The 69,256-nt window shown below is 59.4% G+C and overlaps 2 protein-coding genes across 2 annotated transcripts; one reads left to right on the top strand and one right to left on the bottom strand.

Moving 5' to 3' along the window:
* The first annotated feature begins 3,358 nt into the window (after nucleotides 1–3,358).
* On the top strand, nucleotides 3,359–30,813 carry KIAA0040 (KIAA0040 ortholog). Its single transcript, XM_054587729.1, has 2 exons — nucleotides 3,359–3,479; nucleotides 29,116–30,813. Exon 2 carries the CDS (start codon nucleotides 29,216–29,218, stop codon nucleotides 29,525–29,527), a length of 312 nt encoding a protein of 103 aa, XP_054443704.1. The 5' UTR covers nucleotides 3,359–3,479; nucleotides 29,116–29,215; the 3' UTR covers nucleotides 29,528–30,813.
* A 9,726-nt stretch (nucleotides 30,814–40,539) lies between these two features.
* On the bottom strand, nucleotides 40,540–67,326 carry TNN (tenascin N). Its single transcript, XM_054587519.1, has 15 exons — nucleotides 66,918–67,326; nucleotides 64,293–64,574; nucleotides 63,582–63,845; nucleotides 60,332–60,517; nucleotides 59,374–59,463; nucleotides 56,364–56,627; nucleotides 52,693–52,956; nucleotides 51,778–52,041; nucleotides 49,400–49,530; nucleotides 48,337–48,469; nucleotides 47,754–47,905; nucleotides 46,490–46,586; nucleotides 45,543–45,710; nucleotides 42,709–42,872; nucleotides 40,540–40,683 (listed from the first exon to the last, which is right to left on the bottom strand). Exons 1-15 carry the CDS (start codon nucleotides 67,324–67,326, stop codon nucleotides 40,540–40,542), a joined length of 3,012 nt encoding a protein of 1,003 aa, XP_054443494.1.
* Between the last annotated feature and the right edge of the window lie 1,930 nt (nucleotides 67,327–69,256).

Genomic DNA, 69,256 nt, shown 5'->3' on the forward strand with positions numbered 1-69,256 from the left:
GCGGCGCCCTGTGCTGGGTGTCCCTTGGCTTTCGCAGCCTTCTGAGGGGCAGGGCAACGCTTTGTCCCCAACACTGTGAAACCAGGTGCTAGCGGTGAGTGGTCACTTAAATTACACAAGTCTGCTTATTTTGGTTTCTTAAAAAAAAAAAAAAGATATTAATGCTCTGTTTCACCCCATGTAGAGCCCACCAACTTCCTGACCACCTTCAAATATCTTCACTGAACCCCTGAAACGTCGGGAGGCGTAAGCACAGCGTCACAGCTGTGGCTGCCCGGGGCGCTTCATGAGTTGGGACTCGCTGCCCAGAGGATAACACAGCAGGGGGGGTGTTCTCACCGGCTTTCCCTGAGAGGTGCCCATCCTCCCAGAGCGAGAACGCCCGGGAGAGGCGCCCACTGCTTTTCTTCCGCCAGGATGGCTTCTTCCTGGCAGCGTCAGAGCCTCGCCACGCTCCGCGGCCCGGCAACCCTCTGGGAACAGGCGCGCTGGCCTCCTGCTCACCCGCGAGCCCCGGTTTCTCTCCCCTCACTCTGACACATCGCAGAGCCGCCACTCTGACGACAGATTGGCCTGTGATTTTCTTCCTGCCCTCGACTGCCATGTCCGAGAAGCCCTGCGTTCAAGCCATTTGCCTCAGTTTGCCTCCACTGGCATCCTCCTGTTTTCTCTTAAAAGCAACCCTAAATAATTGCCGCTTAGGCCAGAGCCAACCTGTAACATGATTCTCTTGGGTTGGCCAAAAGGTTTGCTTGGTTTTTCCGTAGATGGCTCTGGAGCATTTAGTTGCCTTTAATGTCACTCAAAGCAATTTTGTTAGACTGTGTTGTGACAGCTGTCATATCAGCGTGCGTTAAAAAAAACTATCAAAATCGGTGAATTTTTGTGTTGCCATTTTAATATTGAAGATGGAAGAAAATATACAACATTTTCAGCCTATTATGCTTTATTATTTCAAGAAAGGTAAAAACACAACTGAAATGCAAAAAAAGATTAGTGCAGTGTACGGAGAAGGTGCTATGTCTGATCAAACGGGTCTAAAGTGGTTTGCTGCCCTGGCTGGTGTGGCTCAGTGGATGGAGTGCTGGCCTGCGAACCAAAAGGTCACTGGTTTGATTCCCAGTCAGGGCACGTGCCTGGGCTGCGGATCAGGTCCCCAGCTGGGGGCACGTGAGAGGCAGCCAGTTCCATGTTTCTCTCGCACGTTGATGTCTCTCCCTCTCTAAAAGTAAATAAATCTTTCTTTTTTTAAGCAGTTTGCAAAGTTTCGTGCTGCAGATTTCTTGCTGGACGATGCTCCATGTTCAGGTAAACCAGCTGAAGTTGACAGCAATCAAATCAAGAAATTAATTGAGAACCATCAATGTTACACCACGCGGGAGATGGCTGACAAACTCAAAACATCCACATCAATAAAGTTATTGGTGAAAATGAAAAATGTGTCTTTTACTTCACGGAAAAAACCAAATGGACTCTTCGGCCAACGCAACAGACTTCTAGGTGAGTATTTTCTGTAGTTTTTCCTGACCAGGCCCGAACGCCATCCCTGCTCCTGAGCGGGACTCCCTCACGGGAGGGGGGCCCTCCTCTACCTGCGGACCCAGTTGTTCAGGGATGACGGGGGTGGGAGACACGTGGACTCATATCCAGGCCCCACCACTGATGTGTGGCGGGACTTTGAGGAAGCTGCTTCTCTGAATCTCAGTTTCCTCATCTGTAAAACAGGGATAACACTCCATCTCATAAATGCGTGGTGAAGCACTGAATTGACATGTGACATGTCAAGCTCCTGGCCCACTCTCCAGTGTCCGTCCTTGGCGTGGAAGGAAACGCCTGCCTGGTCCCCACCTGCACGCCCATCCGCCCCGATTCTCCTGCAGCCGCTGCGCTCTGCTCTCTAGCTCCCGTGGGAGCGGCCCCCCAGCCTGGGCCCCCGGAGCTGGAGAGCTTTCTTTCGGCCCAGCCTTGGCTCCCTGGCCCTGCCCGCATGTTTGTTAGCCCACCTGTTTCTGGGACCCACCTTCCCCTTCCTCTTGTTCCAATCCAGACTGAGCTCAGGTGCCTGGATTTCTGGGAAGTCTCATCTAATCTCCTTCCAGGGCAACTTTTTTTTTTTTTTTTTCATTTTCCTGAAACATTCTTGGCATTTCTACCCAGAGGGCTGGGTGTTCTCTTTGGCCTTTCAACCATTTGGTTTCTCCCGCAGGCACAGAAAGGTGTCTCCTGGTCCTGGTAAGAACGGCTGACTCATTCTAATGCTAACAAGTTGCTCAGGAGCTGAAGTGCAGAGGCGGAAGACCCCAGCGCTCAAGCGCAGTGGGCAGAGCGCCAGACCTTAGCACCAGGCACCTGGGCGACCTGGCGGGAACCATCAGGAGGGCAGCAGCCCCTGTCTGTGTCCTAGAAGGCCTGCCACAGGGGACTCTGAGGAGGCCCCTCCAGGCCAGGTCCTTGCCTCACGCCCTCCTCCCCACCCCGCCCTGTAACCATGGAGACGTGAATAAACTCCCTGCCCTGAGTCTTTGAGGCTTTGTGTCCCCGAGTTCTGCATCCCACGTTTCATTTTCCAGCGTCCCAGGCGCCAGAAACGGACCCGCCAAGATCTGAGTGAAAGTGGGTGGAGGGCAACTGAGGGCGGGGGAAGGGCGTCCGAGAGACTCCTGAGGGGCTACGCCGCTCCCTCGGCCCTCTGACAGCTCCTGCCTGGCGGGAGAGGCCCTGGATGCTCGCAGGGAGCGGAGCGCGCCCACTTCCAGAGGCGCTGCTGCGCGCACAGCACTTGCCGGCGGGAGCCCGTCATTTCTCTGCGTGTCCCAAGGAGGCTTCGGGCCTTCACCCAATCGGCCCCACCCAGGGCCTCGCTCTCCAGCGCCCCGCCCCGCGCCCCCTTTCCAAGAAGGTCTCAGGTGCCCGGAACTTTCCAGCTGTCTGTGAACGCGCCCGGGGACCGGCTCCCCTGCGAGGAGGAGCAGCTGTGTCCTGCGGGAGGCGTGTCCCGGGACGAGAGGGCACAGACACGTAACAGCGGGGGCGGGCGGGTGGGGGCAACTGGCGCGAAGACGGAGGGCGCGGCCGGGGCGTGTGCGCCCAAGTCCCAGCGCACCGTGGCCGCGGGCTCCAGTGGGACTCCCGGACGAGCCCAGGGAGCGGGAGAGCGAGCGCGGCTGATTCAGAAAGTTTAGGCTGTGACATCAGCACATCAGCGGCAGGACGCGGTTGGAGTAAAGCCTCAAAAATGCGAGGCGTCGGCCGGCCCGCGGGCGGGGAAGGCAGAGGGCGCCCTTCCCGGCGCAGGTAGGCTCAGGGCGCCCGCCGACCCCGCACCCTGCGCCGCCCGCGGCTGGGACCCGCGGGCGCTCCGAAGCCGAGCCTGGACCTACCCGCCCCGCCCGCCTCCCGCCTGAGATCGCGGTGACGCCGGCAGCACCGGGGATCCCTGGGACGCAGCGCCGGCAGGAAGCCCTTCGGGGGACTGAAAGGTGAGTCTCAAGACTTTTTGTAGTTGTTGTATCTGCGTTTTAATACACTTTAAGCTGCCCTCTTTTTGGAAGGGGACTTCCAGCTCACTCCTTTCCTTAGAAGGATGGGACCAGCGCCCAGGGGTAAGTAACTAACATTGAAGGATCATTTCTAAGTCGCCTCTTGCCCCTCCGCAGAGTTTCCCTCCTTCGCCGGGGTGCCCGGCAGGGGCACCGGACAGTTTGGCTGGGTTTGGGGGGAGTTCTCCGACTCCAGTCGGCAACAACTGCCGGCCCCTAAGAGCGCTTGGACGGGGACACAGGGGCATTCTGTTTGCTACTGAAAAAGTTAAGGCCTGAGACTCTCCAGAAAGTTGGGCTGAGATGTTTCTGAATTATTCCAGGTAAAGCCAAATTTTCACCCGGCTCAGAAAGTGGCCAAAATGAAAACATGGCCTGGAGCCAGGGGTGGAACGGGACCTGCCTCCTCTTTCCCCAGCCTCCCGGGGACGTACTTGCTGGGACGCAGATTGCTTGCGCCTCCCTTCTTTGACAACAGGGTCCCGCGGCCAGCCCCCCACCCTGCCCAGAACCGAGGACCAGTAAGACCTGTTTCCCGAGCGTTTGCAGGAGCTTCACAGGAACACATTATGTCATAATGGAGTTAAGTAAACGACAGCCGTTAGCTAGTGGGAACACCAGCTCTGCCAACCGAAAGGGAAACCAAAGCGGATCAGCACGTCCCTCGTTTCTCGGAGGCGGCGGCAGCCAGCCCGCTGCCACCTCGCAGGACGGCTCCCTGGGTCCCGTCCATGGAGGAAGGGGAGGGAAAGTCCACCGGAGCCACTCCGAAGCACCTTCCGCCCAAAGCTGTTGTGCTTCATTGACTCCACTGAAGTTCACAGGAGCCTGAAGCTGACTTTAAGGATCCCCCCACCCCCCACCCTCGCAAGTCCTGCTGGAGCATGGAAGAGCCTCGAGGTGGAAGGAAGCTGTAAAAGTGGCATGGTGCACCTTGTTCCCAGCCGTTTGACAGGTGGTTTGCAAGGGCCCCCTAAAGAACTCAGCCAGGGTCTTGCCAGGAGTTTGACGACCTCCTGCCTGGTTGGAGGCAGCGGTGCTGGAAAATGATTAGGCCCTTCATTTCCTCTGAGATCCTGGCTCCCCATCTTCACCCCAGATACAATTGTAGGAAAGAAACGCAGTGCAGAACAAATGCTTCCCCAGCCTCGGTCCTTGGTCACCATTCAGCCTGGGGAGGAAGAGAGCCAGGATGGCGTCTGCCCTGTCCCCTGAAGACTACGCCCAGGAGGACAATGAGCACCCCTCGAGCTAAGTCACCGTTTTCCTCGAAGATGCAGGTGTCCCTCCCCTCCACCCATTCATGCGACACTGACTGTGCCTACTGTGTGCCACGCAGCCTGTCAGCGCCTCGGAGTCCCAAGACAGTGAGACCGTTTCTGCTCTCGAGGACGCACCGTCTGATAAATAAGGCAGGCATGGAAACAAACTGCAGCTCAGAATAAGCCACGTCCTCACGGCAGCGGCCGCAGGGGCCTTGGAAGGATCCCAGGGACGGCGTGATACACTCCCCCAGGAAGTGCCGTATTTTGCCATGTATCATGCGCACTTTTTTGCCCAGATTTTTGAGGGAAGAACAAGGATGCACATGAGACACAGCAAAATACGGACGCCTACCCTGCCGAGGTGGAGGGCGGGCAGGGCGTGGAGAATGACCAGGAGGTCCCAGGGAAGGGCGTGCAGCCGAGGACAGGGCACGTGCAAAGGCGGGCAGGCTGGGGACAAGGCGCGGAATGGGGGTTGTGTCCTTGGGTTGACCAAAAAATCATTTTAGTTTTTTCTGTAAATAAAAGACACCTTTTTCATTTTCACCAATAACTTCATTGATTTGGATATGTTGCGTATGTTGGCCATCTCCCACTATTGGCTTCTAGTGGGTAGAGGACAGGGGTCCTGCTAAACGTCTTCCAGTGCATGAGACAGCCCCGCAGCAAAGAGTTATTTGGCCAGAATGTCAACAACAACAAGAAACTTCGCAAACATGTTTTGACATGTTTGATCAGTCACAGCACCTTCGCTATACACTGCACAAATTGTTTTTGCATTTCAGTTGCATGGTTACCTTTCCTGAAATAATAAAGCGTAATAGGCTGAAAATGTTACATGTTTTATTCTGTCTTCGATATTAAAATGGCTGCATAAAAATTCACCAATTTTGATAAGTTTTTTTAAAAATGCACGCTGATACGACAGCTGTCACAGTACCATCTAACAAAATTGTTTTGAATGACGTTAAAGACAACTAAGCGTTACTAGAGCCATTGTACAGAAAAAAGGTGACGGAGTTTTTGGCCAAGCCAAGACTGCACCAAGAATGGCGAGCTCTCTCCTATAGCAGGGGAGGTCATTTTAGGTTATGAAACAGGGAAAGGATGCAGTCAGATTTGTGTTTCGAGAAACAACTAATGACCAGAGAAGGCTGGCTCCTCGCAGGATGGCTCCTTGGAGAGACGGGAGGCGGAGACTGGGAGGACCGCAACTAAAATACCGGCAGTAGGAACCAAGGAAAGAGAACAGGTTTCAGCGGTATGTGTAGGAAGGAGAATCGAAGTCCTGGTGCCCAGCTGCACGTGGTAATGGAGGAGGGAACGGAAGAGGGGAAGGTCATGTGGTGCTGAGCTGGGGGCGGGGGGGCACTGTGCCGCTCGCTCGCCGTGGAAATCCCATGAACTGCGGGAGGAGCGCGTTTGGGAAGCGCGTTGTGGGAGAAGGTGGCAGTGAACCCTCAGACACGTTGAAGCTGGAGACCCCAGGAGAGACCCGGGTGGGGCTGTGGGGTGGGCCGCGACTCCTCGGGCCTGGAGCTCAGCGAGGGCCGGAGGCCGCTCCTGTGGAACAGGAAAGCCGCGGGGCGGGAGCCAAAGCCGCCTCAGAAGAGCATGGGGGCTGAGGGTCCTGGGCGTGTCGGGAATGGCCTACAGAGATTCTTCTCCTAGCACACGCCGGCTTCCCAATGGGAGCCCCTCTAGACGCCCACGGCGCTGCCCAGACGCCTCACAGGTGATACCGGGGATACCGGAGAGAATCCTGGGCTAACGGCGCATGGGGGTACAGGCGTGTTTAACCAAGTCAGCCAGTCCCCCGGAATCACTTCCCCTGGGAGAAGGGACTACTTCAGCTCAACTGGGAGATCTGCCAAGAGCTCCCCAGAACCCCCTGCGGGGGTGTGGGCGAGTCCTGCCATTGTTAAAGTGGAGGATGGCTTCCTCAGACTGACTCCAACTGCCCCCCTCCCCATGGTATTCCCTTAGGTCTGGCTGCCCCCGCCCAGGTCAGGATCTTACGGCACCTGTTGTGGAAGGAAAAGGGCCTTGAACTTGGAGCTAGACAGACGTGGGTTCAATTCTCGCCTTGAGCCCTGGCTGGCTGGCTGGCTGGCCTTGAACAGGTCTTCGAATCTCTCAGCTTCATTTCCCTTACACTTAAAATGGGGGTAACTGTTACTCGCCAGGGCAATGGTTAAAAACAGGGTCAAGTTGAAAAAGAAAGTCCATGGAATGTGCTGCTGAAAGTGTAAGGTTCTATAAAAATGTACGGGATTTTATTATTACCACTCATCTAGGCTCCGGAAGCCATAGGACAGACTGTGCAGGGGCTGGATCTGGGCAGCGCCTTGGGCCCTGACTTGCAGCTTTGGACCAGCATGAGGTATTTTAAGACAGTAGTTAGTTATATCTCCTGTCATATCAACGGCTCACATCTATTCTGGCTGCTTCTCTTTTTACTCTGCGGCCACCGCGGCCAGAACCCCGAAGTGAAGGCCTTCCTGACGCGGAAGCGGGTTCCGCGCTGCACGAGGGCCCCCGGGAGCGCCAGGGGCCCAAAGCAGCCCATCTTCCCCCGCTGGGCCACAGCCACCCGTGCGCCTCCGAGCGCCCCCAGGGCGGATGCTTTGTTCTGATCCAAGGTGCCGGTTGGACCAGCGGGGGCCCTGAATTCCTGCGTGGATGGATGCCGGGGCTGGATCTGGGATTTTTCCCTCTGCCCCCAGTGGGGAAGCCTGACCTATTCTCCAACCCAGTGAAGCTTGACTTCTATGCCAACATCAAACCTTTCAAGTCAACAGACTTCTGATAGGACTGGCTGTTGATGAAAAAAAAAAAAAGGAAGTAACCACAGACTCAAAGGCTTCAAATGGAAAAACACTTGAGCGAGAAGCTGCCCCACCCCCTCACTTTGCGGATGAGCAAACCAAGGTTCAGGGAGGCACAGCGCGTGCCCGAGTCAGCAGCTGTTTGGGGAGGGGCCGGAAGGGGAGCTCCATCTTTCTGCGCAGGAACTCCAGGGTTTCTAGCACCTGGACCTCCAATCCCTCACACAGAGGGGGGACACACGGGGACCGAAATGCTGGCAGAGAGGTAAAATAGAAAGGCTGCCTTCGAGGCTGAGTCCTCCCCAAGCGGCTCCACGGGACGCGGGGCGCAGACCTGGGAGAATTCCCAGAGACCCCGGACAGCACTGGGGGCCTTTCTCGCCCTTCTGTGTTTCACCAACACGCCCTGCCGCCCGCCCTGAGACCCGTGGACGGGACAGAGTTTCCCATCCAACATGGATGCACAGTCTCCCCCCGGAAGAGAGAGGCTCCAGGCAAACCACGGGAGCTCCAAGTCCCAGGCATGGGGACAGAGAGAGGACAGACAGACAGGCACCGCCCGCTGCGAGGGGCAAAGGGAAAGCTGCTGCAGGTCCCAGCGAGGGCGACCCCCAGGCCCACAGGGAGCAGCCCGGGCTCTGGCCGTCTGACGTGGGCCCGGGCCGTCCCACCGGGCCTCCCCCTGGGGACGCGAGCGGACCTTTAGTGGAGACTGGACAAGCGCAGGCAGGTTCCGGAATGAACGTCACACAGGCGCAAGGTTCCTTTCTCACGGTGGCTCTCAAGCGGCCATGGCAGCGCCCAACCCGAATCCTGCCCCGGAGAAGAAGCTTGCTCCCTCAGTGGCAGGCAAGCCGCTGCTCCGTGGAGTTTGTTGCTGAGAAATGAAAGGAAACCTCGCCACGGCTTCATTTCTAGGTCAACACTGACGACTGTTCATAAGCTGCGGCAGACTTGCTTTTAAGCGCCTGAAACTCCTTCCTGCGGGGAGGCTCCTCGCTTGACTTCCACTCTCCTCCAGAGCAAGCCCACCTGCAAGCCAGGCAGGCGTCAGGGAGGCCCACCAGCCACTTCCTCTCGTTGGCCAGGCCAGTCGCAACAGAAAATGGGCCGGAGGAAGGGAAAACTCTAATCACAATAAGGAGGGTTGAGTGTCATTGTGCTTTCGGTCTTCGCCCACCCTGAGGCGGAAGGGGTGTCCGGCTGGGCTGGGGGGATGGAGAGGAAGCTGAGAAGTGCATCAGCTGTAGTACCATGGGAACAGCACGACACACAGCACACGCACGTGTCTTTACCTAAGTGACACGTGACCGTGGTCCCCTTGAAAAAGAGGGCACTGCAGGACAGGTCAGGAGCCCGGCCTACGCACCCCGACCGGAGCAATACCCTGCGCCTGCGTCCTCTGCTGGAGCTCTGTGACCCTCGCGCCACCAGGGGACAGCGTGCCAGCCTTCTGAAGCCCCTCTGGCCGGAGCCCCGAGAAACCAGGGAGCCGCTCGTGCACAGGGGTCCGACATCACCCAGGAACTGACGCTGGGGCCACAGTGACCTTCCCAGCCATTGGGGGCCCGGAGTACACAAATCCCACCCAACCTTCCTCGGCCCTCTCGAGTTTTCACCGTGTAGGCTACGCTCCCCGCAGCCATCTGCCGAGTAGCGCGGCTAAGAGTATGAAGTGCGCCGAAATGACAGCCGTCGTGGTCCCCCACCCACCTGGTTGCTTCCCAAGCGCAGCACAGTCGTTTATTCAACGTCATGTGCAGGACAAGGGGTGACGCTGAGAGGCTTGCCCCATCCGTCAAGCCCCTTCCCTGTAAATGCCTGATGGCTTCCGGCCTCCCGTCTGCCACGCCGCCTTCCGCTCCAGACCCGAGACATTCCCCCTGCCCAGAGGGTGACCCACCCGTCCCATCGCGAACCTCCAGAGGGAGCCAGAAGCAACCGCGCACCCCCGCCACCCAGACACGACCTGCGATGCCACCAGCCCCTCCAAGGGACAGCTGACTTGTGCCATTTTCAGCGGCTGGACGGCACGGCCTTCCCAGCCAGCCCTGGAAAGAACATCTCATTTCCCAGACTGACGCCTGCACGTCCTCCACCCTGTCTGGGATAGGGGAAGCACACACTGTCACCGAGCATGTGTCACAGGGGGAAGAAGGTCTGGTGCTCCTTCCTGACTGGTATTTTCCAGGAATCAGTGTTTCATGGTCTAACAATATTACCCCTTCTGTGGGGGCACTGAAGCCACCGAGCCTTTCAACCTCTGGTTCTGGAGTGAATGGGCAAATTCACCCTGAAAACATAGCTATGACATTTTATATTTCTTAAGCAATTCCTAACGGAAACCGTACCATCCTTTTCTGTTTACCACCTATTAGCTTTCAAGAAATTTTACATTATCTCCTTCCACATACTTTTTTATATCGAAGAGGAATTCACATGACATAAAATGAACCATTTTTTAAAGTGAACAATTTAGTGACATTTAGTACATCCACAATGTTGTGTAACCACAGCCTCTAATCCCACAACATTTTCATCACCCCCAAATAAATCCCCGTATCCACTAAGCAGTTACCACCCCCCACCCCCGACCCCGCATTGCTCCCTCTTCCAAGCCCCTGGCAACCTCCAATCTCTAGGCTGTCTCTCTGGGTTTATCTATTCTGTAATTACATATAAATGGCACCATACAATGTATGACCTTTTGTGTCTGGCTTTCTTCATGTAGCATCATGTTTTCAAGGTTCGCCCAAGGTTTAGCATCTACTGGTGTTTCGTGCTTTTCCATGACTGAGTGATATTCCGTTTATTGCACATAGCACCATTCGTTTATCTGTTCATCTGTTGGTAGACATTTGGCTGTTTCCACCCTTTGCTTATGGTGAACGCGCGCGTACAAGGACCAGTCCGAGTACCTGTTTTCGGTTGCTTTGGGCGCGTACCTGGGAGTGGAAATGCTGGGCTGTATGGTGATTCTTAGCTGAACTTTTTGAGGAACCGTCAGACTATTTTCCCTTCTCTCACATTCTTATCAACATACTTAGGATCCACTTTCCTTTCTTGAAGGTAATGTGCATATTAAGTGGCATACTTTTCTACACCTGGTCCCATATTTCTTGCCATTGATCTTACACCTTTATGGGCAAGATGACCCCTTGCTGTCCGAGAGGTACAGCATCATTTGGATGCTTGACAAGGAGAATATGTGGGTGAATTATAAATGCTTTTGGTGTGACTGAGTAGGAAGCAACAGGCGACAACAGTAACATTTATGGAGCGGGGTAGGTACGCGTGCCAGGCGCTGCGGTAACCCCTTCGCCGCCTTCCTCTCGTGTAACCCTCTCGACAGCCCAACTACGATCCCCATTTCACAGGTGAGGAAGCGGAGGTCTCTCCCAGGAGCTAAGTGCTCTTCCCCTGGCTCCACCTTGTTTTGTTGACAAACCTCTGCGACCCCCAGTTAGATCCCACTCTCCCCCGGCCGCTGCCTCGCTGTAGCCCCAGTGCTCCGGGTCTGGTACGTCATAGCTGCCCGTTAACCTCAGGTTCCTAACGGGGTTCCTAAACACAGGTTCCTCTGCTTCTGCAGATGGAACTCCCAGTCCCGGTCATACTGGCACCTGACTCCAGTGCCTGGGTCCTCGATTTCAGCTCACAGACAGTTCTCAAAACAGACCGGCCCAGGGATCAGGGAAGGGAGGTGGTCAGACCGCTGGGGAACAGGGCCCGGGCTTTGACCCAAGACGGTCCACCTAAAGCGGTAGCGTCGGTGCGGCGGGAACGGTGGGAATGGCGGGAGGAAGTGCTTTGAATCTGGAAAGCTATGGAGGAAACAGAATCCATTCACGGGTCACATCCACCTCGTGGGCTTCTACTTTGCAACCGCTGATAGAGGTTTGCCCCTCTTGGATAAATGTCTCATTTGGTGTCTACCGACCTTGCGCTAAATGTCAGCAATACTGCTGCACGGGTCGGCGGACTGTGTGTGGGGAGGGGGGGCGGGGGGGGCGGGTGAGAGTCAGAGAGAGCGAGCGAGGGGGAGAGAGGTCCCTTTGAACTAGAGCCAGCTGGAACCAGCTTAGGTGGCCCTGTGACCCCAGCGTTGAAATCAGGATTATCACCAAACTGAAGGATATCCAAAGGGATAAAGTGTGTTCAAAGTCGGGGGAGAGGATGCAGATTCCCTGTCCACTCAAGTTTTCTTGCACAGCAATTTGCTTTCACGGCCAAACATATTTATAAAAACACCCTGTAAGGACCTCACCCAGCACGTTGCCCGTCACCCCCAGCTCTGTCCCTGGCCTCCTCCCGGGGCGAGGAGGGAGAGCTGCCCCACACCTGCTGGGGTCTGCGGAGGGATCCTGTGAATCAGAGCTGTCGGGGGAGGGAGTGCTGAGCGTCGCCGTGGTAACCGCGGGAGCTTGGACACCTCAGCTGGAGCTGGAGCCGGGCCCCCTGATTGGACTCCTTCTCGGAGCCAGCTGTACTTTCCTGAGCAACCTGGGACCCCGCCATTCCATCCTCCCCGCGCTGAGTCACCCGTTCTCCCTACAGGTGCCAACTCCAGTCCCGGCCTCCTGGAAGCCCCTCCCAGATTCCTCCCTGGAGCTGACAGCGCCCTCCTCGCTGCTCTCAGAGCCGCTTGTTTGCATTTCCCCTGGGGCCTTTAACTAGTCACGCTTTCCTGTTCTCATCCTGGGCTCAACCATTTCCCCAAGGGAAAAACAAATTCCTTGAGTTCACAGTCTGTATCTTTCGTTCCCTCTGGAATCGGGGCCCAGGTGGCTGGCAGGTGCAGCAGCACCTGGGGAAGCCTCGGACGAGACCAGGGCCCCGGCCCCCCTGCACAGAGCAGGCGCACTGACCCGTCTGCAGCGGGGCCGCCGGCGGCAGACCGCGTGGCTGTCCCTGGCCCCTTCGGCCTCAACTGTGTCAACAACCCAGCTCAGGAAAGGAAGAAAAGGGCCACCAGAGTGTCCCTCCCTCTGGGGAAAGTAACAGGGAGAACCTTTTGCAGTGACAACAGTGAGACAGAGAGATGCTGAGCGCTCCACACACGCGGACTCGGCGCTCTCACCCTGGGAGTCGGGAACCACCAGACACAGCCAGTTCAGAGACACCAACACGCCAGGAACACAGCCGAGCGGGGCTTTCCAACACCCCGCCCCACTTCCGAAGGGCGAGGGCGTCATGTTGACTTTCGGGGCGGCCCCCCGGGAGGCTGAGGCCCATCTCCACAGGAGGCCAGCGATGGGGGGGAGCGGGGGGGCGGTCACGTCTCCCCTCCGGCATCTCTGCTTCTGGCACCGGCAGCCTCGCCAGAGACTCCACAGCAGCCAGTCACCCAGAGAGGCCTGCAGGGCGCACTTACACGCTGGAATGCCCGAGAGTATCTGGCGTCGGCGCCCGGACTGTAAGGGTTCTCCAGGTCCGGAATGTTGACATTCCAGCGGGTGGCTGTTCTCCCCCTGAGTGTCTTCTCTCTGCCCACAGGGCTGTGTGTGAGCCCAGAAACCCGTGAGGCAGAGTGAGTGACCCCTGGATATTCAGGGGCACAGCGGCCGCATGATCCTGATCAGCTGGGAGACCCTGGGTATTTCATGCCAGGGAGCCTCAGTTTCCTCATCTACAGAAATGTGCACCCATTAATTTGGCCGGTATTTTCCAAGAGCAAAACATGCCCCAGATGTGGGAGATGCCGTGAGGGGAACGGAGTCCGTCTAGAAAGGAAGGAAGATGATTAAACAAACATTGAGCCTAAAGCGGGTTGTGGGTGGTCATCATGCGCCAGTGAGGGGTCCAGGGAAGGTTTCCCAAGGGGAACAGCATTTTAACTGAGACGCACATGAGAGGGGCCAGGAGGTTCGGGGCGCGAGTGGGGGATGCTGGGGGGTCCGGGTAAAGGTGTTTATATGAGTCTCCGACCCAGAGAGGGACCACAAAGCCCATGGAGTCTGAGAAATGAAAGGTTTTTGATTGGCAGAGGCGACAGGGTGCCCGTTTGCTCATTTTCCTGGTGCTTTTTAGGAACTAGTGTAGTGAGAAGGCATCCCACCGGGAAACCAGGAGGCCAGGATCCCAGGCCTTCAGCCCTGAACCACTGTTTTAAAAGAATTTTGCACAGGCTTCTGCTCTTTAGTTTATTCATCTGTGGAGAAGGGCAGGAAACCTTCCCCTGCTCACGTGACCGGGGACTGAATGGAGAAAGGTCTCCAAGAGCCTGTAAAAAATTAGGACGTGCTGTCAGTGCAGGGTCTTTGGTGGACTCCCCCGACCACAAACCAACCGCGCCAGCCAACCTGGTGTCAGCTCGAAGGCTGGGGAAGCGACTGCATCCCAGCTTTTATCCCCCTTCCTGCCCCCCCCGACCAAGGGAGCAGGAGGTAAAGAGCAGGGTCTTTCTGATTGGTTTGGTGAAATTTCATTTTGGTTCATAATCAGATTTCTGTCTAAGGGAGAACGTATGCTATTAATAAAAGGGGGTGTTTTCATTGTACTATTTGTGATTGCTGAGCCAAGCATGGGGGCTTCACCCTGCACAATCCCCCGCTTCGGCCCAGACGCACTTTGACTGATGAGGGAGCTCAGGAAGAGAATGTGGCGTCTGAAACGCCGACACTGCTATGTCCCCTGCTCACCAGCTTGCGGGGCTTCCCTGGGGCCCATGGCCCCTCTGTCTGGCCTTCGGGGCCATTGGTACTGTCCCGGCCATGCCCGGACCGCCTCATCCCGTGCTCTTCCTCAGAGCATCTCTGCGCCGCCACCCCAGCCCTGTGTCCTGCACGCGCCGGCCTCTGAGCCTCTGCCCTTGCTGCCCCCTTCCCTCCCGTGCGCCCTGACTTCCCTCTCCCCCCGAATGGCCAGCCCTCCCCATGGTGACATTCTGCACAGGGCTCGGCACAGCCTGCATCTCCTCCCTGCGCCCTTCCCCCTTAAAACCCCAGCCAAGATCAACCCCTCTCCTTTCTCATGGCGCATGCACTTAGGACTTTCTGATGTTTGCTTTAGCCTCCAATGGCTGTTGTTGTTTTTGGACATTACACTTGGAAGGCAGTTCCCGTTTACAAAGAACTGTCATGATATTATTAACTGACTTTCACAACAACACCGGGCGGTGATGCAGTCAGCGGGCTCATTAGTTTCCCGTCTTAGGGGTGAGGAACCTGAGGTCCGGGGGCTTGAACCACCACCTGGTAGGAGTGTTCACAGTTTCATGAAGAAGCTCTGTTCAGATGGGAACCCATTCCTACACCTCTTTGTTCTCCCTCCCCACCATGTTTGTATACACATAACACACGTCGTACATACTTAACTAGCACTTCTTGAAATAAAAATCCATGTGCAACTGCAGCGAAACTAATTCAAATGGCACAATTTATGGATGCATATAATTGCAATTTGTACTATTAGCCTCTTCATATACAAAGAACGACATGTGGGCAGCACCATTTTTATATGTGCAGAGGGAGACTCGCACCCTCTCTGTACAAATGGCCCCCGCCCCGGGGTCACCCAGAGGTCAGCCGCAAATGCAGCACCCCCACCTCCAGGCAGAGGGTGACTGAACGCACTTCTCAGAACTGGCTCAGCAGGGCGGACGTGCTCTGTGCTCGGCCAGCCCTGGGAAGCCCGGGTCAGCTGGCACACGGAGGACCCAGGTTGCCCAGCACCACCCCGCAGACAGGTGACAGCCGCCAGGTAAGGGTGGGGGCTGGGCAGCGAGCCGTGCGTCCGTCCACTCTGGCCTGGAAGCAGGAAGCCCTCGCGGCATGGGAGCCAACTTCCCGAGGCCCCCGGGCCCCCGGCTGCCCGCCGACTGCAGGAGCCTCGCTCTGCCGCGCCCCCTGTGCGTTCTGTCTGGAACGAGTCCGGCTGTGACTCTCAGTCTCTGCAGAGTCTCTAGCAGCCGGGCACACTTCCAGGTGTGTCGTCTGCTCTGACTCAGCGTCCCCTTGTCAGGTGGCTTTGGAAAGTATGTGCCTGTGGTCAGGCCCTCAGGACCAAAGGACCGAGACAGCAGCCCGTCTCCCGCCAGCGCTGCCCCCGGCGTCCTTCCATCCGGGCACACGTGCAGTTGCTTTCTTGTGTGTTTGTCAGATGTTTTCCCCATTTTGGAGATGGAGGAACTGAGGCCCACAGTAGCCGAGTGCCCTACCCAAGGACACTCACTAAGTCACCGGCGAGACTCGGGGCCGGCTTCTCAGGCCACAGTCCACGAGCCCCGCTGCTCCCCTGGCCCTTGGGCAGCTGTGAGCCAAGGAGGCAGCTCGCGTGACCACCTGCAGGAGCCTGAACAGATGCAACCAGGGAAAAGTCAAAGGCAGACCTGGGGCCCCACAGACTCTCCCTTGAGGAGCACCACAAGGACGCCTGTCCCCTCCTCTGGCTGCCCCAAGCCACCTGCTGCCCTGGGGACCCCCTTGCCTTCTGACTCGCCGGGGCAGGGCCATGCATTCAGACCATTTGCTCTGTCAAAACGTTCCCACCCAATGTACTATTTCTTCAAGTCCCTGATACTCTGAGTGTTAGTCTGACTTTAAGAAAAAAAGCGTCCTGGGCTGCTAATGAGAGAGAACACCTACAGGCTGGCCCGAGCCCGCCGGCCACCAAGCCGCGAGCCGCCCGCAGAGAGATGGAGAAAGGTCTAAGTGACGGGCCTCACTGTCGCCACTCTCAGCGGCCCACGCAGTTTCCAAAACGTCGGCCATAAAGCACTCAGGGCTCCGGGCAAGGACGGAACAGAGATGGTAGATGCTGACGGGTGCAGGGTTGAGGCCTAGGAAAGGGCGCCTCTGTGTGTGCGTGCGTGCGCCCGCGCACATGTTAGTATCTGCGGGGTTACCCCCAGCCCCGCGCAACTCACAGCATAAGCAGCGTCTTCCATCCATCCTCCCCCTTCTCCTGCTTACACCCACGACAATGGCTGCAGCCCCCTTCGGGACGGGCATTTCAGGGGCGGAGAGGAAGGCACTCGGGGGATGAGGGCAGCAAACCGAGGGGACCGGGGACAGGGTGAGGCTAGTGGCCATTCCACAATTCCTCGGTCACAGGAGCTCGGCAGTAACAACACATCAGCACAGAGGCATCTAAAGCTGCATCTGACGAGACAGAGAAAGTGCCACGCACTTCAGAGAAAGAGAGGCTGCTGGCTCAAGGGCACTCGCATAGGTCCTCTGCGGTCACCAACAATGACTTACCAAAGCTGTAAAAAGAGAAAAAAATCTGCATTCGACAACACAAGGGATGCAGATTTGGCCCAGAGCACCCTGGACGTGAAGGCTCGCCCTCCAGTGCCATCCGCTCCTCGCCCAGCCCCCCACCCCTGGGGCAGGCCCTGAGCGCTCCCACCGCGCCCCCCTTCGCAGGCCTCTGCTCCCCGCTGTGGCTCGGCCCTTACTTTTAGACCCTAAGATTGCAGCAAGGTAGTACTGGACTTTTAACTGTCCTGAACTTCTGTTAACACTCCAGTGCCACTCTGTGCTGCTGTTGGGTTGCATACTTGTCTATTTTTGCCACCTCGTTAGTTCTCGAGTGTTCCAGCCTGCCCACCGCACCCTCGACCACCGCTGAGAAAAATGAATCAGCTGTTCCGTTGTTGCTGCTAAGTCCGCAGAACGCCGAGTTCCCTTCTGCAATACTAAGGCGGATTATGCAACTTCGAATTTAAGGTCTATTTTTTAATTACCACCTGTGTGGGAGACCCAGAGTCACACAAGCGCTTCGTTGTCTTCTTGCTTTTTCAAAAAACACACTTTCCCTCCAAGAGGAGGTGACGTGTGAAGACTCGGCCTTCGGTGACTGAGCCTCCCCCTTATTTGTGGAACAGAGAAGGCGCCGCCCCGGCCCCACCCTGCTCCCACCCAAGATGACTTCAGAGCCTGGGCTCAGCATCGCCAAAAATAAAACTTCACCTAGGCACTTACCACACCCACCAACACGCGCTCCAAATGCTTACCAAAGAGCTTTGAAAAATAAAAATGAGCACTGGATAGCCAAGGAATTGCGCTGTAACCATGGCTACAGGTTTTATTAGCACTAACGCCAGGATGTGGTTGGATCAGACATACGCAGACGGCAAACGCAAGTGCGTGTCGCTGTCACCGTGTGTGCCCGCAAATCTCCACGTTAGAAATGGCGCTTATAAGACCGATTCATAAAGGACCGGGGGACGGGCGGGAGGGCCAGGCTGCACGGCTGGCGAGGGCCGCCCGGAGTCCCCATGTGAGCTTTCATCCAGCCCCTTCACGCCGTCTTTCCACCACGCCACTGCCTTGCATTTAGATTGCAATTCTCCCTTCTCGGTGCCCTTTTCACATGCACGTCCTGTGTGTTCTTCACAACACTCTTTGGACATATCAGGGCCGCTCCCTAGCTCCACAGCTTGGATGAGAAAAGGGCTCAGGAGGCAGAACTGCTGGGCCCACAGCCAGACACTGGGAGCACAGCCAACCCAAGGCTAGAACTGGGTCCTCCGACTGCTCGCTTGCCCCTCCGCCCCCTGCAGCCCTCTGCCACCCTTTGGGGTCGTCCTGGGTGTGTTTTGAATCATATTCACGGCTCCTGCAGAGGTCCCTCTTCTTTCTCATTTGATTAGCCCAAGACCAGGTCCAGCCCTCAAGCTGGAAAGGAAGTCTTTCCTGTTGCCCTCATTTCTGCTTCAAGCCCCCGGCATGGCTCTCCCCTGCATACGGGACGGCACCAAGACCAGGTAGCGTAGTCCCTACTGCGTGGGAGTGGGCAGTCCAGGGGCCAGGGAGGGGCCAGGAGCCGGGAGCAGGGGGGGGCACGGGGCGTGGGGGGGGGGAACAGAGGCCCTGCTACGGCGCCGGCCGACCCTGGCCAGGTGGGAGGTTAGCGTGGCCAAAGCTCAGGACCAGCTGCAGACTGAGAACTTTGTAGGAAATCGGAAAAAACATTAAATAAAGGGGCCTGTGCATTGGATATAATCCCCAACGCCCACTGTCTTGTGCGGTATTACTCTGTGCTTCTCTGCCGACACGTCTGGTCCGGGAGAATGTGAGCTGCTAAGTCACAGAAGGCATCATAGTTCATCAGGAGTGTACCCACAGGATGCGGACTTTAAACTGGCCAACGGATGAAGGAGCGGGTGAACACCCCCCATCCCAGAAGACATGGTTCGGGGACTACAGTCCTCGGCCTCCCGAGGATGCTGGCTGTGGGCTGCGTACACGGCGGTCACAGCAGGATCCTGGGACTCTGATGGGGCTATAGTCAAACCTCTTCTGTACTGGAGCGGCTGCACGGCCTTGGGCAAATCAGTTAAATCTCCGGTAGCCTCAGTTTGCCCGTCTGTATAATGGGGGCACAAAGGCCCACCCTCCCAAGTTGCTGAATGAGGCCGCGTCAGTCAAACCTTGGTTACACGCACGGAGTTGCACTCTGAGTAAGAATGTGACGAAGGGCAGCTTTTTGATTCAACAGAGCCTCCCCTCTTCCTGTGAAAGGTGATAAGACATTTTGCCAGGGCTCTGTTTTGAGGCTTTGGCCTCCTGAGGTATCTATGTCAAAAGAGGCCAGGCAAAGGAAAACAAGTGAGCATTCTCGCTGAAATGAAGATGAGAAAGCCGAGAGAGAGGGACAGAACAAGGCCCCCCTGAGAAACTGGGTCCTGGGGTCAGAGGGCTGAAAGGGAGAGGCGCGGCTCGGGACGGACGGACACTCAGCGGCGAGGCAGGGCGGGGGCAGCCAGCGCGCCTGCCCCAGTTCCCTCGGAGCCGGCTGGCTCCCTCTTCAAACCGGGCAGTGAAAGCTGACCAAACCCTGCTTACGACAAAACAAGTCTTTCAGTGGATCTTTTCACCTTTCTCACAATGTGAGCGGTATAATAATAAATACAGTGTTACATCGTCCCAAGGTTATTTTAAGGCGCCCACTGTGTAAGGCGCACCTGAGCTGCATGCTTTCCACACTTCGCATCTCTTTCATTCCCAGCACCGCATTCACTCCCTCACTCATTCACTCATCCACCCATTCCTGCATTCATGGTCCCTCCTTCCCTCCCTCCCTCCATCCATCCATGCAACAAACACTTACTGCCGCCCACTGTGCACGAGGCCCTGTGCTGGGTACTGAGACTAACACACAGCAGCACAATGGATAAAACACCCAGCCCTTTGAGAAAGGTGCTCCTATCTATTGGCAGGAAAGAAAACAGAAAACGTGCTTGAGTGAGTGATGCCCAGACTCCACACTATGTTAGTGGAGGAGGCAAAATGCCTGACTACAAGGGTTCTGGTTCAGGAGAACACACGCCAGAAAGTTTCCTTGATGACCTCAGAGACAGAAATATGAGGAAGTTGTTGACCAGCTAACAGGCTGGAGAGACTGACTGTATTCAATCATATTTAGCACAGTTGGAATTTTCAAAGAATCAGACAGGACCAAGCGTCTCACCCTAAGGGTGACTGAAAAAGACTAACTATTGGCAAAGTCCACGGCATGGACCCTTTGGAGACAACATAATTAGGACGGAAAGAGAAGAGGCTGCAAAGGGGAACGGAGATAAAGTGGCTAGAGATTCTTCCGTAACAGAAAGTCAGGGGAAGCCCAGGTAAACAAACAAACAAAAAAAACCCTTGTCAACTCGTTCCACTGTTCTTAATTATGCTCTAATAATTTTCCTGGTATCATCTTTAAGTAGAGAGGGTGTCTTTTACCTCCCCGGCACTTCCTAGCATAGCTTAATTAATCCTTGATTGATTGAAAGACTGACCCATTCGAATCTGGAGTGAAATGAATGGAGCTTTTTAATTTTCTCTTCTGCTGAACCTGAAATAGAGCGCACAGTAATTAGGGAAGGACCTCCTGTTATCAGAAAGTCCCAGCTACAGTGAGCCCTCTGTGGCTGAGCAGGAGGAAGGTGGGTGATCACTGAGGAGCTGATAGAGCCCCACTCCCGCCCCCCACTCCCGCCCCCCACTCCCTGCTGCTTTCAGTGATAGGGGGTTTCTTCATCATTATTCCCTCCCGAAACGAGCTAGTTGTCTGGAGGCTCTGGCTGGCCTGGGGGCTCCAGGGTGGGTCACTGTCATCCTAGTCTGGCCACAGATGTGACTGTTCTAGGCCCTTCGTCGCTCCCACTCTCCCTCCCCAGGGGCCTGGGTTGACTGATGAACACTTTTTCAAGACCTCTTTTCTTTGAGGACCTCTGGGCTCACTGGCGTGACGTCACTCACTCACTCAGACTCCGGGCATCTAAACAGTTCTCACTGAGCTCGTTTCCCAGAGCAGGGGGACTGTCCCGAAGGGGGTAAAGTGAGGAGGGCGTCGCGTGTGAATGAGAAGTTCCTCCTGCCGGGGCTGCGAGGCAGGACGGTCTGCAGCGGCCGAGCTGGACAGCCGGGCTAAGCAAGGCCTCTGGGTGGGGCAGGGGATGAGGTCACATTTCAGCAGAAATGCGTTTGAACCGAGCTCTGAATGTGATGGAGCTGAGAGGACGTACCACGGGGACGGGCAAGGTCCTGCGGGGTGGAGGGGGACAGGCCTGAAGTAAAGAGGTGCGCGCAGGGCTCGGGGGGTCCCGATCTGGCCCGTGGGGGGAGACGGCTGGGGAGAGCGAACAGAACAGGAGCACCCGAGGCGGGTCAGGGAGCCGTCCCGTGATCGGGCAAGAGACGGCGGGTCCTGGCCTCAGACCGCAGAGCAGTGGGTGGGTTTGGCATAGATTTTGGAGACAGAGCCGAGGGACAGACCCCTGACGGGGTGGAGGTGGGGGTGAGGCAAGAGGGGTAGCAAGGGGCCACACACTGGGTGGTTCAAACAATTTCCTCTTTCCATGAGGACACAAGCCAGATAAAATGACAGGCCCACGCTACCCCAGTAGGACCTCATCTTAACCAAGAACACCTACAAGAATGCTGGGTCCAAGCAAGGTCGTGTTCTCAGGTGCTGGGGGTTAGGAACCCCCAGCCTCTCCAATGTAAACCGGGCCGGGGGGACACAGCCCCCCACCCTCACGGGGGGAACCAGGCCACATCGGTCTGCTGCTGAGTCCCAGCCCAGAAAGAACTCCTTCACCGGGCGCTCAAGCGGCAGCGCCAGGTGACGGGCACAGCGTGAGGCCGGCCCGGCACACGGCCCAGTGAGACCACGGCGGTCAGGAGCTTCTGAGACTGAGAGGAGCCGAGAAAGCAAATAAGTGTGACACACACAGACGAGGCCCGTGGCAGGGGGTTGACTCGTGGAGCCCGGCGGAGAAAGAGGTGCGTCTGGGGAGGCGGGGACAGAGGCCCCGAGATGGGACCCTTCCAGGCAGGTGGCACAGCGCATGCAAAGGTCACCGTGGAGGAAAGCAGGGGTGCTCGGGAGAGCTTAGGGCAAGCGGGGTGATGAGGGGCCGCTGGGGACGAGGCTGGGATGACAGGGGCGGGGGGGACCCAACCAGGAGAGCTCTGTCCTCGCGAAGATGAGGCCGAGCAGCACCATGATCACTCGCGGTTTCACTAGTTGGAGCTGGAGGGAGGCGAACCAGAGCCACCCTGGGGCTCGGACCAATGTGGCGACCGGGGAGATGAAGGGGGCGGGGCACCTGGCTGCCAAGGCCCCTCGCTCCGCCCCCCGCCCCCCCCCCGCCCACGCACGTCGCACGCACACCGCCCTGTGTTGCCCAGCGGGAAGCCCATGTCGCTGTGCAGGCTCAAGGTGCCAGGGCGCTGCCCCGCCCCGATCCTCTAGCGTGGAGACTCCTTCCCGCCTCGGAGCAGGCGCCCTGCTGGGCTCTGTGTGCGCAGCGTCCCTGTCAGCCCTGGACCTCAGCTCCACGTCCCTCCTTGGGGCCACGCCAGCTGCTCCCGGGGTCACCCTGACAACACCTGCTGGCGTATTTGTGCGGTTCATCATCTGCCGGCTCCCTGCAGAAAGCAAGCAGGTCACTTCGCCATGTCTGGGCCGCCCGCGGCTGTGCCCACAGGCCCAGAGCTCGTCAAATGCACGGGCAGGGAGAAGCGAGGACGGCGTGGGGGGACAGGGCGGTGCGGGAGGGGGCGCGGGTCCGACTCAGCGTGGAATGGGGGATCCGAGGAGAGAGGGCGAAGAGGTCTGTGCGCGCACGACACCGCGCTCAGTGGTATCTGTGTCCTGACTCTGAACCGGCCACTTTGAAAATGGCTGAGTATCGAGCGAGCCCCTCACTACGGGAAAAGTGCAGGGAGGGGAGAAGGCGCGCTCGTTGAAAGGTGACCGCGACGATCAAAGTCACGGCTCCAGAATCACCCTGCTTTCTACGAAGGCCAACAGAACCACGGCGAGGTAAGGAGTCAAGGGATGGCCCTCCAGGCCGGCCTATGCGGCTGCAGCCAGGCCTGGCCCTGGGAGGCATCGCGTCCGCCACTGGTGGACTTCACAGCAGCCTGTTGCAATCCACTCCCCTTTACAATGAGAAACCTGAGCCCCGACCGAGGTTAAGGGACCCGCCCGCCGTGACACAGCTGGTGAGCAGGAGGGTCAGGACTTGAGCCCAGGAAGCGGGTCGGCACCAGCACCCTGAGGCACTCGGCCGAACCCCTGCTGGGTCTGACCGGCACCTAGGGGGCTGCCGAGCCCCCCGCCACTGTTCTGATCATCACCGACATTTGCTTGTTTGTCGCGTGTGTTGGCCAGCACAGGCCAACTGCGGCAGCAAAGAATCCTTCTGTCTCGGAGGCTCCACCCCACAGAGGTTTATCCACGCTCCTTCCGCTATTGGCTGTGGTCCGCACGCGTGCTGGGCTCCCCAGCCACCCAGGGACACCGTCCTCCACGGCGGCCCCAGGAGCCCGGGAGTCCTCCCAACACAACTCCAGGACCCCGCGCCCCTCAGCCAGAGCTGAGGCGCGTGGCCCCACAGAGGTGTCCCGGGGCGGAGCAGCGGGCCGGCCTGCGCCCGGGAGGGAGGCGGGCCCCTTGCCGCCGGCACCTCGGTGCTCAGTTTTCAGGACTTCTGTAGGGAGGCCCGGCAGGAGGAGGAGCTGGGCCTGCGGGCACTGACCCCGCCCTGACTCCACCAGCTGCCCCCTGGGCCTCCAGTTCCTCATCGATGTGGCGGGACCCACCCGCCACGAGGCTCCGCCTTCTTCCAGTCCAGCACGTCTCCGTGGGGAAGCAGCACGTCACTGTTTGTAGCGATTGCAGTGCTTCTGTCACCTCTATACTGACCGTCTGCTTGTGCTTTTGTTCAAAATTGCAACCACAGAGGAAAATACTACCCCATCTTCAAAGCCTCCGTGCTGAGTTACACCCCCTAAGTGCACAGCTGGGGGAGGAAGAAAGGCTCCCACTTTGTGCCTGGACTCGTTACTTGAGGCAATTAATTAAACTGGGGAGAATACTGATACCTACCTCATGGTGCCCAAGGCCAGGTTTTGGTTATAAATCTAATCATCGACCCTCAGATTATATTCTGTGGTGCGGCGATTTTTGTACAAGACAGTCCGTAACCTATGAGACGGTACCTGCGCACGTCAGGGGAGCAAGGTGAGACCCGTCAACACAACACGCTCCGGCGGGCAGGGCTCGTGATACGGACTGGGGTTCTGCTCAAGCCCCGGCGGCGGCAGCGCGCGCCGCTGCTGTCACCTCGGGGATTCTGTGAGGGCTGCACGGTGGCTTTGAGAGCTGGTGTGAGGCTTGGGCAGGCAGGTGGAGTCACCTGGGGCTGGCTAAGACGTCACAGGTCCCCAGGAGACAGGGAGGGGAGTCGGGTAGAGACTGTTGGATGCGACTCCTAGTTTAGAGAAAATCAGTGCCCCAGACTCGACGACCAGAGCGGGACCAGGGCTTGGAGACAGCAAGCCCAGCCCAGGGACACTTCCTCATGTCCCTCTCCTGCCACATCTGCTGGAGAACACCCGGGCCAGGCCATGCGTCCACCCTCCGGCGCCACCCTCACCCGTCCGCACGGCCGCTGGCCCCAAACAACGGTAGTCGCCACCTCCCGCGGCCGCCCTCGCGCGCCTGTGCCCCTTGCCTCAGTGACAGAGCTCATCACAAACAAGATCGACCATGGTCCCTGCTTGAGTACAACCTATGGCTCAACGGCAAACAGCAGCCACCAACACAGCTCAGGGGCCCCGTGGCTGAGGGGCCGCCTACCTTTTGGGCCTGGGTCACCACGCTGTCCCCCCACTCGCTGCCGCTGGGGCCCTTCAGCCACATGGTTCTTTCTGGCTCTTTTCAGGAGAAGCAAGGGGTCCGACTGTTCATCTGAAAAAAAGAACAACGAACGCATCGTTTCCCTGGGGTTCCAGACTGTTAGGGACACCGCTTACTGTCCCAGCAACGGAACTCCCGGCCCTAAACTCCGGGGCTCTTTGGACGCCGCGGCAGGAGGAAAGCCTGTCCAGCCCATTCCTGGCGAAGGCTCAGCGGAAGTCAAGTCCGCGGCTCAGGACTTTCCCGACGCCCGACCTGTGTTCGCCGTTCCTGTAATTCGGACCATAGCAAAGTCATCCCATGCAGAGCCTGCCCTGACCGCCCGCAGGCTTCTCCTCCCAGCGCCGTTTGCGACTGCACTTTCACAGGGGTCTGCTGGGTTCTCTGACGCGCACACAAAGGCGGGGCTCAGTCCGCGGGTCCTCGGACACAGCTCCCAGCATGTAGCACACGCTCCATAAGCAGACACTGGCCGGATGTGGGGCAGACGCCTGTCCTGATGGTCATTTCTTCTAAACCACTTCCCCTTAACCCCTCCCGGTCCCCGTGCTCGCCCCGCCCACGACTGAGAGGCTGGTGTGAACCATAGCGCCCCACCCCTGCTCGGGGCGCTCCAGAAGGACCACCAGTGTGAGGGCCCGCGCTGGACACAGCTCCGGGGCAGCTCCCGGTTCCCCAGGACGGATCCGACGTGCCTTGGACACAGCGAGGGCTCCCGAAGCCTGGACGAAGCCTGGGACGGCTCCAGGGCCTGCTGAGGACCAGTGCCCCCAGCCCCACCCCCACAACCACAATCAAACAATCCGGGCTGGTTGGCACCTATGCGGGTTTTACAAGAATCGACGAGTGTCTTTCAGTGTCAGCGACAACTAAGAGCCAGCAAAGGACAGGTTTCCCAGAGTGCATTTCTAAGGCCTGAAGTGTGGCTCCTTTTGCAAAAACAGTCTATGGAAGCACGAACTTTTCATTCCAATCACCAAGGAGATACTCAATTGTTTCCTGGAAATGCTAATAATGTGAAGCTCATGAATATTAATGAAACACTATAGATTAGCAGAGACCAGCAGTGGGGGGCCCGGGGGGGGGGGCCTAAGAGAGAGTTCTCAGATTAAAAAATATAAAGAATACCTTCCCATCGGATTTCCCCCAGACTGGGTTCCCAAATGTTAATGAATCCTCTCTTTGGCTGTATGGAGAACAGACTCAGATAAGCGCCTCTAGGAATCCAGAAGTAAATTATTGACTTAGCTTTAGCTTGAAGAGAAATCTATTTATTCAAAGGCTTTTTTAGGTGCCGTGGGATGGGCGACTGTGAAGCAAAGGTTGGTAGGGGTAGGAGGGCCCGGGGCATTGGGACAGGCACACGGTGCAAGTCCACGCTTCTATCTCAGCCACTCGGCGGCCCGAGTTGGAATTTACTGATTATATTTGGCTTTTATGGCACGATCCCTCAATGACCCGGGCCCCTTGGGGCTTGTGAGGCTCCACAGTAGCAGAAGCCGTATCTTTGTCCATCGTGACTGAACCCTCGACGCCTACCACCACGCACGGCATGAATTAGGTGCTCAACACCTGCCTGTTCAATGCCGAGGGCCTCTCTAAGAGCGCTCTCCAGAGCTCTTCAGCAGCTCTGGTCTCCGCGTCCTCTCCGGCCTGGTTACTAAGCCCCCAGAGGAACACGCCCTCCGCCCCTGGGCTGCAGCCCTCTGCTCTGGGCTGCGGGCCCCCCAGGTGGCTCCTGTGCTTCGCAGCTTCAAACCTTCCTGCGCCTGTAACCTCTGAGCATCCTTGACCCACGCTTCTCTGTCCAGATGCTGCTCTCCTTCCAAGGTCCTCCTCCTCCATGGAAACTGTCAACTGATGTGCTGTCATTGTCTAATTTGAACCACAGCAATGCAGGGCAAAGAGCCTCTGGTCCCAGGAAAGCTTCCGTGTAGGATCAAAGTAGAGAAAAGCACCCAAGTCTTCCCACCACAGTGCAGCAAAATCCCTCTCGGTAGGCCAAACACTGCTGGGCCATCGGGCTGAGGTCAAAACAAAGGTCATGGCAAAGTCAGGGGACCAGTGGCATGGCAAGAAGCAGTGAGTGGCTGCGGTGGGTGACAGGGTACCAGGCGGCTTCCTCTGTCGGGGGCCTGTGGGCCGGGTGGCATGTGGGCGACCCGGGGCACAATGCTGCCAGGCCCCGGGGTGGGGGGTGGGGCGCGCACTGCGACTTCTGAGAATAGTTTTCTTTGTGGCCTGTTGCCTTAAGCTTGGGCGGCCACGTGCTTCCTGTGAACCTTCGCTTGGGCAGGACCGGATTTTTGCTGCCTGGCACGCCTTTGTGAAGTGTCGAACAATGGGAAATCAATCTCTTTGCCATCTTTGTCGACAACCGACCGGGATAAAGGTTTAGGTCAATCCTGGGAGTGACCAAGTTATCCAATTGTCGTGAGAGTCTGTACACCCCGGGCTACTGCCCAGAACAGGTTGATAACACCCGGCGGGGACGGGGAGGCCCAGAGCGACAGCTGTGAACGGCCCACCCCGGGGCGTCCGCAGCCAAACTTCCCAGCGTGGGCAAGGCCAGCTCTGCCACCCCTCGCTGTGGGGCCTGCGCCTCCGTCCCCCCGGTTGCAGGACTGGGGAGTAGCCACGGCCGCCTGGTAAGATCGTCACAAAGGCCAAATGACCAGCAGGCGTAAAGCGACAAGTGCCAACTTATAGTCTCACTTCCTCCCATGGGCCCCATGGCACCGTCACAGGAGACAACTTAGACAACTGTGTGAATTGTACCATGAGGGTGTAGGGCCACCGGCCTGCAGCCCCGGACTGAGGTCACGTGGGCTTCAAAGGACACAGGAGCCCTGGGTGCAGGGACGCCTACAGAGCGTGCTATCCAAGGAAAGAGGCCGCAAGGACAAGCCCCGGGCGCCGCGGCAGCACATCACCCAGGGCAGGGGGCAGGACGACACAGTGGCTCTGGCCCCGGTCCCCCAGCGTTTCCCACCAGGGACCACGTGCCACCCTGCCACTCATTTAAAAGATGGAGTACACAAGAAGGTGATTAGAAAACTACCGACAGAGACACAATGGTTAAGTAACATTATCCTTCGTTCCTCCACTGGCCCAGCAGCCTTGGCAGAGGCTGGACGCACTGAAGAAAGTCCAGGGGTCTGGGTGCTTGTCACGGCTGTGTATCCCCGGACATGTCACCTCCCACCCCGGGTCTTTCTCCATTTTTCAGTGAGAGAGTTGGTTGGGATGAGAAAACCGAGGGCTTTGATTGTTGGGTCCTGGGCAATATCTTGCACCGAGAGGTCTCTTAACTTTTCTGGAATCATGCCTGTCCTCCGAGTCTCATTGGGACACAAGGACCTGAGGATTCCAAAACTGAAGGAGCCTCTGGGACCTTACACATGAGCGCCATGGAGGGGCTGAGGAGGGGCCAAAGGCAGAGGGGCTGCCCTGGACAGGCCACCAGAGCAGACCCAGCCGGAAGGTGGGCTTGGGACGGGAGCAGGGGGTGTCCCGGGACCCCAGCCTAGTTTCCAAGCACCGTGATAGAGCCACCTTCAAGTCCCCTTTTCCACCAAGAAGCAGCAGACTGGGGAGGCGGCTTGGGAAGGCTCGGTTGAGGGACAGCAAGCAGAGACAAGGGTCCCAGGGGTGAGGGAGATGGAAGCAGAGAGAACCAGCAGGTGGTCCCCACCCCAATCATGACGCGTCAGATACAGGCGTGGGATGTGAGGGCGGGGGCCCGGAGCAGGGAATGGGGGTGTGCGGGGACAGCGAGGACCAGGGTGAAGCTGGATGAGGACTGGCGACCTCGCAGCCTGGGGAGTCCAGGGCCTCCCCAACAGGCAGCCAGACATCAGCCTTTCACCTTGTGCTTCAGCCTCCGTGTGCATGAAAACGCCAAGTTGTGTTCGCAAAAGGTTGGCTACAAAGCTGTCCTGGCGGGGTGTGTGCTCAGTGCCTACCCGGTGAGCGCAGCGGGGTGAGGATGGAGAACTGCTCTTGTAGAGGCCCCAGGGAGCCACACACACTGACTGTACAGGTCATTTATCCAGCGACGCTGAGCCTTTCCCGTGGGCTGGGTCTGACAGCCGACTATTTTTACATCCTCAGCCCCATGCGGTGTGTTATCCACAGCAAGAATTAACACATAGAATACATATTGACTAAATGCATGCATTTCTCTTGTTTACGGAGCCTCAATAATAATGTCAGCGAACTCCGGAAACCTTCGATCCCCTCCTCTTTCCTCGGCCTGGGATCTATGACGTTATCGAGGGGTGTACGGCACGCCACCACGTTTTTCTTGAACCGTCTGTTTGCTCCCTTCAGGTGCGCTCTGGGGCGGGCCCAGGCCCGAAGCCGGAGGAGGAAGTAGCAAGTGCGCGAAGCTGTGTCCCCGAGCCCAGCGCTCGGCAGTGAACTGAGCGCCATGGAGAAAGTCAACTCCTTCTTCAACGACATCTGGGACATCCTCATGACCAAGCACCAAGAGGGCCTCTTCAACACCATCTGCCTGGGCGTCATCCTGGCGCTGCCCCTGCTGGTGATCATCGTCCTGCTGTTCGTCTGCTGCCACTGCTGCTGGAGCCGGTGTGGTCGGTGTGGCCAGTGCGGCCAGCAGCCAGAGCGCAGCAAGGGCAAGAAGAAGAAGAAGAAGAAGAAGAAGGGCGAAGACGACCTCTGGATCTCTGCTCAGCCCAAGCTCCTGCAGATGGACAAGAGACCATCGCTGCCTGTCTAGTGAGGCAGGGAGCAGAGGGACGTCCGCCTCCGGGGGCTCAGCTGCCTCCTGGCCACGCGCATGCGCAGGGCAGGGAGCAGTGGCCCCTGACGGGTCCTGCTCACATCCGCGGAGGAACTTCCCGACCAAGGAACAAACCTCGGACGGCGTGTCCCCGTGGAGGGCTCTCCCAGGGGGCGCGTGGACACTTCTTGGGCACTGTCTTGGCAGCTCTGTGGCCAAGAGCCGTGCTGTCTCCTGCAGACTCAGGCACACTTTCCACCTCCTTCTGGCACAGCCCATAGGCAAACGCACAAGGAACACGCATCTGAACATCCTGACACGTCTCCCGATGCCCACACACACACCATGCTCACCCTATACACCGTATGTGACCTGCTCTTGCAAAAGCGTCTCACAGGAGGAGGGCCCGGCCAGATGCGGGCACGCACGCGCAGTCCCGTCGCCGGGCAAGGCTGCGTACTCGCCTCCGTTCCCTCCGCTGCTCAGGTTACAGAGGCGTGCTCCCCTCCTCCTGCTATCCCTGCAAACCCTCTGCTGGAAATCCTCCTGTTGGGACACTTCAGCGACCTGGTACAGCCCCCCTTCCATGTATATGGAGACAGGCCCAGCAAGTTCCTGTGCTCCGGCCCCCCTCCCACCCCGCCACCCCACCTGGGAGGAAGCATTTAAAGTGGGACAGCTCCGGATTCATCAAAAGCTGTTGTCTCGCAGCCCCCACAGGGTCTGCATTACCACGGGTGGGTGGTCCGCGTGGCCCAAGCCCCCTCCCTGTGAGACGCTGCCCCCAGAACCACCGGGTAGGGTGCCCTCCTCCACTCAAGAGCACACAGCTCTGGGCAGAGGCTCCCAGAAAGCCATAGGGACTCAGAGACTAAGGTTAGGACGCTCACTGCGCTGGGCTGCACCGCACACTGTGCCGGTGAGCGGGTGCTGCGCCCCAGCGACGCAGCTGCCACGGAACCGTACGTGCCCCGCGGGGAAGGAGTTAAGGCGATCGCTGGGACAGCCTCACAGAAGGCGCGCCGTCCCACGGTGGTCACTGGAGGCGTGGCGTGGTGCAGGTCGGGCACAGAAGGTACAGTTTAAGGGAAAGGAGGATGAAGTTATTCAGAGGTTTATTAATATTTATCTAGAGGTTCAGGCAAGTGCCTTGCACACAGAGGGGACGCGCTGCTGCGTGAGGATGTGGGGGGTCTGTGATGATGCAAAGGGTAAACTGGCGACACCGCACCAGCGCCACCCTCCAGGTGAGCCCACTCATCGCTGCAACGGGTGGGGGCCGGGTGCTGAACTCTGGGGGGGCGGGCCGTGTGCAGAGCCAAGGGCGGGGGGATGCGCACACCCTGAGGCCATGAGGACGTGCAGACCTGTGCCCGGCGGGCTGGGGCGAGTGTCCGCCTGCGGGCTGAAGGTGGGGGGCTGAGCGGATCCCCTCGCAGGGTGCGTGGCGGTACTCCGGGCGCTGTGACCCCATCCCGGGATGGGCGTTCCCCACGGGGAGCGGCTGCGCTGCCCCAGTTCCCACGCAAACCTCTGCGTGGCTCTCCTGAAACCCCTTCCCACGGAAGCTGTTCTTAACGGCGGTGAAATTGCGATTTCACTAATAATGCAGCTACACTATGGTACTGACAGTAGCAAAAACCAAGCTCGATGAGGTGCGGCTGAGGGGGAAGCGCGCTGTGCCCGCCCGCCGGGGCTCCCTGGGCTGCCTGCCCTGCAGGGCGCTCCGGGCTGTGCGGGGCGGGCGCCCGGGGACCGGACCGGCGACGCTGTGGAGCGCCGTCGGGCCTGCGTGTACTGCGGGGCCAGCAGCGCACACCCGGTCACCCTGAGCGGCCCTGCGTATCCGGGGCACCGGGCCCCTCCCTCCCAAACCCCTCTGACTACAGGAATCTACACCCTCGGGTCCTCTGCCCCCTGGTCACACGGAGGGCTCGTCGTGGAGCATCGGCCGTCCCCTCAACATCACAGGATGACTAGTCCTCCCCCTACATCTACCGCTGACCACAGGAGGGGTTGCCCTTCCTGTCCCCCCCGCCTCAGTCCCCCTGAAACGGATGTGTTGGGGAGATGTGGGGGCTGGAGGCTGAGGCTGGTGTCAGGTGTGACCCAGGAGGGCAGATCTCCAGGAACAGGTTGCCATGGCAACAGGCTGCTCCGCTGAATTAAGACAGTGGCGGGTGGGCTGTCACGGCCATGCCGAGGCCCCCAGCTCCAGGTGCGGTGCCCTGTGGCCTCCTCACCAGATGGGCCTGCCCCAGCTCCAGCCCCGGCACGAGGCCGCCCCCTCCCCCCAGATGCACGCCTCAGCTACCGCCATAGCCCAGGACCCAGGGCACCCCAGCCTGAGGGGCCTCCCTTTCCCCACCAGCCTCCCTGTACCCCTCCCTGGGACACCTAGTGCAGCACCTGGGGCAGGCGGCGCCTCGCTTTCCTGCTGAGCAAAGAAACGTGTGTGAGGAGCCAGAAGCCAAGGGGCCTGGTGTCCCCTTCCTCCCCCTCCCCTCCCCCTCCCCTCCCCCTCCCCTCCCCCTCCCCTCCTCACCCCCACCCCTCCCCACCCCGCCCCACCCCCACCTCTCCCCCTTCCCTCCCCTCCCTTCTCTTCACTCTTCCCTTCCCCTCCCCCTCCCCCTCTGCCTCCCCACTTCCTTCTCGTCCTCCTCTCTCGGGTTTTCTTCTTCTTTGCCCCCCCCCGCCCCGCCCCACCCCTCCAACCCTCTCCCTTTTCACGCCTTCCCTGCCTCTGCTCCAGGGCTGCCACTGGTGACCATCTTGGGGGGTTTCAGCTAATGACGGACACAGGACAGTGAAGGAGAGGCTTCCAAACCCAGCGCAGGCCTGGGGAGCAGCCCCAGGAGGTCCCCACAGCGTCCCCGTTGGCCCCACAGTCAGTGGAGGTCTCTCCCCCTGCTCTGCGATTCGCTTCTGTTTTCCTTGTGGGGGAGGGGGGTACACAGAACAGCAGTCGCCTTTTCAAGAAGAACATAACTGATCCAAGTTGTACAGTATTTGTCAGTATTTTTTTTTCCTGGAAAATTCAAACATGTCAACCGAAAAACTTATTTAAATAAAATACTTTGAAAATGAAAGCCACGCCCAGCCTCCTTACTTGAAGTCACAGTCCCTTTCTTAACATTGGGTGTCACCTCCACGGATGCCGTCACTCCCTCCGGGAGGCACGGCCTGGCTGCCCCAGCACCACCCGTGCCCCCGCCCCCGCCCCCGCCGCCCGGCAGAGGCCCAGGCCAGGCGGGCAGGCGCGGGCCCCAGAGGCGGCCCCCCAGACACTCCCCCTGCGCCAGCAGCACCGAGAGGTGCTCCCTCCACTGCGGTCAGGCAGCCAGCAGCGTCTCAAAGGGAAAAGCGGGAAATGGCAAAAATAAAGTACAAAGAAAGACCAGGGCGTTAACTCTGGTCCAGGGGAGGGGAGAGATCAAACCCCCGACAGCAGCGGGGAGGCCCGGTAGGTGCGTGTGAAGTCCGAGCCTCCCAGTCGGCCACAGCTCCACGTTCGCTCCGAGGCACCATGGCGCAGAGGCTCCCGACCCCCGCTGCCTTGAGGATGCCCCACTGGTCCTCCGCAGAGGCCGTCCAGGACACGCCGGCCGACAGAGCCAGGGATGGCGGCACTGCTCCACACCCACACTGTCCGCTGTGGGCCAGGGGCCACACACGGCTCTTCAAATTAAAATGTAATGACATTCAAGGTCCAGGAGCTGAGTTATGCCAGCCACGTTTCAATCGCTCAATTGCCACACGCACTAGTGGCCACCATCCTGGAGACCAGGAGTCCTGACGCTCGCCGGGGCCGGGCGAGGGGCAGACACGCTGGCCACCAGCTAGGGCGGAGCAAGCAAGGCCTCTGTCTTCTCTCCCCCAGGCCAGGGGGCATCTCTGTCGTTCTGGTGGCTACCCAGGCCCCCTTCCCCAGCACCAGACACTCCCTGACAACCTGAGGGCCAAGGACAGAGACTCACAGATCGCTCCCAGCTCTCCCCCAGGACACGCGCACCTTTCAGAGCAGAGGAGGGCGCGCTGCCCAGGAACTATGCGGTGCGGGGCCATCGGCTCCACCTGCCCAGGCTTGGCCCTAACCTCGGGGTATGAATATGGATTTGGACAATGCCAAGAGCACCTCGACTCACCAGAGCGCTCTGCGCAGGCCCCTTGGCCTTTGACCCTAGTTATTGTTACCAAATTCCAAGTCACAGGATTCCAGGACTGAAACAGAGAGTCTTTCAACACAGCTCTGGGTCTCTGTCTTAGGCTCAGAGGGATGTTTTCGAGCACCTATGACACGTCACTCGGTGCGGGCGGGGGTATGCAAGCACGTGCTCAGCTCCCTCACGAGGCTGTTTATTCCATGAGCACTTATTTAAAAAAAAAATTTATTTATTTTTAGACAGGGGGAAGGGAGGGTGAATGAGAGGAAGAGAAACATCAATGTGTGGTTGCCCTCTCGCGTGCCCCCAACTGGGGACCTGGCCGGCAACCCAGGCATGTGCCCTGGCTGGGAATCGAACCAGCAACCCTTTGGTTCACAAGCCAGTGCTCAGTCCACTGAGCCACACCAGCCAGGGCCGTGAGCACTTCTGACCCTTTACCACGTGCAGGCACACCCGTGCCAGCAAAACAACGTCATCTGGGAGCTCACAGCCTGGCCGGGGAGACAGGCAAGCAAATTGAGCATTACAGTATGAGGCCGCTTCTGAACAGTCTGGGGACCTCGCTGCAGAGCAGCCCAGAGAGTCTAGAGGACACTGGGGAGGCAGGGCACTGTTCGCAGAGCCGGTCACCTGGCCAGGCCACCGCAGCAGCGATGTGGGGACAGCCTGACAAGGACCGCCGTCGGTGTGGGGACGAGGACTCGGGGCCAGGCTTGCAGCTCTAGCTCCCACTGGGTAGGTCTTTTAGGCCCATGACTCGAGTCTGCCACCGAGACACAGACTTTGCACACAACACCGTTAACGCAGGGCCTGGCTTGTAGTCAGTGCCCAGTACACGTGAGTTGTCATTATTATGGGTAGAAGGAAGGTCACGAGAGAGTTGCAGTCTCCAAGTCAAGGAAGAAGAAACTTTCAAGAAGAAAGCAAGAGGCCATAGTCATATGGTGCAGACAAGTCAAGAGACAGGTTGAAAATAATGCACATTTTCTATTCCCCTTGGTGTAGCACGTCCCCTAATTTCAGCACACGCTGCACTGTCGACAGCGTGACGAACAGTCCATGAATAAAGGCTCCCAATTTGTAGTGTGAGGTGGGCCAGGTTATCTACGCACCTATCCGGCCTCACCCCAGCCACCTGGGCCCACTACCAAGCCACCGTAAGGTGACAGTGCCCCCTGGTGGCCAGATAGGGCGAGCGTTTGCGTCAACATCTTTTCTCCTTACCATCAGCCACCAGCTGGATCACAGGTCACCAGACTCAAGACTCCCTGGGTTTTATGCGGTGCTCACGGACCAGTCTGGGCAGAGACCGCCGTGCTCACTGGACCGATGAGGGATTGTTACAATTCTTAGTCGCCGTTGGAAACATGTTTCCAGTGAAGTGCGCCCGATTTTTCGTTCCCGCCCTCAGGAAAGCGGCCCCAACGCCACGAGCCTCGCCCTTCACGGGAAAGTCAGACCAGGCGGTGACCACGGGTGTCCAGCGCTCCCAACCCACCACTCCCGTTCCCAAGGGCATCAGAATCAGCTTTTCTGTGGCCAGAAAGGCAACTGTCTTCCTCTCCCGTGTATCTCCAGTACCTGGCATGGAACCCAGTGCCTGCTACACGCTACACAGAACCCAGCTACACGCTAAGTAAGTTGATTAGGGGACAAGAGTCACTGGGTGACTCTAACAAGCGCGGACCCCAGGCCCTCTCTGCGCGTTTGCCGGATTTGCTACGCCTTGGGTGGGGCCAGGCACCTGCGCGCCGCACAGCACTCCAGGTAAATGCCAGGGGCCTCTGAGCCCCACCTGAGCAATATTACCTAGGTACTCAGAAAACAAGTTCTATGGTCTCATATGTTTGCAAAACACTGCATGCCCTTCCCCCCGCCCCGAGATCCACAATGCATGTACCACCACATTAGCTTCTAGCAGGTGCCATAAGAAACAGGTGCAACTGTTTAACTCAGAGCTTTGCCAAGCTTATTGGACCAGGAAACCGCTCCTTCTGGCGCAGCTGGAGGAGCGAGGGTTCCAGGGAACACCATTTAGGAAACGCAGCCCTGGCGGGTTCGCGCATCCCCCCCCATACCCCGCCCGGCCCCATCTTCCTCGGCCGCAGCTCAGTCCCTGCCGTCCCCAAGGAAGCCGGCTCTGGCATGCACACAGGACCTCCTGTGCCTTTACTAACCTCTGCTCCCCACTCTGCCCTCTCTCTTTCTCCCATGAGTGACCCATAATAATTCCACTGGTGGCCACTCGTGGCCCACAGACCTTAGAGCCGGCCAGAAATACACCTTAGTCAAGGGACAAAACGATCCCAAAGTCCGAAGGAAGTTATGGAGACCGGAGATCCAGGCCCGCGCACCGCCCCTCCCGTGGGTTGTCTGTTAGGGAAGAGCCGGGTTAGGGTCCCTTCTGATCTCTGCAGCCGCCCACGCGGCAGGTAAACCAGGGGTGGCTGTCATTCCGTTCATGAGTGAAGGAAATGAGGCCCAGAGCAGGTGAGGCGCTCCCCGGACCGGGACAGAACGGAACAGAGCCTCCGCGCGGCTCCCAGGGCGCGCCGCACGGGCCCACGTGCTGGGTCGGGCCGCCCCGGGGCCGAACGCGTTGGAGACGAGGGGCACTCCACTCCGGGGCCTGCAGGCGCCCCAGGGCTCCCGCAGGAGGCCCCTGGCCAGCCTCACCTGCCTCCTCAGCTCGCCCCAATCAGAGCGCCTCTTCTGCACTTACCAAACAACAAACTATTCCATCTCGTTTCCTCTTATTTAAATCTGAACCCTGTGAAGCCACCATTTCCTAGGTCCTTCTTCAGAGGCGCAGGGCAGCTTACCGCTGTGAGAGAATAACTGGGCCTCTGTGGGCCAACCTGGGAACCTAGCTGCTTCATGCAACGCTGGACTCGAAACCAGCCGTTTCTCCTGTCCTCCTAGAGAAGCCCGGCACCCAGAAGGGCATGGGGCGTGGATTTCTTTGCACGTTACGAACGGCCTAAACCCCTGGGAGGTGCCCTATCAGGTAGCCGGGGCGGGGATAGAGTCTAGGCTCAGCAGGCCGCCTCCTCGCCACACTCCCCAGTTACCTGTTCTGTGCATTCACCTGGCAGCAGCGCTGCCTGCTCAACCACCAGGCCTGGATGGGCGCCCCACTGGCGGCTCCCAAGGCCACACTTTCCAGGAAGGGAGAAAAGTGGGAGCTCCCAGAACTCACCTTTATGGGGCAGAGGAAGCGGCGGTGGCGCGGGGCGACACTGCCATCTCCTGGCCTGGCTGGGTACAGCGCGCCTCCTGCCGGGTCGGCGGGCCCAGACTCCAGCGAACCGCGCTCTTCAGGCACCGAAGCTCCTTCCTGATCCGCTCCACCGTCCTGGCGGACGTCCTAAGGGCAGGGCTTCCTGCAGCAAACGATGAGGTTCACCAAGAGCTCCTCGTCAAGAATGCTTGTGCTTCCGTCGGCCGCGCTGGACGCCACTTGCCTCTCGCCCTTCGCACAGGACACCTGGCCCCGGTCCCCAGTCACGCTCCCCTGAGTAGGTCTGGTCTCTCTCCCTGGCTCCCTCGGCACCTTCTGGCTTCCCTGCTCCCGCGGTCCCTGCGGGTCCTCAGTTCACAGGCAGAGCTCTTCCCGTCCCTGAGGGACAGAAACCCTCGGCTGCCACCCCAGCAAGGGCTCCGGGCAGAGTGGGCTCCAGGCTGCAAGGACAGGGAACCTCTCCCCACCGCCTCCACACACACACACACCCACCGCTTTCACCCGCAGGCCCCGCAAATCCTGCTGATTCTCCCTCCCAGATCCTTCTTTAATCCAAGCTTTTGCCCCTCCCCACTACTTCTGGCTCGGGCCAAGCAAGTCCTTGCCCCAGACCTACTGCACAGCCCTCAGTGAACTTCCGCCCGTCCCCCAAACCCCCCTCCTCCCGCCTCCCGGGAGCTGTGAAAAGCACGGGCGCACGGGCGCTCGGGCGCACGGGCGCAGCTGAGACCCGTTGCCGCGGAGGCTCCGGGGGTGAAACAGGGCCTGCACACACAGCGGCCCGGGCTGGCTCTGACGGGGAGCGGCGGCTGACAGCTGTCCCCACACCCCTGTCCTGAGGTGTCCCCAGGGCCGACCCCACCACACGGCGGGCAAGGGCTGCTTTGTAGTGCCTTGCGTGACTTTACTAAGTGCTCATGACACTCACGTCCTTGATTCTACCCTGGTGCCTCGTGGCAGCTTGTCCTTTCTATGAGAGCGGTTGTTTTCTTCGGTTTGTCCCCAGTGGCTTCTGACCTGATGCTGAGAAAAGTGTTTGACCCTCTGCAGAGAGGGGCCGATCCAGAGACCCGTTCCTGAGGCCTGTTTCAGCCACCCGGGCGGGAGCCGCCGAGCTGCTCTGGTTAAAGGACGCGAAGGGCTGGAATGCTCCCGTCAGACGAGCAGCCTCCGAGAAGGAGCTCCTCTCCCCGCACTGCCTCTCCGCCTCCCCTAGAACCCTGGATGGGTGGGCTGAGGTTTTCTTCACCCTGAGCCTTCTGGGCACCATGGGTCCTACAAGCAAAAGAACGCAAGGCACCACCAGTTCGCCTCAGTCCTCGTCTTGGCCGGTGGGGAACGAAGGCCGCGGTCAGAGGGCATGGGGGCGGGGAGCTGCTGCCATCAAGTCACCGATGTCTCCAGAGCTACTCAGGGAGGTCCCCACCCCAGCGGCAGCCGCAATCCAGACCTACAGAGTCAGAGCGCCTGGGGACGGGGCTCAGCCACCGCGCTTTCCTAAGCCAATTTAACAAGCGTGCCCACCATGCACAGCCCCCGCTCTGGGGCCTCCCTTGGTTTGACCCCCTTCTCAGTGGGGCCTCTCCTTTTCAACAAAGCCTGCACCCCCGGGGGCGAGTGCAAGGCTCCTGAGTCACCACGGTGTGGACCCTACGTGCAAGCGGCCGAGAGAACTCGGAACCGGGCAGCTGTACGGAGGGACCCTTGAGACTGCAGAACGAGCCCAGGTTCCGGACGACGGAGCTGCCTCGGACTCAGGGACGCTGGCAGGTCTCCGCGCGCGCCCGTCAGCGACGCCTGCGCAAGCCCCGCCCCCAGCACGCCCTCTGCCTCCAGCCCTTCACCCGCCCGGACCCTTCTCCCAGGGCACTTAGCGCTGCTTGGAACTGGGCATTTCTGCCTTGTTTGCTGCAGGCTCCACCAAGAGACAACGAGCCCCGGGGCAGGAGTACTACGTTTCGTTTACTGCTGCAGCACCGCTGCCCAGAGCAGAAGGCCGCACACACGGGGTGATCAGCATTAGCTGAACGAACGAGGCACAAAGGGTAGCACACGCTCCTGCAGTGCCCGGACCACGTCTGGCCTGCTCGCCCTGGGCCTGCCTCGGTCTCCCCGCGCCGAGCACACGGCCTGGGGAGAAGCGCGCAGGCGCAAATTCCTGCGGACCCAGCCGACGGCGCGCAGCACGCGCTCACCCATCAGCCCCAGCCCCGGACCTGGGCGTCGCTCACGCCGCCGCCCGCCCACCGCGGGAGATCGGGCAGGAACCGCGGCTGCTCAGTGCGTGTGTTGGGGGAGGGGGGAGGATAAAAATGTTAGAGGTTGATTTAAAAACAAGTTTCAAAAGAACAGCGTGTCACTCAGCCAGAGGTTAAAGCCGGGAGAAGCTGAGGCAATGAATGACACCCCGGTCCTGGAGGGACACTGCAGCTTTTAGGGGACATTTGTCCTCCTTCCCACTCAACTCCTGCTTCCAAATGCCTTTAGTTGCCATGATGCAAGTCAGAGACCATAGCCAACCATATTCCATCACAACGCACGGACTGTGCCTTCACTTGCAATTAGGTCAGATTTAGAATCCAAGGGCACTTAGGAGGGGAAAACAACACAAGGCCATTTTTTTTTAACCAAGTGGTTTAATACTATTTTCTTCTTGAATAGGAATTTGAGTTACTTCAATGGTCACTGACTTCCCTACAGAAAACCTTCCAAAGTGATAGGAAAACAAGCCAGAGGGTCTGACCTAGTGCCCATTCAACCCGTCAAACCGCGAGCCTCGGATGCTGCCCACTCGGAGAAACCCAGGGGACAGACCGCGTGGGGGCCGCGGAGGGCGGGAGGGCGGGAGGCTGGGTGGGGGGCGCCCGAGGGAGTCGCAGGGCAGAGTCTTCGGGAGGAACCAGTTAGCAAGACAGTCAAATTATTTAAAGTCGAAAGGAGTGAGAATTTATTCACAACATATGCAGATCTATGAAAGTGATTATGCAAATGGCCGGGAAGAGGACACAAAAATAGCAGGAACAGGGAAGCTTTGGTTTCCAGCACGTGGGCACTTGTCAGCGCTTTGCTAGATGGGGACGATTGACACTGTTCTCCCCAAAACCCAGGGGTCACCCCCAAAACCCAGGGGTCACAGGCTTCGGGCCACCTCAGAGAGGACACCTGTTTGGTGCTTCTTTCTAGAGAAGTTTGTAGTAGCAGAGCTTTAAATACATATATATATTATATATATACACACATACATAATATATATACCGATTTCCAGAGTTTTCCAATAGGTAAAGTACTAGATGCTATTTTTATTTGTTACTGAAGAGAGACGGGAAAACCTTGCAGTTCAAGCGCTGTCCTTCCCCCACACACTGTGCAACTACTATTGGGGTCTTTGGGCCCCCATACAGATGGGTTGGGACGCAGCAGAAGGGACGTGCCCTTGGCGACAGGCTCTGCCCTGCCGGCTACCCAGCCGTCTCAGGAACTGGAGGCTGCGGCCTTCCCTCCGGTCTCCAGTAACCAGTCCGCGTGCCCCACCCCGCCCCACGTTTACGCAGCCCCACCCCCGGGCCGGTCTTGCCTCCTGTGATGCTTGCACAAAGGGATCACCAGAACATTCTCGAATTTTCTCCCAGGGTCCGCTTCTTCCTGTCCAGGACGTGCCCCCCGCTATAGCCATGGGGGCGGATTTTCAGCTCCACATAAGGAATGGAGAATTCGTGTCCTTTCCACGGCTCCCAGTTCACCCCCTGCATTAAAAAAAAACAAAAAAAAAACAAAGGGCAACATCAAGAGGAGGCCCTTGGGCGGAGAGTCGGGTGGGGTGTGGTACGAAGGGAGGCTCCTTTGCCTAGGAAACCACGCCCTCACTGCTTAGGGGCGAGAGCCCAGGATGACTGGGGCAGTTACCGGAAGGGAAACGAGGGTCAAATCTAGAAACATGCGCCCTCTGCTGGGCAGCTGGGGTCAGACAGGCATGAAAACCGCCTTGCCCTGGAGATGGGGGCGGGAGGTTGGGGGAGGGGGGCCAGGAGGTGGATAAGGCCAAAGGAGCCGCAGGGGCTCAGAAACCAGAGGGTCAACCTGGCCAGCAATGATCACATTATCTCTGCTTTACTCTTTCCTTTCCGAAAATTTAAAGGCAAAAATAAACATATTAATTGGCCAATTGTGTGAAATCATTTTCAATTTAGACTATTTAGATATTAGCTCTGGGGTAACGAACAGCCTGCTAAAAACTAAATTCCATTTTATGTCTTTTGACTGGTGAGTGCAATATTTAATTCACTTAATAACCTTGCAACCTGGCCAATAAAGAGCCCAAGTGACCAATTTTATGTATTTTAATTTGTGAGGTAAATAATAAACAAGAAACTAAATGCCTTGCAGACTGTGAAAAGCACATTAACCAGATGAATGTCTTTTATTAGCAAATACGGGCCTGGTTTAGGGCGTGCTGGCTGCTCGTTCCGAACGTCTGGTCCCTGAGCTGGGCCCCGCGCTGCCCCCCGTGATTCACGGGCCCACCCTCCTCTGCTTCCCTGGGGCATGTTTTTCCTCCCTTTAAAAAATCGTGTCAGGATTAGGAGCCCCACTGCTGCCTGGGCAGGGGCAGGACCAAGGCAATCGAAGTGCGCCTGGACTTGAGGTGCGCCGAGGTTCACAGCGACGCTGGCGCAAGGGGGGTCCTGGGTGGCGGGGGGCTCCTGGAGGCCAGGGTCGGACCCGGGATGGGAAACCAGAAACCCTGGGTGGGCACTCGGAGCGTCCAGGGAGGGGAGGGGTGGGAGCAAAGAGGCAACTGTCAAGAGGCTGCGAGGAGGCGGCAGGAGATGCCCATAGCCCGTGAGGAGGGAGGATGGCGTTCCCACGTCCTAGAGGTTCGAGAGATTGCTGGCAGGAGAGTTTCAGAGCAAGGCGAGGGAGGAGACCCCGAGACCTCGGCCCTGTGACGCCTTCTGAAACAGGGAGACCGGCTCAGCACAGAGCTCCGGGCGACTCTGGCTGGTTTCAGAGGACCCGGATCCAAGGGTGGGTCTGGCCAGAGGCAACAAAGACTTTGTTTTCCTGGTGATCAAAGGGCTGGAGAAAAATAGCTCTGGTTTAACTGGGAGAACAAATGGAGATGATGAAAGGGGTGCTATGGACGGAATGTTTGTGTTCCCCACGCCTCCAAAATGCACATGTTGAAGCCCTGACTCCCAATGCGATGGCATTGAAGGGGCAAGGCCTTGGGGAGGCAGCTAGGGCTGGATGGGTTCAAGGGAGCGGGCTCCCCAGGAGGAGACTGGTGCCCTTGTAAGAAGAGGAAGCGACGCCAGAGCGCGACCTCCTACCCCCACCCCACCCCCCGGCCCAGGAAAGGAAAGAGGGTTCTTGCCAGGAAACGGACCTACCCACACCTTGATGTTGGACCTCGAGCCTCCAGAAGGCTGAGAAATAAATGCCTGCTGGGCAGGCCTTGCAGCGTGCCGCATTTCGTTACAGCGGCCGGAGCTAAGACAGCGTCCACGTGTGAACTGGTAAAGTGAGGTGGTGTGGGCCCGCGTCCCGCCTCCCTGTTCTGCAATGGCAGCCCGGCCCCACCCCCGGGCCTGGGGGAGCGCAGAGTGGGTGGGGGCTGCGGCGCGCGGGCGGGGCTGCGTGACCTCAAGGCCACGGAGCCTGGAAACGAGGCCGACTGCCCCGGCTGGGGCGCCGGCCGGAGAGGGGCAGACGAGCCAGCCGGAGGGCGTCACCCTGGGCACCGAAAGCAGGCAGAGCCCGTCACCCACCTCGCTGTGCTTGGTCTCCCCGTATCTGCCATTGGGGTTGGCCAAGTGGCAGTTCTTGTACCACCAGCCGCCATGATGCGTCAGGGCGCAGTTGCTGAGGGCGATGTCGTTGTCTCTGTCAAAGGTCGTAAACTTCCAGCCATTGTGGTAGGAAAGCGCGTCCCCTGCAGGAGGGAAGGCGCGAGGGGTGAGAGGCGGCGCCTCCCCACTGAGGGCTGAGAACCCGCCTGAGAACCGCCAGCGCCTAAAGGCCAGGGTCGGCCCGTGACGCCAAAGGAAGCCCTGCCCCTCAAAGCGGCCACAGGGCCAGGCCCTCTTTCCGGGCCTGCCACCCACACGCCAGGCCTGTTTCTCCAATGGCCTTAGTAGCATTCTCACTTAGAAGCTTCTCTGTCATGTGAACCATCCGCGTCCCCAGAAGCAGACCTATCGCCTCTGGTCGGGTCCCCGGCGAGAGACCTGTCGACTCTCGCCGGGGACCCGACCACCCTCTCCCGCCCTCCCTGTCTCTGCCCGAAGATCCTCCCAGCCGCCCGCCCGGATGGAAGCCCCGAGCCGTGTCTGACAGCCGCACTGCACCCCTTTATCAGGCTCTTCCTTCCGCAGCCCCCTCGCGCACCTCTCCCCCTACTGCCACCTAGGCCTGCTCCCGCCTCGCTGGACCTGCGTCCCCACAGCAGCCGTCCGGGCCCTCCTGAAGCCTAAGCATCCACCATCTCGGCCTCCCGCCCTATTTCCTGCCGCACGGGGCGGGGGTTGGGGGGTGGGGTGAGTTCCCCCTCTTTGCTTTGCAGGCCTGGGACTTGGCTGTCCCCTGTGCACCACTTCGCAGCCTGCTGTCTGCACGGACACCTCCCACCTGCACGGCGCAGGGGTCCAGCCTCCCTGCCTCTGCGCACGCACAGGCAGCTCTCTGCTCCCCGTTGGTCCAGGCCCTACCCCTCCCTCACAGCCCAGCTCAGCGCAACCCAAGGAGGAGTCCTCTCCTCGTCCTCCCTCGCGCCCTCCCAACAGCGCACACCTGGACTTCCAGAGCCCTCTGGGCACACAATACACTTTAGTGCTCCATTTTATGGCGTCTGGAAACCTGTAATTATTTTACTTGTCTTTCCCCTGTCTCCCCCATTGTGTTTGTCATCCTTTTTATACGTTTACTTTTTAATTCAGCTCGTAAAAGGCAGTAAGAGCCCATATCAATCCCAAGCTTAATTAAGTCCTGTTCTTACAGGAACGACACCTACACTTGTATCTGATCCCTGAGATTACCGGTCACCCTCACAGCGTGTTCTCATGGGGCCCCTCAGCGAGCCCTGGGGGCGGGGGGCGTGCACCTCCCAGTCCCCCGAGGAAACGGAGCCACAGAGGTTGGACCCGAGGGGCCTGTCAAGGAGCCTACACCCCACGTGGCCACGTTCCCTGTCACTGTCTCCTCACAGACTCTGAGGGAAGCTGTTTGGGTCTCACGGCTGCTCTTTACAACACAGCACATCCCCGAGGGTACACAGAAAGGCCGGACTGGCAATATCTTATTTTAAACTCAATTCCTGTGCCCTCGACCCAGGCTAAGGCCTGGGAAACAAGGGCAAATGCAAAATTCATGTGAATTTTTTTTTAAGTTAAATCCTAAAACCTGGAAGAAGTTTCTCATTAGCAGTTGGCCACTTCAGATCGCGGTGCCCGGGCCGTCTTCCGCCAACGGGGGCCGTTGAGACCATTCTGAGAGGCCTCAGGTCCCAATAACAAACCGCTATTTCCTTGCCTCCACTCCGTCCTGGACGCCCCCAGGCCTGGGGAGCCCCTCCCTTCCCTCCCACCTAAGTTCTACGTGGTCGGGCGCCTCCAGCCCACCGTCCTGCGGAAGCCCCTCATGCCCCCAGCGCCCCCACCTTGCCCACGCTCTTGGAGCTCTTCGGCCTCCTGACCGCTTATTAGATAGACTCTTTGCCGAAGTTACCTTCTGTTATCATTGACCTATTTCCATGGGAGTCTAAGGGGAGAGACCGTGTCTCGTACAGTTGGTCAGTCTGGCTGGTAGCACGTTCCTACCCAGTTACACCAAAGTCAAAACCGTGCAAAATCAGTGGACAGGTGTGAATGGCCCACGGACATGGGCATCAGGGTGGAGACTGACTGAGGGAGCGGGGAGGGGGGGTGGGCGGGGCAGGGGAGAGCAACAGAGGAAAATTGGGACAACTGTCATAGAACAACAATTTCTAAAAAGTGAAAAAACATACAAAATCAAACAACAGACCTACTTGCTGGGGTTTTAAAAACTACAGATATAGGCTTACCTATAATAGTAAAACAATAACCACCCTTCCCCGCTTAAATAAAATAGTCAGTGGTACACCCCAGTGTTCCCGTTCTTTTCCCTCAACAAGGAACCCAGGGAGCAGCAGCTCCTCGAGGTGAAGACCCCCGGTTGCAGCCGTGCTGCTCGTTTCTCTTCACCTGCACCTTCATTTCTCTGTCTCTATGGAAGGACCAGCACACACGCCGAGTGCACGGCGGAGCTCTGCGGAAGCCCAGCGAGAGGCGGGCGGGCGGCATGGGGCGCGTCACTCGGAATGCAGCTCCTCAGCCAGCGCGCAGCACCCTGAACCGGGGGCACCGTGCGGGGCGTCAGTGGACAATGTTCTGATTGCACGATGGTGCGGGGTTGCTTTACCGACGTTGTTTACCCCAGACCCCCTGCTGGGAGCCGGGCCTCAGCCATTCGTCAGTGAGGACCAGCCACCTTCACAGAAGGCACTGCATCCCCAGACCCGCGGCCCTCGGCAAACCCCGGCTCGGACAGGCGGGCACGGGCCGGCTGCCGGGAGCCACGCCCGTACCTGCGGTGCCTCGGTATTTGCCGACGGTGAGCTTGTACCGCTCCTTGCTGGAGGCCACCTGGAAGAGGTCGTACACGGCGTAGGCAGACTCGTTGGCTGTCTGCAAGTCCACCCTCACCTCGTACCGGGTCGGGGTACCAGTGGTGAGGTTGTGCAGCTTGTCGAGTCCTGGAAACAAAGACGTCCACTCACCAAACGTCACCTTAGCCTTTACCTCCTCTGCTCATGGGGGCCTCCCCCACTTTCTCTTTTGTGAGGGGCTCATTTTCTCCTCCAGTTACTTCTTTGGCACCATCGGGCTATTGAGTGTAGAAGCCACATGCTCTGGGAGGGCAGACGGGGGGCCACCAGGGGCAACCCCGCCCCTCAGCTCCATCTCCCAAAGGCCTCAGCCGTTTGTGGTCATTGTCCACTCATCCCGCCGAAGGGCAGAGGGGCCTACCACTCACTGTGCGGTCCCTGAAGGGATTCTGTACCAAGCCGACTCTGTCGGGCACCGAGTACCCCGATTACAAAGTTTTAATTCATTTCCCAGTGGACATCTTTGGCTACTTCCCTCTCCATGAAGCTCTGCTCGAGAACGGAGCAGAGGGAAGAGAGAACAGGCAGTGCCCGCAGGCTGCCCAGGGCGGCCAGCACGTCCTCCTGACGGCCGCCCGGGATCCCGCTCGGCCCACTGCTTTTCTGCTCCTACGGTTTCCCAGGCTCCAGGCTCCAGGCAAACCCTGCGGGTCTCGAACACAGCAGAAAGGCCCCCTGGGACAGTCCCACCCTTTCACCAGAGCATGTGGGAACCTCCCCGCACACTGGCCAGCAGGTTCCCCGGAGGGTCCCTGGCCATGGGACTCCTTCCTGAGTAGGGTGAGCATCCTCAAGCTGCCTGACCAGCTTTCTGAGGGGGAAAACCCCCTCCACCCCCCACGATCCCGGACTCTCCAAGGTCGTACCAAGCCAGAACTCCTTCCTGGGGTCCCCAAAGCCTTCCACGTAGGTCCGCCAGCGCTTGAAGAAGTCCAGCTGCCCGGTGTTCCGCCTCTGGAAGACCTGAAGAGGGAGAGACGGCCGTTTCCCTCTGATGCGTTGCACAGCCATGGCCAAGTCGGGGGTCGCCCCAAGGACAGACAGAAGGTGCTGCCAACAGGTGTGGCGGTGGACAGAGAGTGGAGCTGGGAGGGGCGGTCAAGAGCGGTTCAGCGGGTCTGCGGTTCCGGCTGCAGCGGCGCGGAGGCCGGGGCTCTGAGAGAGGACGGGCTTCACGATGCCCACATGCTCGCTGGGGACCCGTGAGTGAGGGTCACTTTTGAGGTGTCCTGGTGATGGAAGATGCCACAGGAGCTGCTGAGTGTAAGGCCCAGAGCTCAACAGAGCGATCTAGGCTGGACTCACAGAGGGGAGCGTGAGTCTGAGAGGATGCGAAGGGGCCCGCCAAGCCCCCTGCGCTTCCCTGGGTCTGGGGCGGCCTCCGTGTGCTTGGGCACCGGGGCGGGGCGGGGAGACGAAAGGATGGGACGGCAGCCCCCCAGGCGGCTCCTCAGCCACTGGATCCGGCTGCTGCAGCCACAACCTGTCCCGTGGTTTCAGCCGACAACCGCCCCCGGGAGAATCAACCCTGCCCACAGGGCGGGAATGACCAGGACCTCGCCACGTGTCCCTCTCTGAGGCCTCTAATCCAAGCCCCACAGGCCTTGTTTCTGTTCCGAGGAGCCAGGAAGAGGAAGCTGGACGGCAGGCTCCAAGTCGGAGGACGGAGCCCCCAGAGGATGTGGCACATGTCTCGCTTGGGCGGCCTGACCTGACCCAGCAGGAAGACGCGTGACCCGGGGGAGGCTGGAGCCCTGAGGCCTGCTCCCGGCCCGCCACGCCTCGTGGGGCAGAGCCGCGGCACAGCCCCCCTTGCCCATCTGGGCGATGGCACCGTCATCCCGCGCGCCCCCTCTACAGCTTTCGTGCAGGGCTGTGTTCTCCGGGAGGGCCCTACTAGGCGAGGCCGTGCGAGGAGAGCGGGGAGAGCAGATGACGCGCACACAGGCACAGAGGGCGTCGTGAGGTGGGGACAGGCCCGCAAGCCTCGCTGCCACCGGCCTGAGCCTGCCCGGGCCTGCTCTGCCCCAGGCGTGAAGGGCTTCGGGCCCGACGTGCACTGGGGGCCCCTGGGCTCCCTTCTCCTGGGGACAGAGGGGAACTAGAGCCGCCCGGGCTCCAGGGACTCACGATCCAGCCGCCGCCGTCCGTGGCCATGTCGCAGTACACCTGCAGCGGCCAGCCGGGGTCGCCGTGCAGGAAGATGGTGTGCAGGCCGCTGGCGGCAGCGCCGTTCTGTTGGACTTGACTGCAGTCCGCGGGGTGTGGGAAACGGGCACCGACTAGGGGCCGAGCAGAGGGCGGCGTCGTTAAGAGAATGGCGCGGGGCTAGTCCCCTATTTTAAGTTAATTAATCTTGTTAGGAATGATTCGTAACCTCCTCCTGCTCGGCCCCTTCTGGCTCTTCACTCACGTCTTATTCTACTCACTCTGCTCTCATCAACCTGCCCAAACGCGCTAGAGATAAGGTCAAGTCCACCTCACTCCCTCCCCCAACCCGACTGCCCCACGAAAAAAGGCCCCCTCTCGCTCCCCTCTTTGGTCTCTCTACCAGGGGAAGTATTTCTGCTGAGTCCACATCCCACTCCCATTTCCCCATCCCAGAGAAACCCCCAGCTCGGCAGCCACCCGCTCCTGCGCGGACACCGGCCCCGGCCTCTCGGAGGTTCCTCCCCTGTGACATCCTCATTCCGGGTACAGGGGTCCACAGTACCTGTGGACAAGGCGGTGGACACTCCCCTGCTCCGGCGATCACCCTTAAAGGCAACCAGGGAGATAGAATAGGCGGCGCCCTGCTCAAGGTCTTGCAGCTCAAACCTCTGATCCCCTTGTCCGAGCCGCACCTCCTACCAAATAAACAAGACCGGAGGCAGCCGGTCAGTTTGTCACGCCCAGCACCGGGCACCAGGAACATCCCCGGGGCGCCAACGCCAGAAGCTCTGGGGACAGCGCGGTACCTGCCTCCGAGGGCTCAGAGGCAGCCCCGGGGCCAGTGTGCCCCAGCCGCCTCTCCGACTTCAGCACCGCCAAGGGCACGGGCCGGGGGCCAGCAGGAGGCAGCAGCCCCAGGGGCGCCCGCCAGGTCTCCCGACCTCTGCCCCCCAGGTCCGAGCCGCAGCCCGCCACGCCCGGCTGGGGAGTGGGGGGGGCCGTGAAACCAGCCCCGCGGTCTGGAGGGGCGGCTGGTTTTTCAGCAGCCTCCCTCCCGAACCTGCTTTCCTCCTCTGACAGGCAGAGCTGGCTGTCCCAGGCGAATGACTAAATCAATGCGCCTTTTGTTTTTCCCCTCCTTCCTTCTTTCTTTCTGGCCAAGGAGAAAAGATAATAATTTTCCATTGGGACTAATTTTGAAAACTTACTGGCCTTCAGATTCCAGGTGGGAGGTGTCATCTTTGAAATAACAGTTAATCAATTCATTCAATAAATCTTTATCGAGCGCCTACGTGGTAGGCCGTCAACAAAAAGAGACAAAAAGCCCCTGTCCTTGCAGAGCTAAGATTTATGGGGGAAGAGAAACAAATAACGTGGGCTGACATGCAGCTGGCAAACACGCAACGGGCAGCTGGAAGCGGGCACAGGTTAGCCCTGAAGACGAGAGCCACGACCGACCAACCGTGTTTGGCACTGTCCCTTGCACACAGCAGGTGACCAGTGAGGATCAGCTCCATCATCGGCAGGTTGTCACGGGGCTGGCAATCAAGTCGGCTGACCCGAGTCAGTTGCTTTATATGGGGCCGGGCGAGGACGCCCAGGGAAGAGACAGGAGGGTCCAGTACCTTGTCAGTGCCGTCCGGGAGCCGGTAGGTCAGAATGTAGCCATCGATCTGAGCAGAGGGGGGCGTCCAGGTCAGTACTCCCCCAGACTGTGTCACACCAGACGGTCGCAAGTTTCTGGGAGGGTCGATGTCTGTACATCAAAAGTCAGGCGATTATTATGCTAAGGTAATGAAGGCAAGGTGATTTTTGAAGGGTTAACTTACATTTTCTGCCTACACACCCTCCCAGCGCTCTCCTTCCCTTTGGCCAGTGGCAGCTCTGTTCTTCCTCGCCACCGGCCCTTTCTGACCTTTGCCTCCACAAGCACAGATCCACTGAGGACAAGGATGAAGGAACAGGTGCCTGGGTGGCGTTCACTCCACACAGAGTCACCCTGGGCTCCCCCCGCCCAGCAGGCCCCCAGAGGGTGGTGGGAGGAGCAAGCTAGACTAGGGCAGGCTCGAGACGAGACGGCAGGGCTTCCACAGTGGCGTGGGAGCCACCGGAGAGCGCAGATCCGGGCAGCCCGGCACGTGGAGGCCAGGGCGGCTCGGCAAACAGCTGCCAGGAGAGACAGCCCAAGTGCCAGACGCGCCCCCAGGCTTGATATTTGGGAACCACCCAAGGCTTTCCATCCAACCCGGGGGAAGGAGCGTGACCCTAAATTTACTGAGATTTGTGTCCAACATGCAGAGTGGGGCTTATGATGGACATTATGTTGGTATTGAAATATGAGGTTCCATTTCTTATGTATCTAAATGTGTGGCCTTGGATGCATGCTCTGTGCTGAGGGAAACAGGGGCGGGGGGTGGTGTTTGTATAAAGAGGGAGGAGGAAGGAGGGATGGGAACAGAGGGGAGGGGAGGGGAGGGAAGGGGAGGGGAGGGAAAGCAGAGGCAGAGACAAGCAGAGCCGTCCTCTAGCCCTGTGCACTTTCCCGTGCAAACTGCACTGGGGACTTGGGGGCGGCGGGGGGGCCGGGGGCGCGGGGATGCAGGGACAGTGGACTGGAAAAACTAAAGCTCAGCAAAACTCATAGTCAACACCAGAGTGACTGGTCAGAAGACTTTTTTTTCCCAACCCAATAAGATAGGAATGGAAATTTCCATTTTGAAAAGTTATTACAGAATATGATTTTAATATCAAAGTTCCCAAAAAAGGTGTCTCCAGGCTATTTTATACCCAGTGGTTTTTCAGCTGAGAACTGAATTGCGGTATTTGAATAGAAATCAGGCAGCTGCTGTTTTGAGTTAGGATGTTTTGACAAATTTTGAGTTTCTGTGATGTCAGCTTGGTTTGACTTTCTACAGCGGAACATCTGGTATGGATTTTAGTGTATCTGTCACATGGAAAAACTGAACTTCCCTCTTGCAGAATCAAAGCAAACTCTGAAAGATTTAAGTATCTCACGCTGGCTTCTGCCACCTCTGTGACTGCCCGCCTGTCCTGGGTTAGCGACAGGAGAGGCCTGCCTCACTTCCACATTTCTGTGGAGTAGAAAATGATAATACTGCTGTCTTTAAAAGTGGGAAGAGTGAAGCAAAAGAGGAAAAAGAAGGAAGGGAGGAAGGGAGGAACAGGGGAGGAAGGGAGACAGAGGTGAGGAGGAAGGAGAAAACGGGGGGGGGGGCGGTGTGGGGGGGGAAGGAGGGAGAAGCTGCTGGCTGCCTCTGCGGAGCAGCACTGTCCTTACGGAGCCTGGGGCGGGGAAAAGAGATTTGCTTTCTACATACCTGTGTTTGAAAATTTCTTCATAAGCATGTATCACTTTTTTGGTGAAAAACTATTGTAACTAATAAAAATAATTAAAAATTTCAAGTCTCCTCTAACTCCAGTGGTCCACGTGCTGCCCTCGGGCACAGCGGGGGCGGCCAGGTCTCCCCGGCTGGCTAAGGAGGCCCGCGGGCCTCAGGGCACCGGGCTATTCCCAGGTGCTTCCCAGGCGCCCCTGGGGCCTGGCGCGGCGACGTCCCGAGACCGGAGGCCCCGCCATGCATGCCCAGCCCGGTCCACAGGCCCCTTGCCCCCGATCCGGAGACGGGCCGTCGGGGAGGGGGCGCTGTGCTGCGGCCCCGGCCTGGCAGAGGGAAACGCCGGGGCTCCTGGCCCCTGTCGCCGGCCTGGGGCTGAGGCCAGGCCACGCTCTTGTGTCCAGGGCAGGGCGCGGTCAGGGAGGCTGCCTTTTGCACAGCCTTCTGGAACCGGCACACAGCCTTACCTGACACCACTTCCTCTACACGCTTTCACGCGAGTATGAGAGGTTATGTCAACACATGACCTCATGGGTAAGAGGAGGGAACCCCTCTGAAGAACATCCTCAGGTGAAACAACAGCCTCCCCCGGGCCCCTCCCCGCCCCGGCACGTGTGAAGCGTCCCCTGTCCGGTCCTGCGCAGTACCTGTCTCGGCGGAGGTGCCGGCCTTGCGGCCCTCGCGGGCCCCCCGCTGGGCCCACACCTGCACCGTGTACTCCACGCCCGGCCGCAGGCCCGTCAGCTCCGTGCCGCTCTGCTCCTTCCCCACCGGCACCTCCCCGGCGTCTCCGTCAGCAGACGTGTAGCGCACCAGGTACCTGTCGATGGCCGCCCGCACCGGGTCCCAGGAGATGGTGGCCGTGGTCTCCGTCACCCGGTCGGTCACCAGGTTTTGGGGACTGTCAATTTCTTTAAGAAAATGTTTAGAGAAGTTTAAGCTCTGAAGCCACGGAAGAGACAGCCACCAGCCCACCATCACGACTTCATCTTCAGAGCACTCAGCGCAGGCCTGTGACGGTCCCATCCTGAGTCTCCCCCCGAGTGGAAGTGGAGGGAAAAGCCACCCCCAGGTCCCAGGTCCAAAGGGCTACTCATTGTGAACTTGACATACTCTCTTGGCTTCCAGCTGCTGACAATGTGGGAGGAACGCTGTCTTCTTAGCCACGTCATGGCCCATCGACACAGTCAGTCATGCACCTGCCATGACGCCCAGGGCACCTCGCTTACCACCTTCCCACGGACCACTTCACGGGCCATCATGCTAAACGCGTTATCACCAGCGCAGCAGCGGCCACAGCCTCAACATCTCCGCTGAGTCTGCTACACATGTGGCTGAGGCACCCATCGCGTCTCCCTTCCAGGGGGCCGAGGGCGTCATGGGCAGCCCCGCGCTGCCGGACAGGGCAGCTCGTGGAGATAACCACTGGGCCCGCTGTCCTCTTCGACCGCCAAGCCTTGCTTTGCAAAGTCCCTTCGCTCAGGCCACACCGGTTGGTACCGCGCACACTCAAACACACACGCTCAACATTCCATTTCAATCGCCCGCCTTTGTCCTGTTACCTGTCTCGGCGGAGGTGCCGGCCTTGCGGCCCTCGCGGGCCCCCCGCTGGGCCCACACCTGCACCGTGTACTCCACGCCCGGCCGCAGGCCCGTCAGCTCCGTGCCGCTCTGCTCCTTCCCCACCGGCACCTCCCCGGCGTCTCCGTCAGCAGACGTGTAGCGCACCAGGTACCTGTCGATGGCCGCCCGCACCGGGTCCCAGGAGATGGTGGCCGTGGTCTCCGTTACCCGGTCGGTCACCAGGTTTTGGGGACTGTCAATTTCTTTAAAAGAAATGAAAGAGTGTAGCATTTATCAACTCTCTAGTTCATGAAAGGCCAGGATACACATCACCAAAAGAATGACCTCAATGAACTCCACAGTCTGCGTGTTATGCTAATGATTGAAATGACGTAAGGGTTTAATTAAAGAAGTGGTCAGAGACTCCGAGAAGGAGCTAACTGCATTTCCTGAAAAGAAGGCTTCGTACAAAGCCACCGTAAAGTCTCAGCTTTGTAAACTTTTCCCACAAGCTGCCTTTGGATAAAAAGAATCGGTCTTCGTACACAGATTTCTGCTTTCCTCTGGATTTACAGGGAGCACCCGTGCAGCTTCCAAGTCCTTGTACCTACCCGCTGAAAGCAGTTATACTGCAATAAATCTCTGCGTTTGCTCTAGAAGAAAATTATCCTGGAAAGAGAAGCTGCCAGTTCTTCCCCTTTAAAACATGACGTCTGCGGCCCGAAACCCGAGGGACTTTTTAACTGACGGGGTTTGAGGTCCGGGCTGCTGAGCACAATCCTGCTGGTAGCACCGGCCAGGTGTCCGTGCGACCGTCCTGGGACCGGGCGCCGCCGCTGCGCAGCGCTGGCTCTGCACAGCCTGCGCGACCGGAGCCCCGGGCTCCTGGTCTCTGCGGAGAGGGCACGACCGCACCTCCCTCATAGGTCACGGCAAATGGCGGACGAGACATCGCACAGCAAGTGCTCAAAAATGAGCTCTTTGTTGCTGCACAGCCCGCTGGAGGTATGAAATACCACTTTCCTCAAAACGTACACCCTTGGAGGTCAAAAACGCAGGATGCTGGGTGCCGGGTGGGCACGTCTTTGTTCTGCTGCACCACAAACCTCCTCCTCCTGCACCGGCTGAGCTTCCTGTGACAGCGACTGCATTCCAACCTGCCCACCGCACCTGCCGCGCCAGCCGGGCCCGCTGGGCGCAGTGCCCGCCACGGGGCTCCCAGCCACCGGCCCCCCGCCCCGCCCCCGGGCCCCCGGGCCTGCCCACCATGCACCGCGTGGGAGCACATCATTCAACTCTCTGCTCATTGGCTATGACGGAAGACCAGCCTCTCCTAGTCCCACACCACGAGCCTTGGACAGCTGACCTTTGAACAGCGTGTGCTGGGACTGTGCGCGGTCACTTGTACGTGGGTTTTTTTTTTCAATATTGTAAATGTATTCTCTCTTCCTTATACTTTCTTTAACATTTTCTTTTCTCTAGGTTACTTTACTGTAAGAATATAGTATGTAATACAACATACAAAATAGGTGTTAATAGGCTGTTTGCGTTAGTGGTAAGTCTTCCAGCTGACAGCAGGCTGTTAGTAGCAAAGTCTGGTGGAGTCAGAAGTTGCGCGTGGACTTTACACTGCGTGGAGACCAGTGCCCCTGACCCCCGCCCTGGTCAAGCCCCCGCTGCTAATCCCGCCGTCCTCCGGCTCTGCTCAGGCGCCGCCCCTCTTCAGAGAGCCCCCCATGACTCCCTGTCCCGCCCCGGGCTGCTGTCGGTACCACAGGTTCAGGGGTATTAGTTTTGTGTAAAACATAACTCACTGCATTTTATCTTTTTCTCTTGCCTTCTGTACCCAGACGGTTGTGGGCACCACACAGGTGCGAGCTGTGCCGTTTATCTCTGTGCCCCCCGAGCCGGGCCCCGTGCCCAAGGCCCCTGCCAACACGACACCCCAACGGCTCTCCGCCAGCTGGGCGCTTACTCACACCCCGGGCCCGAGAGAGGAGCCTCTTCTCTGCTGCAGCTCCCCTGCCTCGGGAAGGCTGACCCACAGGCTCTTTGCCCTCATCACGCTCAGAATCGCGGGAAATGGGAAGCTGTGAGTGACAGAAACCGGGAGCTGGTGACCTAGAGCCCGCAAGCCAAGTCTGACCCCCTGCCTGTTCTTAGAAATAAGGGTTATTGGAACACATTCATGGCAGCTCATTTACAGATTGCCTACGGCTGTTTCCTCATTCCAGTGGCAGAACCGAGCAGCTGCAGCAGAGACTCTGCGGCCCTCAAAGGGGACACCGTTCGCTCTCCTCTCCAGCCCCGCATGGAAGGCTGACCCTGAGGGAAACAAAGCTAGATCTCCCCGTCCTCGCAGCCAAGCTCTTCTCCGTCCCCTGAGGGAGCCAGGCCCACCTGGGCCCAGACACCTGCGCAGCCCGAAATACTTCGATTGGCCAAATGCTGATTGACATTCGCTATGAATGTTTACGCACCCCCCTCAATTCATATGTTGACGCCCCCGCCCCCAATTTGACGGTATCTGGGGCGGGGCTGCTGGGAGGCGAAGAGGTTTAAGTGGGCGTGTGAGGGCGGGTCCCGGGACGGCTTTAGTGCCTAGACAGGAGGAAGAGGCCAGAGCATCCTCTCCCCAACGGGGTACAGGAAGGAGGCGGCCACCTGTCAGCCTCACCAGCAACTGAGTCAGCGGGCCCTCAGCGCGCGGGACCACCCGCCTCCAGAGCTGTGAGAAGTGCCTTTCTGCTGGGGAAGCCCCCGTCCGCGGAATTTCGTTACAGCAGCCTGGGCTACGGGCAGACGGACATACCCTCGGAAAGGACACAGCCATCACAGTGCAGCGCTCGCAATGCATCGGGCGCTCACAGGCACCAGGGAACAGGACCCTCAGCAGAACCCCACGGTGCAGACACCCAAATGCCCGTTTCACAGAGAAGAACCCGAGGAACAGAGGGGAAGACGCTCGCCCCAAGCTCTCAGCTATAATACAGCCTGGACCCGCAAGCTTCCGAACCTCTGTTCCAAACTAACCATCCGCTCCTCCGGGGGCTTCTCTGCCACGTGGCTGTCAAACAGAGCCCGGCCCACCAGCGAGTCTTGTTCTGATTCCTGTCGAGTGTGGGGGACCTCCAGCGCCCTCCAGGGCCAGGGCCAGGGCCGGGGAGGTGAACGCAGGGGGTTGTCCTGGGTCTGCCCCGTGCAGCCTCCGGTCGCCCAGTGGAGTGGAGCGACAGGGGCGTATGGTGGCCCTTGCGAAGCTTCGAGGCAGAGCCCGCCCCTTTGGTGAGTGTCGACTGTGGACGCAAACCATCTCCGCGGCCCGAGAGCGAGCTCCAGGTCACCCCCGCGCGCTGCGCAGGCGCCGCAGGCCGCGAGGTAAGCGTGCACAGTCCCTGCCGGCCCAGCGTTTCAGGTGTCCACGTCCAAAAAATAAAAATTAGAAAGTGCTACGCTGCTCTGAGGGAGCCCCGCAGGGCATTCCAACACAGATAAGGGTGACCTTCTGTGTCTAATAAAAAGGCCGGTTGAGGTTTAAAAAGGAAAAAAATTCATAGTTAGGAAATTTGAAATTGCTCTGCTCCCCCCCCCCCGCCCCGGCCTTACATGGGAGGTGCTGCGGCCAGGCAGGCACGGCCCCCGGTTCCTCCCCGCCACACGCCGCCCTCACCTGTCAGGGCCATGGCGTCGGCCTTCCCGCTGGCCCGGCCGCCCCGCTCGGCCCACACGAGCACGCGGTAGGCCTCCCCCGGCCTCAGGCCCGTCAGCACGGTGCTGCTCTGCTCCCTGTGCACCGCCGTCTCCCGCGTCTCCCCGTCGGCCGAGGCGTAGCGCACCACGTACTTATCGATGGCAGCCTGGACGGGGTCCCAGGACACCACCGCCGAGTCTTCTGTCACTTGATCCGTGACCACGTTGGACGGGCTATCAATGTCTTCATAAAAACACATGAGAAAGGAAAATTAGAGAAGCCATTTGGCCGGTTGCTTCAAGATCTAGTTCATCCGGGTGACCTCATACCACAGTTTACACGACACAAGAGGGTGTGGCCAGCATTTGAGACAGGCAGACACCTGGCCTCTGCTCGACCCCTACGCGGAGAGGGGGCTTCATGAGGGACGAAACGAGCCCTTCAATAATGATAATCAATTGTAAATAAAATAAATATGTGACCTGAAAGGCTTCTGCAATCTGAATCAGCGGTCCTAGTAGGTTGGAACTTGGAGCGACAACGAGAGAGAGGGAGCAGTCCTAGGCTGTCACTCCTGGGCAGCCCTACGGGACACTCGGGGGCACTCGCGCGCAGCCAGCGGGAGGAGTCCCTCCCCTCCCCGTTGCTGCTTTCGGTGCCGAGCACGAATTTCCCAAAGTGAGTATAGGACTGTCTGGGCACAGCAGGGCAGTGCCCTCCACTTTGTGACAAGACTCAGCACAGGCGGCCCGGTGAGGCGGTCCTTGGCCTGCGCGGGAGCCCCCACCGGCACGCGGCCACACTCCAGCCACGGCCCAGGCGCCAGGGGCAGCCGGCCCCATTCACAAGGGCGCCTGTGCACCCCCAGCGGGCGCAGTGGAAAGAGGCACCGCCAGGGTGTTTAATCGACAGGGACGGGGCGTGGGGACAGAGGCAGGGACGGGGCCTGTGCCACGGCTAGAAGGCGAAGTCACGGAGGGCGGGCCCTTGGATGACAGTATCTACGTTTCACGCGTTCACTTTCTCGGGCCTTCTCCACTGGTTTCCACGGCAGCAGTAAAATGATTGAAAAGGCGCCGTTTGTGGAGAACGCGCGCGGAGAGGTCGAGCCTCTTCCTGCAGTCGGCCCCCCGCGACCCTAACTTCCAATGCCGCTCCCTGGCTCACTGAACCCCCCGCACGTCGTCGGCTTCCATCCTCAGCTATGGAAGCGGCAATAGCGGCGTTTGCGATGCTGCCGCAGGGACCGAGGACTGTGTGCAAGAAGCCTCGCGGCACCCAGAGCGCAGGGGGTCTCGACAGCAGGGGACATGGCGATTTTCAGCCGCCGGGGCTGCCCGCGGCTCACCCCGCAACTGATGTGCGTGGGAGTCTGCGAGGAAAGGGTTAGGGCGGGGCCGCTTCCTGCAGAACCCGGTCTTTGGAAAGTGATACAAAGCAAGATTGATTTTCTAAAGCTCCTCTTCCACAGCTGGTCTAAGGGGGAAAATTCCGGGAACATCGTCAGCAAGTGGGTGCGCAGGCCGGGTGCTGTTTGGAGCCCAGGAGCCAGGCAATCAGAGCCCAGAGACCCCACAGCCCTTTCCCCTACATGCAGCACGGACAGGCGCAGGCCGCCGCAGCGTTTCCCAGACTCGTGACCACAGAAAAGAGGGAGACGGAAGAAACTGGAACCTCATTTTGTCAACCTTTCCTTTTACAGGTAGAGAAATTGAGGATGAGGGGATCCCTGCTGCTTCATTAGTGGCCTGTCCCTTGTTGTCATCTGATGGGAGGCAGCCGCGAGGGCCTGACGGAGAGGAGGCCAGCCGTGCTGGCCGCTTGGAGGCGGCCGCTTCGGGAGCCCTGCCTTCCTGGAGGCCCTCCGAGGCACTTGGGGCACGAACAGGGCGAGGGTGTTCAATCGGCTGCCTCCTTGTGTGGGGTTAGTTCCGCCGAGCGGCTTTTTACACGGGAAATGCCTGGCGCGTGCCCTCTCCTCCCTGCGCATGCCTCTGCTGCTCTTACATGCCCATGACTTTGTCTGTCTCGTGGAATGCAAAATACTCGGAGGAAGGAGAGATCCTTTTTTCCCTTATTATTATTTTTTTATCCTCACTCGAGGACATTTTTTCATTGCTTTGAGAGAGAGAGAGAGAGGCAGGGCGAGAGGAAGCGAGAGAGAGAGGAACATCGATGTGAGAGAAACCTTGCTTGGTTTACCCTTATTCTCACCGTTCAACCAGCTACTGCCAGGACTGAAAGGAAAAAAAACTAGAAAACTTTTCCAGGAAGTCCGAAACTCAAAGATCCCTGCTCTGGGGACTGTCAGGTTCTACCCAGGGACATTGTGCCCTAGATCACGTTCCCAACTGGGGTTAGGAGAACAGGGGTAGTGTGGGAGGCTCACAACTCAACATGGGAACAAGCATCGTCTAAAAATTGATGTTACACAGGATAGCTAGCATGTACAGCTATAATGACCTCCAATTCTTTTCTGATTAATAAATTATAGATTCATTGTCAGGTGTTACTGATTTATCACACTTGTCATTATATGTCTTCTCAGCCCACCGACGGTGAATATGCCGCCACCCCACGTGAGGCTCCTCAACACCTTTTGACGTTTAAAGCGGACTGCCGGGGTATGGCGTCGGGAAAACGCACAGGGCAGCAGGGAGAAAGGACAGATCGTAGCTAAGATGCCAGGGTCCACGGCAATGATTGCCTTAAAAATAACCCAGTGATTGAAGCTATTAAAAGTAAGCAGAAAGGTGTCAGAAATGGCCTTTTCTCTTGACTCAAAGATCCTGGGGGAGATTCTTAATGGCAAAAAACACTGCAATAAGAGATATTTGTTTCCTGTCCCCTGCCCCCCAAAACAGGCTTCAGTTCACAAAGACAGATCTCTCTGCACCCGAATCCCAGAGCTGTACCCAGGGAGGAGTCGCCAGGAAAAACAGCAGAAGGCGAACCTGAGGAAAGCCCTGGGACTCTAGGCAGCTCCTACCCGTGGTGCCGGTCAGGAGAACCCGCTTGCCCTCCAGGTCTCCTCTCACAGGGACAACGGTGATCCTGTAGTCGGTCCCGGGCTGCAGACCTGGGAACAAGCAGCCAGCGTCGGACGTGAGTGCAGCCTCTGGACCCTTGGCCCCCGGCACGGCGCCCCCCTAGGATTTCTTGTTGGGGGCGGGGAGAGGGACCATGCCTCTCGCCTAAAGACAGTCCACCTGGGTAGGCGAAGCGCTGCAGGCCCCCAGACCCCCAGCACAGAGCGCGGAGGAGGGGCTCATTCTCTGGTGGGGTGGGGGGTGGGGGCAGAACGGATGAGATGAAGCCGAGGGAGCTCCCTTCCTCTGTGGGGCCACCGAGCCCTGGATTCCCAATGTTACTACATCCCCACGGTTTCCTGCCCCCCACTAGCTTTTCCCCTCAAAAGTTTCTTTCTTTCTCATTATATGAGTTAACCTAAATTTTTCCCTTTTTTTTTTTTTTTTTTTTGCCTGCCTTTCGTTGCGGTGCTTTCTCTGAAGTATCAGCGTGAACAATTGCTGGCAACGTGCAGGCGGCCCACAGCAGAGCGAGTGAGTGGACGCTGCCTTCCGCCCCACAGGCAGTGGGGCCCCTCGGGGCAGCCGAGGCCTCGGGCCCGCCCCCTCACGGGCCCCCTCCAGGGCCACGCGCCGAATGTGTGGTCGCCTTATTGCTTTTCTTAAAGAGGGCCCTGGAGGTTGTCTGAGCCTCAGGTGCCCCGTCTGGGACGCGCCACCTGTGACCCAGAGGCGCCCTGAGAGTCCAGAGTCGCTCTGGGGGGCTGGGCAGAGCCCTCGGGCCTCTAGAGTGGGTGCACGTCTGGGAGTTTCGGGGGCCCGGGTTCCAGCGATTGCTAAGGCCCCAGGACCCCCGTGCACACTGACTCCTGGCACACGCTGTGCCCGGCCCACCATCCACGTCCCCGTGGCTCTTACCGGTGATGTCGTATCTGCTCTTGGGGTTGCTGCTCTTGGGCACGGTGACCTCGGCCACCTCCTGCCCCGTCAGGGGGCCGTACAGCAGCTTGTAATGGTCCACCTCGGTTGGGGGGTTCTCCCACTCCACCTCCAGGGAGCTCTCCGTCTGGTCTGTCACCCAAGCAGTGCCCAGCGCAGCGAGATCTGGGGCAGGGGCCAGTACGACAAAGGAGGCCGTGAAGAGCCGTGGCCGGCGGGTCAGGTCCCTTTCGTGACGCACCGAGAGCAGGCTTCAGCCCCAGGACACAGTTCCTAACAGGTGCCATGGACCACCTGGCAGCTGTTGGTTTGCGCATGGTCCACAGAGGACAGACTCTGTCCGGGGAAAGCCTTCTCTGCCCACCCCGCCCCGACGGACCCACGCAGCACCCCCCCTCCCGGGCGCTCGGCCCAGGGCTCAGGCTGCTCTGGACTGAACCCTTGTCCTTCAGGGGCAGGGCCCCCACCCTCCAAGGCTCGGCCCAGGAAAAGAGGCTCAGGCCCCTCCGCGTCAAGTTCGGGCAACGCATTCCACAGGCTCTGGAGCGCAACGCTGGCCCAATCACCCGCCCCTGCCTCAGCCTCCCGATGCTCCTGCCAGGGTTGACCCCAGGCAGAACTAAAGTCGGTAGCTTTAACTTGGTCCTTCTGAGTATCCTTCCTGCACCTTCGACCGAACTTCAGCACCCCCACCAGGTGCTGGTGTCCTGGGCTGTCCCACCTGCCTGTCCACCCCCTGAAGGAGAGTTGCGTGCACATTTATTCATAGCGAAGTGTTCATGGCTAAATCATTCCCCCTCCACGCAGGGCAGATTTAATGACTAACACAAAGGGAGTGGCTCGCTGACGTGGTCTGAGGGAAGGACCCTGGGTGGCGGTGACGAGGGGCTGGGGCCTCGGGAGCACCTGAGTTCCCGCGGCCAGGCCCCAGGCCGATGAGCCTGCCTGGGAGACAGGGCCCCAGACTCTTGGCCCGCCCCCGTCCTCAGTCACCGCCCCCCATCCCGGGCCAACTGACCCCTCCTCAAGGACGCGGAAGAGAGAACTGAGCATCGGGCAGGGAGCTCAGCGGTCCCCAGGCCCCTGGGCTCCGACGAGTCCCCAGTCACTCTGTCATGAACGGAGAGCCTCACAGAGCCCTCTCTCCGAGCACCCCCCGCCCCCCACACCAGCTCCCACGCCCGCCCGCCTGCAGGCTCTCCCTTCAGGGACAGCATCCTTGGGGGAGCAGGTCAGGAAGTGAGTAATGAAGAAGGCCCTGCAGGGGTCATCCGTGAAAAGGCAGGAATTTAATGAAAACGGTCAAGGCTGTTACAGGGGTGAGTGCCTCTTGGGCGGAGGCTCCCTTGAGGAATGAGACTGAGTTTACGTGAATCGGATCAGACAGAAAGGGAAGCCTCGCCACTGCCGGGTCCTACGTCCCTAGAACAAGAAGCCAAGTGGGACAGAAACCAAGTCCAGAACAGAACAGACGCCTGCTCTTCAGAGGCTTGGGACACTGTCCTGCCTGAAGGCAGAGGCGGTGAGAGTGAGGGCGCCGCCCCCGAGCTCGGCGCCGGCCGCTCTCGCCGGCAGGCCCTGGTGCTCTCCCGTTGGACGCAAACCGTTTCGCAGGACATCGTATCAGACGGCCGCTCTGTGGCCGCGACAGATCAAGACCTTGCGTGATCACGTCTGCACACAGGCAAAAACGGCAACACCGTCTAAACGACTACAAAGGCCAAGCCACCTCTCTCCTAACCGACGTCCGGGACTGCACCCCAGGCCACCCATTCCGAGGCGAAGGTCCCCGGGCTGCCGTCATGGAGTCCCCCCACCTCCCGAGCGCGTGCAAAGCCTTGCTTCCTTACATCCTACCGGGTCACCTAGCCCAGCGCGTGCTCCACGCTGGTCTTTCGAATGCCTCGACGCCCACGGCCCCACGGCAGGCCGTCTCCCCGTTGCTGCTTCCACCCATGAATGCAGCTTGTTCCGCTGCAGGGACGTTTCAGAGGGGCTCTTTGGCTGGAGGGCGCCGACAGAGGCGACATGAAACTGTGCCCCCAGGATGGCAAGTCCCTCGAGGCCTTTCCAGTCCTTCCCTACCCCCTTCCCCACCCCCGACCACCAAATAGGACGACAGGCAGCCAGATGTTTCTGCAGACACTGTGTGCCAAAGGCCCACCCGTCTGGGTCTCTCTGGATCTTTCCCCAGGAGTTTAGGGCGGGATGGAGGCAGCTCACTTTAATCAGCATCTAGAACAGTGCCTGGCACATAGTGGCTGCTCAATCAAATATGCTGCATGAAGAAATGAATCAGAACCACTTAGACAATAAGGTTTCTCCAAGCCCTTGAAGATCTAAGCAGCTTTAGGACCTTCCATGAGGAAACAAGAATTTCTAAGGAGTAAATAGAGATGCTTGTCCTTCCAAGCATTTTGGCAGCGTTTGGGGGTGCCCTGGAGACTCCGTTTGTTCCTCCAGATCCGTCGTCCATGCTGCTCTGTACCCCAGATTCTGACCCCTGGGATCGTCCAGGCCCCCTTGCCCTCTGGCTTCTGGTGGGTTCCACTGGTGAGAGCGACCAGAGAGTCCAAGGGCAGGAAAGAGAGTTCAGGCAACCGAACTCCTTCACCCCCTGCGGGGGACACAGCGACAGCCGGCACCCCGTGACCGAAAGCGCCTCGGCGGCGGCCCTCTCCTGCCGCTCTCGCTGGGTCTCAGCCCCGACTCCCACCTCCTCCCCGTCAGCCCGGGGGGATCCCAGGGAGGCCAGTCCTAGGGTGTTAGACCACCCAAACCCCACCCGCCCCTTCGTAAATAACCTGTCCATTACACCTTCTTCAACTGCCCTGTTTCTTCCCACTTTCCTGCTGAGCTCAATCTGTCTAATGGGCAGCTTCATAGATCCACGCTCTTCCCAACCCAAACCTGCGGGGTGGCCTCGGAGGCTCTGCCAGGACTTGGGGACACAGGCGCGTGGCTGCTTGTGGGGGGGCGCGGGCCATCGGACCCTCAGTCTCAGGGGGTCCCGTGCGGCAGGCTCCGTCGCCACTAGGAGGGCTCAGCAACCGGGGGAGGGCAGCAAGGACCCGGGCCTCTCCCCAGCCCCAAGGCCGGCAGCGGCTCTCTCTGCAGCCCCAACCCCGGACAACGGCCTGGCCAGTGGAAGGGCGCTGGCGGGGGCCGATGAGGAGAAACAGGCCGGACAGCGCCACCCTTGGGAAGCGTGGGCCCAGGCGCCCCTCACCTGTGGTGGCCAGGAGGTGCTGGGGGCTGCTGGACACGCCTTTCCTCACGTTGCGCAGGGTGACGACGTACTCGGTCCCAGGCAGCAAGCCACGGATGTCGTAGCTGTGCTGCTCCCTGGGCACGTGCACCGGCTGCCCAGAGAGCGCCTCCCCCAGCGGGTGGTAGCCCAGGAGGTAGTGGTCCGCCTCCGCCGAGGGCCGCCAGCCCACCAGCAGGGAGTGCTCCGAGCCCGAGAGCAGCTGCAGGTTCTGCGGGCCGGCCACTGCGGCAGGACGGGGAGGGGAGATGGTGAGGGGGCTGGGGCCCACGCCCAGTGGGCACGCGTCGGACACCCGCTGTACACGTAAACGCTGCCATAATGGGTGTGGGGGGCGGGGAGGCTGGGCAGGGCTGGGAGTGAACATGGACCCCTACACACGTGCACACACACGCGCACACACACAGCCACTCAGTCACATAAGGCCACCGGTCCACACACCAGCAGCAGCAGCATCCCCTGGGAACTTGCTAGAAATGCGCATCCTAAGGCCCCACCCCAGACCTGCTGAGTCAGAAACTTGGGGTGGGCGCGGCCACCTGTGCTTTAAGGAGCCCTCCGGGGGGTCTGATGGGCAGAGGCCGGCGCCCCTCCGAGGGCAGAGGTGACTGACTGGTGGCTGCCCGGTGCCCGAGGCCGTGCACGCCCGGGCCAGCGGAGGCTCCCACTCACCCTGCGCGCAGTCCGGGCCCGTGAAGCCCTCCTCGCAGTAGCACTCGCCCGTGTCGCAGAAGCCGTGGCCGCTGCAGTCGCCGGGGCAGCGCCGCTCGCTGCAGTCCTCCGTGGTGAAGGCCTCGTGGCACCGGCACACGCCCTGCACGCACACGCCCTGCCCGCTGCAGTTCCCGGGGCAGGCGGGCGTGGCGCAGTCAGCGCCCTCCCAGCCCGGCTCGCAGCGGCAGCTGCAGGTCTCCTGCGAGAAGGTTCCGTGGCCGCTGCAGTGGTGGCTCACACCTGCCAGCGAGAGGGGACAGAGCTGAGGGCGGCAGGGGGGCGGGAGGGGGGGCTCCGTCCCTGGGGAGCCCAGAGGGAAGGCCCTGCGGAACGCTTTCACAGGAGGACGTAGGGGGTCTGCCCCTTCCAACCTGGGCCAGACTCTGGCCTGTGAAATCCACGACCGTTTCTTCCTTTTCTGCCTAAAAAAGGAACCCCCTTCCCTTCCCATGCCCATCCCAGGTGCCCACGGGAACCGTCTGGCACTCCCCCCGCTTCATGGTGGTCACTCTTCGGCACCTCCCTAGGATGGTGCCTTTGCTCCAGCCTGGACTGAGTACGGGCCAGGCTCCTGGGTGGGCAGGTGAGCGCCAGGCTGGGCGAGCCCGCTGTACCCTGGCTGGAGGGGGCTGGGCCTAGCGAGGCCAGGTCCTTGGGAAATGAGCCCAAACTGGAGCCTGGGGAAGTGGACCTGCAGAAGCTACATACAAAGTAGCCCAGAAGCCGGGGGCGAGGGTGGGAGGAGGGATTAGCCAGGCTCCCCTCTCTGATCCTGGACAGCAAGAGCAGCTGCGGTCGGCGGGGGGGGCGGGGGAGGGGGGCGTGGGTAGGCCAGTCAGCCCCGCAAAACAGCTGAACACCTGCTCTCCTTCCTGAAAACACTTTCTCCGCGGAGACCCCTCCCACCCCCCAGGGCAGTTCCCCGCTGATTCGTTCCTGTCTAGCTCTGTGAGTAATACATGGGACGCGTGGAAATATATGTGAAGGGCCGCTCAGCATTGTTTGGATCGGCCTGGGAAGTTTCTGTTAAAAAAAGGAAAGGGATTGAGAAGCACAGATTGGTAGTTGCAGAACAGTCATGAGGATATAAAGTACAGCATAGGAAGTACAGTCAGTAACATATTGTGATACCTATGTACGGTGCCCGTGGTGGGGAAGGGTACTGGAAATATTGGGGGAAACGCTTTGTAAAGTCATACGATTGTCTAAGCAGCTACGCTGCACGCCTGAAACTAATACAAAGTAACATTGAATGTAAACTGTAATTGAAAATGTTTCCTTGCTTCTTTTGCAGGCATCCTGGGTGTTCAAAGACAGAAACACCATGCTGCTCCCCCTCACCCCCGCCCCCCGCCCTCGCCTTCCTCCACCCCTGCCCCCACCCCCGCCCCCCGCACCTGTCTTTGCTGTCTTTGCCGTCTTTGCCGTCTTTGCCCGGCACCTCAGTTCCCGTCAGACCAGGCCTTGCCGGTGTGCCCAGGGACAGGGTGTGGAAGGAGGGGTCCAAACTCAACCCCCTCCCCCACACCTCCCTCAGCAAACCAGCAGCAAACCTGCTGAGGGAGAGTAAAAGAACGGCCCACCTTCCCCGCAAAGGAATCTTGTCTGGGGAGGGGAGATTTCCGTGGCCTGTGCAGTGGGCTACTTGCTAGAAGATATTATAACAGCGATTTCCAAACCTACGTGAGCTCCACCAGTGCCTCCTTCCCATGCCCCCGGGCCCACGTTAACGAGGCCGAGCAGGAAAGGAGCGAGCAGTTCCAGGCGCCCCGCCAGCGGCTGACCCCCTCCCTGCCCAGCCTGGAGGGGTCTCGGCCCCATCAGGACGCCCCCGCCCCTGCCGCCCCAGCAGACCTCTCTTTAGCCTTGGGCTTGGGGACGCAGACAGAGCAGCCGCCCCTCTCCTGGCCAAAGAGGTGTCGTCCCCCCAGCACGGCGGGAGCCGCCAGCCCAGGGTCTTTCCTCCCAGCAGCAGTCCCCAAACTCCTTAATTTTACTCTCAGCTATTCTTTAATGCCCAGCCTCCTCTCACTCGGCTCAGTCAGGAAGACAAATTTGCCCCTGACCCCACAAGGGGAGGCAAAGCGGCCCTCCCCCTCTGAGCCCTCCCCACCAGCCCCCACTGTTCAAGGTCCTTAAAAAAGTTAGGGGGGAAAAAACTATCTGCCGACTCTCTACTATGGGCCAGATGATGTCTTAAATACATCATCTGTGGTTCTCAGAACCAGACTGGCTGACTGAATTACCCTCACTGGACACTTTAGGAAACAGGAATTTGCCTAACGTCACAGAGCTAAGAAGTAGCAGAACTGAGACTTGTCCCCAGTCCTGTCTTGCTCCTTCCTCTCGAGTCCATCGCTTTCCCCAGCAGAAGAGGCTGGCTCTGCTGGTAAAGCGGCACCCGGCGGCCCGCTCGTCAGGAGGCATTAACCCAGGAGTTCAGACTCACTGCAAGGCACCCCGCACCCTGTCCTCCCCGCCGGCCACGTGTGCCCCTGCAGCCGCTGCCAGTGCCGAGTCCCCCAAGGAAACCCAGAGGGGCTCACGAAGTGCTTCTTGAACGAACGGGGGCGGCGAGCTCACCGGCAGCCCCTTGGCAGCAACGCTGGGCGTGGCACCGCGCCTTCACCTCCGCCACCTCCTCCTCCAGCCTCCTCACCCGGGCCAGGAGGTCCCGGACGGGGTCCGCCAGCGCACAGTCCTTCTGCGGGGTCTGCAGGCGGATGTTGTGTCTGAAGATGACATTCTGTTCCCCAGCCTCTCCCAGGGCCAGGAGTGAGGCCCCCTCGTCCCCGAGGGGCTGAGGGTCCGCTTCCACCTGGACCAGCGCGGACTTGGGCACGTCAATCTTGTAGGTGTGGCTGACGGTCACCTGATGCTGCTCCTTGTCACTGCAGCCAGGAGGCTCGGGAGTGGCCGGGGCCGAGGCCGCCAGGAGCACGGAGCCAAATAGGAGCCCCAGGGGGACGCAGGACATGCCCCGATGACCCATCCTTGGAGAGACGAGGAGGAGCAGGCCTGTATCTAGAAGAAATGCAAAAACAGCCATAGAGATTTGCGGATGGAAACCAGCCTCTTTAAGCAGATTCTGAGAGTCCACAGGAAGCTGAGAAACCAGCAGAAAAACTTCACCCTGCATCTCCTGAGGACCCGAACTGCGCTGTCTTTCGCTCTGTCCTCACGCATTGCACGCTCCTGCCTCCTGCCTTTGCTTCCTGTTCCCACTCCGGGGAGGCCCTTCTTGGCGCTCCTCGCCCTGCACTCGCCTGCACTTTGACAGGAGCAAGGAGAAGGGTCTGGCGCTGAGCCCCCGCTGTGCGCCAGGCCCCCCCCCCCGCCCCCGCCGCCCCGTCTCCACAACAACCCCAGTGCGCCCCTCCCGCCAGTGGTGCCGCAATCGCGGCCGCGCACAGGGCGCAGGATGCGGGCCGTGGGCCGGCACTGTTCCGGGCCGTCCACACTTGTCACCTCACTTGCACAGCAACCTTCATGGGATTTACTATTATTACCCCTGTTTTACAGAGAGGGAGACCAAGGCGCGGCTACCTGCCTTAAATGATCTCCTGGGCACGCGTCCTGGACGCGGCACCCAGGGCAGCTCACCGCTGGGAACTGAACGGCACGGCGCTGGAGAGGCCCTCCCCGCGCACCCCTTCCCGGCTCCTCCGAGCAGCCAGCGCGCCGCGTGGGTGCGGACGCGAAGGCGAGCTCACCTTTTCGGAGCGCTGGCCACATCCCAGGAGCTGGCCTGGACGCACGCAGACGCAGCAGGGTGTCGGCGGGTCAGCTGCTGCGCTCGCGGGGTGTGGGCGGTGGGTGAGCAGCGCCCGCCCATTTCAAGGGGCTGGGGGTGGGGGTGCAGGGGTGGAGGGCAGTGACCTGGGCCGGCCCCTTGCCCAGAGGAATCAGAGGCGCGTGCTCGCCGGGAGCAGGCTGCAGAGAGGACATTGGAGGAGGCCACGCGGCGGAGGCCTGCACCCCAGCGTCCGGGCGACAACGGTGAGTCCTGCCACAGAAAACAGGCAGCCGAGGGCGGGCGCTGAGTGCACCCCCAGCTCAGCCGACTGGGCCGCCCCAGTGGGCAAGCACCGGAGGAGGCGCAGCGGGCAGAACAGAGTGAGGGCTGTCTGACAACACCACACGCGGTTCCCACAAGGGCGGCGGGGGCGCCCCCGTAGCAAGGCCATCTGAAAGCCACAGGGGACGACCTCAGCCCCGGTAACCACTGGCGCCTCTTCCCTTCCCCTCGGACCCCCACCTCCCTGCCTCGGACGGCACGGGCCGGGGGGTGGCAGCACTGCAAGTGTGTGTGTCCTGGATGGGGCGGGGCGGGAGCACCAGGACGTCTTCTGCCCCCCGCCCCCTCCTGCTCATCTTCAATTCCAGCCTCGGGCCTGAGCCGAGGGCAAAGAAAGACGTGGCCGGGTGGGACCCGAGGCTCTGCTGTGGGGATGGGCCTGCCTCTCCCCAGAGGCTTCTCTTCCACACCAGGAGCAACAGAAAAGCTCGAATCGGCTCCAGACTTTTGCCAGAGGCTGGGAGAGGTGAGGCGAGCCAGCGCAAGGCCCGGCGTAGGATAACAATGATGCTGTTTCACACCAGCTGTCTTCCAAAGCTCAGCCCGGTGCCGTGGCGCTGTCCCACACTGGTTCCCTGCCTGCCCTTGAGCTGGGACGGGCTCAGAGGCATGAGGCCAGCGCCCCTGACTACGCAAGGCCCCTGCCAGGCCACAGACTCAGCCCCAGGCCACAGCGCCCCCTCGTTGGGCCGCCTCGAGGAGCTGTTAACCCCCAGGGCTCATGTGCCGTCCCCAAAACTGCACAGATTGATCTCAAAATGCCTTCTTGGTATAAGGCAGCACGTGCGTTTCCATGGCCCAAGACCCCCTTCCCGGGCAACAGCAGGGCTACAGCGCAGACCCG

This window comes from Pteronotus mesoamericanus, unplaced genomic scaffold, assembly GCF_021234165.1.
Source record: "Pteronotus mesoamericanus isolate MK-2021 breed Mesoamerican mustached bat unplaced genomic scaffold, CSHL_Meso_final scaffold_1186, whole genome shotgun sequence".
Lineage (NCBI taxonomy): Eukaryota > Metazoa > Chordata > Mammalia > Chiroptera > Mormoopidae > Pteronotus > Pteronotus mesoamericanus.

Coding starts and splice junctions, on each gene's coding strand:
- KIAA0040 (XM_054587729.1), top strand. CDS start 29,216: ATGGAGAAAGTCAACTCCTTCTTCAACGACATCTGGGACATCCTCATG.
- TNN (XM_054587519.1), bottom strand. CDS start 67,326: ATGGGTCATCGGGGCATGTCCTGCGTCCCCCTGGGGCTCCTATTTGGC. Junction 60,518..63,581: donor GCACCTCCTGGCCACCACAG/GTGAGGGGCGCC, acceptor CCCCTGCCCCAG/ATCTCGCTGCGCTGGGCACT. Junction 46,587..47,753: donor CGGACGGCGGCGGCTGGATC/GTGAGTCCCTGG, acceptor CTCCCTCTTCAG/GTCTTCCAGAGGCGGAACAC.